The sequence below is a fragment of the Solanum lycopersicum genome, chromosome 5 (genome assembly GCF_036512215.1).
Source record: "Solanum lycopersicum chromosome 5, SLM_r2.1".
NCBI lineage: Eukaryota > Viridiplantae > Streptophyta > Magnoliopsida > Solanales > Solanaceae > Solanum > Solanum lycopersicum.
Genome location: NC_090804.1, coordinates 59614980 through 59687068, shown reverse-complemented (window position 1 = coordinate 59687068; position 72089 = coordinate 59614980). Strand labels below are relative to the sequence as shown.

Below are 72089 nucleotides of genomic sequence, written 5' to 3'. Positions count from 1 at the left end.
ACTTGAATAAAGTTTTGTTCATAACATGATGCAAGTACAATTGTGAATACATATATTAGTTACTTAATCTTGACTTTGTTAATAACTCTGATCCTAAATTTATTAATGACTTGGGAATTTTTTTTAGTGTGAATGCAATAAGAATACACTGAATAAACACATCTGGATCCAAAATATAATAAGAATACACTGAATAAAATTAACATGTATTTACTTTGGAAACATACAAATAACATTAGAATGTGTATATTTACTTTAAGGATACAAACAAAACTCACACAAAGTACAATTAGTATAAACACATCTGAATCCAAAGTCAACCAAAATAAATTCATTAACAATAATCATATAACACAAATACAACAAATGCATAAAAATTTCATAGCATACAACACAAATCCAATAAAAGTTCGTTAATAAAATCTGAAATATCATAGCCATGTAAAATGTATTCATAAATTATTGAATATCTACAAATGTGAAAAAATATATACGAATGAATAAAAAATGATACATTATAAAAAATAATATAAACTGACCCCAAAATACAATAATAAAATAACAACTGGAATACAAAATACAAACTAATAAATATTGCACAGTGTACATAACAAGAAATTTACAAATATATTCAATAAATATTTAAATACATCTTCATCAACAATTTGGTCCGTCATTTTCTTGTACCCTACGAGTTGCATTTTCAATCTAAATTTGATGAATACTTTGTTCTTGTCGTCTCTCTTCCGTCATTTTAGAAGCAGATCCTACAATATCCACTATTTCTTGAGTAATACATAGATTAAATGATGGAAAATCACTAGAAATCATTTACTAAGATGAATAGTATCTCTTAGAATCATCCATTGAAGAGTGTTTTATAGTTCTAAACAAGAATTGTCCTACTTTCACCAAATAAGAATAATTTAAACAACAATAAAATCAGAAAATAAATCTAAAAAGGAAGATAATGATAAAAATACCTTAATTAGAGGTATTTGTGTGAATCCATATTTTGAAGATAAAAAACAACATTTCGGTAGAAGATAGTAAGAAAATTTGGGATGAAGAGAAGAAGGATTTGAAGGTTGAATAGGAATACGAACAAGAAAATATGGAGAGAGAATTTTATTTTATTTTTACTTATGACATAAATATGGATGAGAGAGATATGATGAAAATTTTCAGATTTTGATTTTGTTTTAAATAAAAATAATTTGGGAAACGTGAACTATGGATGTACATGGAAATGTAAATAAATTATTTTTTAAGAGATAAAATAGGGGTTTAATTAGGATACATATTCTTTTTCAAAACAATGACATAATTGACATTTTAATTAATATTTTTAAAGTGGTGAATTTTTGACTAATTAAGTTGTTGATTTTGACTAGTTTGCTAATTTTTCCATTTTGGTATATGACAAACTTAATTTATGAAATAACATTACATGGGCATAGTTCACATAATTACATTATATCATATACTTTAGTTTGGTATATAACTTTTAATTTGTATAAGTTCTTTTTATTTTTAATTTACAAAATATTTTACTTTTTCATTGAATGGTAACAATAGCGCTAATAAGGTGACAAACATTTAAATAATCCCATAATTTAAGCTAAACGTTCAAAATTAATTTTTTTCCAAAAAAATTGTATAGAACATTCCGACGTTAATGACCCTATTTGTGTGTGTGTGTGGGTGTGTGTGTCTATATATATATATATATATATATATATATATATATATATATATATATATATATATATATATATATATATATATTGATTATATTGTATATATTTGAGAAATTGTATATATAATTTTTATACAATATTTTTGTGTAATTAATTAAGTGTTATTAACTGTCTATGACCATCATAATATGGAAATTGTATATATGACAGTCGTGCTTGTAAAAAAAAAAAGAGTGTTGTATTTGTTTTAAACTTTTTTGTGTAGTCTGTTTGTATAAAATATTTTATTATGTTTATATTATTTTATATATATTTGGGAATTGGTATAATGTACAATAATTTTGATATATGTATTATATTTGTATATATGCATATGTAATTTTGTGTTTTTTTTTATAAAAAAAATGAATGATTAAACTAATTGTATAATATTTATTTGACAATTGTACGTGGTAAGCTTGAAATCTGTTTGTATATTTGAGTGTGTAATGTTTATGTATACAATATTTTATTATGTTCATATTTTTTTTTTTGTATATATCGACGAAATAATGTTCTATAATTTTGTATACGTATTATAGAGTAATTTTAACAATGTTTTTTTTTTATACAAAACCAAATATTTGTATGCAAATAGCTACTGTCCCATAAGACTTTGTATATGTTACCTTAATATACAACCCACTATATACATAATTTTAGTAATTGATATACAACTAATTGAATATACAAATAACACCTGCCTCATAATACTTTGTCTATACTACCTTAATATACAACCCAATATATACATAACTTTAATAATTTGTACATAAATTACACTACCTGATGTTCATGATGTTCTTCAGATTTATCTCGTTTTGATGAGGCAGATTCACTCTCCTCTGAATCAATGTTATGGTCTTTCTCTTACTTCCACCTTTAATAATCTTAATGTCGCTAGATATCGTATTGTTGATGACTTTCTGAATTACCATTGGGTCAATATTTCTCTTGGATCTCAATTCTTCAATAGATTGTTCAACTTGAATTTGTTTATCTTTTGTCATAGACCCTATATTGACCTCAAAATCCTGAGTTAACCCAATTGAAAACAAAGGTGATTATTAACAACATTGACATGCAACGGCATACCTCTCATATCCTCAATCATGGAGACGAATCATCCATTCTAATTTTGAAATACTTGTAAGCTGATAAGTAATAAAGAATCTTTTTTAAAAATATGAATAACTAACATGCACACTACATATACAATTGTTGAAGAAAGAATCAAGAAAAAAATATTGAAAGTTAAAAATTTGGCAGTTACATGCAAAAAGTGGAAGTACAGTTGGAGGGCAAAGGTCAAAATTTTCCAATTCGAAATTCAAATTAGAAGGGAAGAGTGATTTTAGGAGAAAGATATGGAATGAGGATAAGATAAATAAATTTGATTTTGTAAAAGATTATGTATGAAATCTTTGGATGACTATTTTTATTCCGTATACAAACAGTTAGTGTATTTACTGACAGTAAATATATTAAATTATATCCTTATTAACTAATTACTTATAGATGTTTGTCATTCCACGTAATTATTCTATAAAATTAAGACCTATCCCATTAAGTTTAAAGGTTGGAGGGGGCCGTCCCAATGGGTCAATCCCATTTTGACAGTTGTACCTATTACATACATAGCTTCACTACTCAAAAGTGAATTTATTATCATTATAAAACCGATAACACCATTCTCTCATTATATGGTGTATTAAATTTTCTAATTGATCCTTAATTAATTGTTTAAATTCTTTAAAAATTATATCTTCTTCATCACTAAATTTCACTCATTACATTTTTTTTTTAAAAAAAATCTCACCCATTTCAATTCTCATCTCACCCGAAAACTAATGTCTGACCACATTTATTATCAATTCTTTATTTTTCACCATTACTATATCACCTTTAATTATTTTTCTTCTTCGTCATCCACCACCAAATATTACAACCATCATTATCAATATCATTTTTTTCTTCTACATCCCCTTCATTTACTTCTTTTAATTTTTGTCACTCACCAATTGCCGATCGCCAACCATCACCCATCGCCACCAAACCTATAAATTTTCATCACCACCAAAAAATTGATCAAAAATCAAAATTTCTTTAACAAAGTCAAAAAAAATAAAAACATAAATCAAAAATTTTCTAGATAAAATAAAATTATCCATTAACAAATCTATGAGAATTAACCTATTTGCGAATAAAAAAAACACGCTTTGATATTGTGATAAAAAGAATAATGAGAAAGTATGATGAAAATAAAGGACAAAGAAGAAGAGGACAACATGTGGGTGTGAAGAAGAAGATGACATGTGGGTGTGAAGAAGAAGTTGAGGTGTGGTGGAGGAGGTGGAAAATAGAATTTAATTACTTTTTACTTTAATTTAAGTTGACGCGCCCATTTTTTATTTAATTGAAAAAAATGCGTAAGTACCCCCTCAATCTATGGTCGATATCTCAGAAATTCACTTACTATATTAAGGTCCTATTACCCCCTGAACTTATTTTATAAATAATTTCTACTCCTTTTCGATCTATGTGACACTAGTTTGAAAAAACTTCAACACACGCTGGGCCCACAAGATAGTGCCACGTAGGTCGAAAAGGGGTAAAAAATTATTTATAAAATAAGTTCGGGAGGGGAGGGGGGTAATAGGACTTTAGTCCAGTATAAGTGTGTCTCTCAGATTTTGGGTATATATTGAGGGGGTACTTGTGCATTTTCCCTATTTTTTTCCCACTTCAGTTTTAGGGGATAAAAAAAATAACTTCTAAATAGTATAGATGTGTAATAGATTATCGTGATAGTTTAAGGGTATAACTTACTTTTGGAATGAATTTAAGGAGGATTTTATGTCTTTTCCTACAACATCATGGATAACTTTAGTTTATTTCTTTAAGTTCAACTAATTGACCAAAGTACCTCCTTATTTTCTATCACTGTTTGAATTAATTTCATATCACAAATATCTCCAAATTTTGCAGAGATACATCTGAGTTTGTCCTTCAATCCTTGATAATTAACATTACAATAAATTCGATTATCATGGACAAATAATTTTGTCATTGAGAAGTCATATTCTCTCAACAAAAATCTTGTGAGACGAAAAATAATTCGTGAATGAGTCGTCACTAAATATGTGTCGCTAAAAGTATACAAATACAATTTAGTGCTTCGTCTCTAAAATAATATTATTTAAATACAAAAACAAATTGTATTCAAGTGCTTAAATATTTGTGAAAAATTTATTTGTTGTAAAAAGAGTATTTTTTTGTAGTTAATAGTATTTTTTCAGTAAAAAGATTATTACTACCGACAAAATTATATCATCGCTGATTATTTTACTTCAATCAGTGATAACATCAACTGTCTCAAGTTATATGTATTTCGTAGTTGAATAAAATCCAATTTTATCACTAATAACTATATTTTCTATTAAAAAATTATTTTGTTCTTAAATGTATTAATTATGGTTAAATTTATTACTAAAGAAAAGGTTAATCTTCCTATTATTATCTCTCATCTCAATTCCTTTAACCCCTCCCCAAGAGGAGCTCCCACATTATGTTTTCTTGAGGACTCGAACTCATAGCTTGAAGGTTGGAAGTAACGAGTGCTTACCAACCGATCAACTTTCACTTGTCTCTCATTTTTATTTTATTTTTAATTTCTTTTAAATTAACCTTCTGTAGAAATAATATATTATATGATTATTTATACACATACACAAATGCATTACCATACACAATTCATTCTATTTTATTAAAAATTGAATAATCGGTTCAATTCAATCAATAAATTAATTGTTTTGAAAAAATATTGATACGGTAACTATAGTACTTCATCATAATATTTGAAATCCTAGTTGGTTTATTTATTTCATTTGTGCTTTAGTTTTTTAGTTTATTTCAATTTTCACACTGATGGAAAAAATTGATAGAAATTAATGAAATATTTCGCACCTTAACAAAGTCTATGTTTGTAAGCCGATGTTATCTAGGTATAGTTGATATACGCACCTATGTGGAATTACTATTAAATACATACATATTTTTAGACAGAAGCAAATAGATTGACTTAGTCTATGCAGTTTATCAATTACAAATCAATAGACACACTCATAAATAAGCAATAAGATTTGAGAAATTATTTTTTATATCGTCTTTATTGATAAAATGTACCCTACACACGGTACTTATAACCTGAATTGTATTTTTCAAATGGTGCATTTTATGTTTACATAATTTTAGCAAATTGATGAATTAAACTTTTTCATTTTTACAAAATTGACCTAATTCGTTGGTTTAAATATTTTTCCTCGCCAATTAACGAATGAACTCCGTCTATTTCTTAAAAAGCATTTGAATTATTCTTTTTGTAAGTTGTCACTTGTAAGTATGAACAATTGTTACAAAAAAAATTGCATTTAGCTATGAATTTTTTCGTAGCAAATTGTTGAATTATTCAATACAAATTTTAAGTCGTCGATATTTAAAACCTTACATATTTTGTTATTATTATTTTGTTATCATTAAATCACAGATTGATTAGAGACAGTAAAGTTTTTGTCACCAATCATTTATATTATTAGTGATGAAAATAAATTTAATAATTAAATCTAAATTTTTATAGCTAAAAATTATAATATTTAAATACGAGCTCTAATTTGTCAATATTGCAACAACATATTTTTTAGATGAAATCTTTTTGTGTCCAAAAAATAATAAATTTTAAGACAAAAAATAATTTGTCATGAATTAGATACATTTAGTGATAAAATAATGTGTCACTAATAACATTAAATTCATGACTAACACTACTTAACAAATGACACCAATTAGTTTCTTGGTGGGAGACATTAGTGGACAAGCTTTGTTATGAATTTTTATGTTTTGTCACAAAAAGTATGTGTCTCATACATTTAAGTACGAAAAGTAAATTTTGTAACTTAAAGCGAACAATTAGTGACGAATTTGATGTCCTAGCTAATAAATTTGCAGCTATATTTGTTGTAGGGTAAATATATCAACTTTTACATTTTTATGCAAAACATTGTAAAGTTTGCTTGGTTGTGATTAATTTTATTTTTGAAACTAACATCAAATATAATATAAGTATATCAACTCAATCATACTTTAATCACAGTTAATTAATATTTATAATAGGAAAAATACATAAAATTTCCTCTGAACTTGGCAACAAAATTCACTTTAGTACATTAACTTTTCGGGTAATTATTTGCCCCCATAATCTTTTTGCAAGTGAATTAAGTAGCACCGTACATATACAATACCAGTTTCATATTCATGGGTGAAGTGCACGCGCGTCACCTAAGTGATACCTCAGTTCCCTATCGATGACATATCAGATAATTAAATTTTATTTTATTTTACTTTTTCACATCTTTTAAAAATATTATTTGTCACTCTTCATCCACCCTCTTCATTATTTCATTTGGGTCAATTTCTTAACATCCAAAATATCATAGTGATTGACTCATTTTATTTTTCGTTGCTTTAAATTATTCACTGTTACTTCCATCAATACTTATATGAGTCAGCATACTTTTTTTCCCAACTAGATGAAACTAACAATTTATATCAACAATGGCAATTTTTAGTTTATGCAACATTGATATGCTAATTTTTTAGATTTGTTGTTACTTTTATTATTTCACTTCTTAATGCATACTTAGCTATATATTATGTAACATTATAATTAGATGAATAATTATTTTTTAAGGACAATCAAATCTCAATAGTAAAGGATAAAGAAAATTATGTGGTCTTGAATGTGATTTTCTATTTTTATATAAAAAAAATGTATAGAATGTAGAGTTTGATGAAGAAAAAAGAGGATTGATCAATTTTGGAGAAGGATGCGGTGGGACTTGGGAGTTTCAAGAAGAAGAGACAAGCAGGGGAAGTGGGGGGTTTTGAGAAAAGGGTGGAGGGGTTTGAAGAAGAAAGAAGAATGGGGTAGGTTGGTCTTTTTTTTTTTTTTTATTATTATATATATAGTGATAAAGAAAACTAAAAATATTTTCTTTCATACCACACTTCTATCCATAATCTACAGTTTGAAAATAAAATACTTTATTATACCCCTTTAATTTAGATTACTCGAATTGTCATCCTTGCTTGATTGTGATTATTTAATTTTTATTTTAAAACAAAATGTTGGTCCCAATTGCACAGACAAGTGTACGTGATCGCGCAAGTAATATAGTTTCTTTAAGAAACAACTTATCCTTCCCAAGGAACTTCTGATCAATTTATATTTAACACTTAATTCTACAACTAAAATAAAAGTAACTATTTCAAGAGTTTATGATTTATTGTTAACTACGACTAATGATAAACTAAATAAACGTGACTAAATACGAATGACTTTAAGATGATGTTTCAAGCAAGTAAAAGACAATTTCAGGGATGCAACATGAATTGAATATCATGTATCGTATTATTGGCTTAGAACTAATTTCAGTTGTCAAGTTACTAGTTTACATGGTTAATTGTATGAGTCAGATTTACACCTTTAGTCTCCTACCCCAGTTAGTTATCTAAATACATAGTTTAGCGGGGATAAATAAACTAACTAACGAGCATTTATATTTCATCCGATTTTGTAACCAAGCGAGTTGTTCATCTGGGCGTCACTCTTGAACACAAATCACCTCAACTTAATTTGTCGATCAAGATCTCTATATTCTTTGGTCTATCCAACCCCTCCTATCCGATTTAAGATTAGACACGATATTTATCTTATGGTGATCAAACATAAAATTGTAAAACAAGAATGTAGAAGTAACTTGTATTGACAACCGGAAATAAATTCATAATCCAATGATATTTACCAAAAGATTCGTAGCTGCAGCCCCAGAACTAGGGAATTTAGCCTCTCATACTATTAAAAAACCACAAAATATAATTACTAATGTGATTTTTGAAAAATAAAAGCGTAAGAAGATCGAGACCTATTAAAAACTTGAATTCTTTCTCTTGCACACCAACTAAAAATTCTAACCCTAACAATGGAGTCCTAAGGGTCTATTTATAATAGTTACAGACAATGGAGTCAAAGTTTATTACAATTAGAAATTATTTTTGATTAAACTTTCGCCCAAAGCTACGTACAAAACTGGGGCATCGCGCCTAATTCGAACCAGGCAGGCTGGCGCGCTGCGCTGCTAGTGCACCGAAATTGGGCCTCAGTCAACCATGGTATGGCGTGTCACGCCTTTGCTGTGCCAGGGTTGCTGGGGCGCCGTGCCAGCATCTTTTTCTGTTGTGTCTCATCGCATTTGACTCCTTGTTCTTCCAACAATTGATAACTTCCCTTAGTAACCTGAAAATTACTAATCATGTATATTAATATGCAATCATTGCAATCTTAAGCCAAAATATGCTGATTAGATTAGTGAATGTCCTAAACTTCAGTTAAAAATGGGTAATTTGTAGTAATTGGGCATATAAATATGCCAAAGATCACCACCCACAGTTTAACATTTGTTAGGTTGCGAACAAACTGTATCTTATCAAATCCCACTTTCAAATCTTTAGGGGTCGTTTGGTACAAAAATGAATAATGCAGGGATTAGTAATGTAGAGATTAGCAATGCAGGGATAGCAATGCACGGATTAGTAATGCAGGGATTATTTTTATCAAGTGTTTGGTTCATTGCTTCTTATCTAATTTTGTGTGTGGTTTAAAAGTTTTTTTTAAAAAAAAACTTTTCAATTATACCCTAGAGTTATTATGAGATTCTGTATTTCATGTAATTGAGTCAAAGTAGATAATTAACGGAGAATATTATTTTTTTATAACATTTTTAACTAGTTAGGAGAATAAAATTTTTATTGTCATGTTCACTCACTTAAATTATTTGAGAGTAAATAATTGTCATCTTAATAAATTAGAGTTAATAACTCAAAAGGACACACAACTATAATGATTATAGAGAAAATTTATTGAACTTTGTTTTGTATCAATAAATTTTAAAAAACTCTTTATCATAAAATAAAATAAAAATATAAAATAAATATAGAAAAATAAATTAAACTATTTTTATACTCGAGATGTGTGTGTGTGTATATATATATATACACACACTCTTTTTTTATACTACTTGTGTAATGTTTAATGAACTTTCATTTAGATTCAATATTTTACTGATGAATTGTTCTTAAATTCATACATCAACATTAACATATTAGTCGGATTATAATATTTTATATTAATAATAAATAGATTAAGTAATTCATATTTTAGAAATAAAAAATTATATCTAAATAATAAATTTTGTAAGCTAATTTATTTAAATAACTTTATTAGTATAAATTTAAAATATAAAATATAAAATCAAAAAAATAAATAAAATATTAAAAGGATTTGAGGGGTATTTTTATCTTTACCTAGAATAGTCCCATGGTATTAGAGCTAATACCTCCAAATGGATGGTATTAGGAATACATCACATAATACCATGTAGGATGTATTAACTAATCCATGGATTAGTTATACATAGGCTCACATTCCTACCAAACACAGTATTAAATTATACCACATCTAATACATGGATTATTTCTTTTAATACAGCCTACCAAACACCCCCTTAGACTCTTCATCTTGCTTTACGATCGGTCAAACATATTTAATCATGAACTTGTGGCACATACTACATGCAATAATTTCAACTTTTTTTTTATAATCTACCAATCAAAAATTCACAACCTCGATGAATGACTCTTCTCAAATAATTCTGGGCTAATGTAATATCATAATGACAAACCAACAAGATTAAGCACCAAATATGTTTCGTGAATTCCCTCACCAATATAAGTATGACCTTTCTTTAACACCAATAATAATATATTACAATCTCATTTTTTCATAACATGCACTCTCACACTCCCAAATGAAGTTTTCACATATCATACATGACATAAGCTTGCCCTTGGTGTACTTTAATTTTCACAAAGTGTTGTCATAGAATCAAGAGGACTTTCATTCTGTTGTAATATGGCCGGTAGGTAAGGGAGGATACATTTGAGTAAAATTTAGTGACTCATCCACCCCAATGCACATTTTTTGTTTCCTTTGCTAACATTTACAACTTTTTCTTCACTATTATATGTTTTCCAGTTTAATTCAATACATTGCTTTCACTTTCAATTGATCCCTTCTTTTTGCACAACTCATTTTTTCACACTTAACAATAGCCACCATCAACTTATCAATTTTACTCGAATTAAGGTGCACATTGTCCTTGTAAGGACCAGGGCCATTGTTGAAGTGCACAATGTCCCCACGGACCAGGGCCAATCACAAACTATTAGGACTTACAAGGTATAATTTGTGTACCTCTTCTCTTTCTTCTCCACAAAACCAAGCATTTCCAGCCTATCCATTTTAAACAAAGTTATCATTTTCTTTCAACTAAAAATAGTGCACTAAGGACTTTTGGATCAAACTAATGGTATCAATAAAAGGAATTCAAATCAATTAAATGTCTTAGAAAAAATCAAGGATACAAGGCTCAATGGGGGCTAAGCTAGAGATAATTTATTTTGGGGCATACAAGGAACATTCAAACTTGGCTATTCAAAGAACGTCTCAATCATATTTCATAATTCACACAAGTTACTCCTAAATCACACTTGGGGCAAGTTCTAGATGTTATTCAATGCAAAAGCTAAACAATTATCCTCCACACATGGCATCACATCACAAATGCGCACCCTATAGTTGTAGCATACTCACGTAAAATGCATTATGGTGTTTCCACTCAATTAAGCTCAACTTCTTTATTTTCCAATTAGAGTCAAAACAAAGAGATTATGCTTATTTTTATGGTTACCATCTTGTTATTGCAAACAAAGTGTTACCTCCCATGACGTCTAACCAACTATGAGACAAGGTTTCCAAGTGCCAAGGAGATAGTTTCATACTTCTACTCGTAGTGACTAATTTTCCCTTAAGATGGTCTTCATCCGTCTATCAACGAGAAACGTCATTCCTAGAAGACTCTAGACTCAATAAAGCAATAAACTAGACCTAATCGATTCAATAGGACTATCCTCAGTAAAACTACCAAAAACAAACTCTGAGGAACCCAAAACAAAAAAAATTTAAAAAATATAGCTAAAAGCTAACACTTGACTCGATAAAAAGTAAAAAGCTATGTACAAAAGATACATCCTACCCCACACTTTAAAAATAAGCATTGTCCTCAGTGCACAATTAAAGCAAAGTATAGACTTAGGAATACTCCCTCGAGCCTCTAGGCCTCGTCGTCACTAGTACCAAACTCACCACCAGTCACATTCAATGAATCCTTATCTAAGTCATCCTCATCATCAGTAGTGGTATCATCATCATCAATTGGTTCCTACAAAGTTGGGCCCATCCAACACATGTATATAGTATTGTCCGTCAAAAGGTAGAGATCCGCTAGTGTGTCCATTTCCTCCTCAGTCACTGGACGACCACTTATCTGTAATTGCAACTCAACCATTCCAAACATGTGCCCCATCCAACTATCATCACGAGCTTGACTATCAATAACAATCAAAACGGGCCCATAAGGATCGTGCACTTTAGTGCGTGTGACATCAACTAGGTGGTACACAATATGGAGAGCACACATCATGAACCTCTTCCTCAATCAATAATACTCGTAGGTACCTAGTAATGATGCTCTGATAACAGAAACACCATATCTTATTGGTCCTAAATTCAAGCATATTTTTTCGCAAAATAGCCCCCACATTCACCGTTAAACCCTTCATTAAACGATATATTAGCACTACTCTCTCCCTAGTAACATCAGTCGTGTGCTTACACAAGAGTAAGGTGTTACACGCAATCTTTAACCTAATTCAAGCCTCCAAGTTTAAGTGTCCATAGTGGAGATTCAAGTGACGTCATGTGTCTCTAACCCTATCCTATCAAGCAAAAGAATTTACCCACACAAAGTATGTCGAATATCACAACAAGGGGATCTTTCAATCATATCTAGAAAATCAGCATGATCACAAATGGGAGTACCCATAAAATCATTTAGAGCTTCAACAGAAAATTGCACCCCACAATCTCTAATGAACCCTCTATTTATCTTAACAGGATAAGTATTCCAATTTACGTAGAACTCACGAAGTAAACTCAAATTGCAGTCACCTTGATTAACAAAGAGATATTGAAGGCCCAAAGTATTAATCTTGGCATCAACGTTGGGAAATTCGCGACCCAATCTCTCCTCATCGACATAATAATCGCCTAAGTACTTGGATTCATGTTGGTTTTTATACTAATCCATATCATAGTGCATCATTGCCTTCTCGCCGAATTTTCAGGCAGCAAATTAGTGGGTTCCCAACTTGAACTTTCTGCAGCCAATCTCTTTCTAATCCTCTTGGTTCCTGAACTACTAGCAACACTTTTATCCTTAGGGTCCATTTTTCGCGACCAAATATGGAAGAAATTGAGAAAAGAAAAATAAATTTTTTTGGGGAAAACAAGGGAGGGGGTCAAGTAGGCAATAGGGTGGGCGGGGCATTTAGGTTTTGAAAGTTTGGTGGATCGGAGTGGATTTTAGTGGTGGACGGTGAAGGAAAATTTAAGGGAAGAAGGTTGAGTTCAAGATTCATGGGAGAATTTGGAGAAGAAGAAGATGAAGAAAAAGTTAGAGATTTTGAGAGAATTGGGGAGAGAGGTCGTGTAGGGAGAGAGACAATATTTAGAAAAGTGGGTGTATTTGGGTAGATGGTGGAGTTAAAAGGTTTGAAATTTAGTGGTTCCCACGAAATTCCCAAAAAATAATAAAAATTTTGTGAACAAGGTCAGGGGAAACGTTCCCAATTTACACCAAGCAGGTTGGCACAGTGGCTTCCAGTGTCCCTGAATTGGGTTGCAATCAATTGGAGCTTGGCGCGACGTGGTAAAAGCCTTTCATCGGCATTGCGTTGAGTTCCTAGTGCGATTATGGCACATTGTGCTGCCAATGTGCCAAAAATGGGACTTAGTCAAAAGGGCCTTGGCGTGGCGCGACCTAAATGCGCCCAAACTTAGCATAATACCTCCATTTCCAGGTGATTGTTTCTCCTTTGACCTGCAATCGACCAAACAACGTGACATTATAATGGTGGGTTGTCTCCCACCCAATGCCTTAGCTTTAGTTGTGGCACAACTCGTATTTTTGTAATTTTCTTTATAATTTCTAAAGTCCTATCTAAATAACAAACTTTAGAAAATAAAAACTCTACACCTAGGAATTTAAAACTAGGCTAAAACTTCAAAATTAAGCAAAACTACTACTTATTACATAGAATTCATGCGTTGTATCCCGTATAGTGCTTGATCTATTGTCGCGGCATGACACAACTTGGATCATTTATCATTTAGCTCAACAGTTTCCAGGTTACGATCCAAATCTACACGAAAGTAGTGTTTCACCCTCTGCCTATTTACCAAGAACGTAGGTCCAGTCTCATACTTAAGTTCAATAGACCGATGTTGTGTCATTCTTACCACTTCGAAAGGACCAATCCATTTAAATTTAAGTTTTTCGGAGAATAATCTCTATCTAGAGTTAAATAGTAGTATCTTTTCTCTCATAGTGATAGTGTGAGTAAATATGTGCTTTTCATGCCATCTTTTCATCTTTTCTTTGTAGAGCTTAGCATTCTCATACGCATGGAGCCTAAGCTCCTCAAGTTCATGCAATTGATTTACTCTCTTTCTACAGACCAGGTGAGGTCCAAGTTTAACCTCTTAATCACCTAATAAGCTTGGTGTTCTAACTTAGTTGGAAGATGACATGTTTTTCCAAATATTATGTGATAGGAAGAAGTCCCCATGGATGTCTCATTCGCAGTCCTATATGCCCACAACGCATCATTAATACTCTCAAATTATACCTCCCTAAATAAGCATAAGCGATTGTTGTCATGTAGAGAACCCAACTAGTAGGTTGGGGTCGATCCCCCGAGGAAAACGGTTTAAACTTAGCTTTAATTCACAATTATATCCGTTTAGTCAATGTCTTTCCAAAAACAAGTAATAAAAGTGGGGGTGGGCTTTTTTGAAACAAATTCCTTAAGCAATATAATATAACAAGTAACTGAAAGTAGATTTTGAGTTTTTATCAAGTTGTGAGAATAACTAGGGTATATGTCTTTCTCGTAGGTTCATAACGTTGCATTCCTAGCAATAACCATTCTTTCCTACTGTTTTACATGCAAAGTGGTAAGTTAGATATCTCTAATTCCTTGGTCCGACATCTAAAGAATTTCGCTCCGTACCTTGGTCTGGCTATGTGTGTATAAGTTACTAACTCTTACCTTTACCACATATTAGACATCATTATCGATGTATGACTTAGTGATTACTTCGCACCAATCTACACTAGCCTATTTGATAGTTTCACACTAAATCTATGTTGATAATTTTTTTCCTATTACTACCTCCCTGGTCCGGTAGGTAGTAACAAGGTGATTCTAACGCGTGCACTCGTTAAAAGACTTCTAAGCGAAAGAATTATCAATGCATGCAAAAATACTATTTGAAAAATGCTTAATTGCTAGATATACTTTGTTAATTACCCATGGTTCTCACAACCCTAGTTGTGGATTTAGTTACCCATGTAAGCAAGATGACAATTCATAGTTTTGAATGAAGAAATAAGAAGAAACCCAAAAAATTCAACTTGAAATGCAAGAAATTCTTCAAAAAAATTTGGAAATTGATTTTCCTTTCCTTTGATACTTTGAATTTCCTTTTTTTTTGTGAAAGAATATTTTATTGATTCAATATCCATCGTGACTACATACTCCCAAATTTCTTGCGCTGTGATTTCTCTTTGATTTACTCGATTTGTCTATGTCTCAGAGACGTCCTCGTTTTCCTATCATCATTCAAAATACACCAAGTTAACACTCTCCCGCTTTTTTGTAATGACAACTTTTAATTCAGGAGATTTAATTTTACTTCCCTATTAATTTGTAACTCCCCCTGCGTAACTCCCCCTGCGCGCGCGCTCCTCCTTGCTCTATGCGATGATTAATAATTGATATGTAACTTGTAACTTGTCTCCCCTTGTGGCATGATCAAAATAGAAAAATAGAACGTAAAAGAAGCACAACAAATAGACAAAACCAAGAACAAATCGACAGAGATTTAGTGTTGTGAACCGCGCCTCAATTTTACAATCTAAAAATAAAATAGGATACAAAGCTCCAATAGTAGTCTTAAAAAAAAGATTAATAAGAACAGAACCCAGACTTAACATTTACCGAGGAAATAGTTAAGAGTGTTGAGAACATTTCTACAGAAATTGTTATAGGAGAGCTCCATGTTTTTGGAGAAGTTTGAATAAGACGCGTGCACAGTTTCAACCAACTCATTGTGAGATGAGTCAGCTCTAGATTTGATAGAGTTAACTTTTTTGACAATGGTGCTAACTAAGCGAAGTTCATCCTTTTCAAGTCCTTCAACTTCCAAACGTAGTTATCCGACATTAGTGTTGGAATCCTTGTGTAGTTGGAGAATTTTCCCTAGATTGTACTGCAATACCTGCATGTGAGTTTCCAACCCATCCAATATTACCTTGATTTTGTCAGCCTCTTAGAGAAGCGGGCCAGCAAAATCAGTTGTGATACGAGTTGCTTTTGAAGTATTAGGTTTTTGTTGCACAGACTCCTTCTTATAACATTTGGCATCGATCAGAACATAACCAATGTTGGAGAAGGTGCGAGTGTCATATGTGGCATCAATAAGAGTTGGTGTGTACGAAGAGAGGTCCACAAGGGAGTATGATTCGAGAAATTAAAGACCATAGAGTAGACTAGAAGAGAAGTTACTATTCGCAGAGCTTCCACTATGTATTCACGGAACTACATAGCCCAGTTGATGCGAAGCTCATCTCTATTTGAGATACTACTAAGTGAACCATTTCAAGGACTTCGAGTTGTGGCCACTATGTGAGCGAGTATGCGATCCTCAAATCCAAGAGAAAGAGGACCAAAGTTGGTAAGATTAGCACCAGATTTAGAAACAAACAATTTAGCATTATCCAAAGAAGTTTCAAAATTTTCGGTCCATAAATTTCCATACATGAAGATAATATCCCCAGAAAAATCATATCCAAAGACATAGAGCAGTAAGAAGCTTCAAGTTGTTCCAAGTTGATTACTCGTCCAGGTATGATGGGATGCTTGTAGAAATACATATACCTTATTTTGTGTTCCAAACCCTAGAACTTCAGAGAATTTTCATCAAAGAAAGTATTCAGGAAGAGTTGGAGATATTTCTTTGATTTCTACTTCATTGTTGTAGAGGGACGCTTTTTGGTTGAGGGAGAAGGGTCAATCAACTCTGCCTCTAAGAGTCAGAGGAGATGTAGTCAATTTAAAAGGAACTAGAAGGGGAGAGAGAAACACTCTTTCAGGCAGACATGGATCTAATACGATTCATTTGAAGAGGAGGAAGGGAGAAAAAGACAGAATTAAAGAAGAAAGAAGGAAGGGAGAAATAAAGAGGAGGGGAGAAGAAGAGGTAAATAAAGGAGGAGGGGAGATGGGAGAGGTCGTCTAACTTATAGAAAGAAAGACATGATTAAAGGGAAAAGTCAGGAGGATCATGGGGAAAAGGAAAGGAAGGGATAATTAAAAAGGAAAAAAATAAGAAAACCATAATTAGATGGAAAAATAATATATACCAATTAAGTAAAATATACGGAAAATAACATTTACGGACAGTAAATAACAATAAGCATTAAATATGGTGCAAGTAGATACTGAACACGGTGATGCCAAGAAAAATTCTAAGAAAAAAAATTCTTTCTCTAAGAAGGGGTTTTGTAAAAATGCCAGCTAATTGATTTTTTCGAATCAACAAATTCAAGAACGAAATCACCATTTTCAACATTATCGTGAATAAAATGATGTTTAATGTCAATGTGTTTAGCTCTAGAATGATGAACACTATATTTAGACAGACTAATAGCACCGGTATTATCGCAAAAAATAGGTACCCCTTCAAAGAATAAATCGTAATCAAGTAACTGATGCATCATCCATAAAGCTGAGTGCCACAACTTCCTACAACCAATTATTCAGATTCGGTAGTAGATAGTGCCATGAATGTCTGTTTCTTACTATGCCAGGAAATAAGAGAATTTCCTAAAAATCGACATGTTCCACTAGTGCTCTTCCTATCCTTTTTATCGCTTGTAAAATCAGCATCTCAGTATCCAATAAGATCATAATTTTCATAAAAAGGATACCATAACCGCATATTGGAGGTTCCAGTAAGATATCTTATGATACGTTTCACAGCATTAAGATGGCATTCTTTAGGAGCTTATTGGAATCTAACATATCTGCAAATGCTAAACATAATGTTTGGTTGGCTGGCGGAAAGGTAAAGCAGTGAGCCTATCATTCCTCTGTATAATTTTCATCAACTTCTTTTCCTAGTATGTCATTGTCTAAGCATGTGGAGGGACTCATAGGAGTTTCCTTTTTCAAGACCAATTTTCTTAATGAGTTCCTTTCATATTTTCCTTGATTGATTAAAATACCCTTTTCTGATTACTTAGTTTGAAGGCCAACAAAAAACGAGAGATCTCCTGTAAGACTCATTTCAAATTCTCCTTTCATAAGGTTTGCAAAGTTCTCATAAAGAAGAGGGTCAGAGCTACCAAAAATAATATCATCAACATAAAATTTGAACAATAAGAATACTGGAATTAGATTTCTTTGTAAAAAGAGTTTTGTCAATCTTACCTCGCTGAAAATCATTTTTAATAAGAAAAGTGCTCAAACGTTCATACCAAGCTTTGGGAGCTTGCTTAAGACCATATTGAGCTTTAGAGAGTTTAAAAACATAATCAGGACAAGAAGGATTTTCAAGCCCAGGAGGTTGTTTAACAAAACTTCCTCTTTTATAAATCCATTTAAAAAAGCGCTTTTAACATCCATTTGAAAAAGTTTGAATTTTTGATAGTAGCATACGCTAAAAAAATTGAATGGATTCTAACCTTGCTACGGGACCAAAAGTTTCATCGTAGTCAATCCCTTTCTGTTGGGAGTAACCTTGAGATATAACCTTGCTTTTTCTCGAATGAATTTTCCATCTTCGTTGACTTTGTTGCAAAACACCCATTTAGTTCCAATGACTAACCAGTTTTTAGATCTTTCAATAAGAGTCAAGACTCCTTTTCGTTCAAACTGGTCAAGTTCTTCTTTCAAGGCCTGTATCCAAGATTCATCTTCCAAAGCTTCATTTATTATTTTAGGTTACATTTGTGATATAAGAGCTAGAGAAGCTTGTTTTCGACGAGATGATCTTATCTGAATTTTATCATCAAGATTTCCAATATGAAAACTTCAGGATAGCTAGCTTTGTGCCTCCATTCCCTATGAATGTTTCCTTTGTCTGTTGGAGTAGTCGACTCTGACTCTGCAGTAGCTAATTTCAACAGCCATCATTTCTAGGGTCATTTTTGAGACGTCTTTCGTTATTTTAATTTGACTGGTTTCATCGTCACCAGCCTCACATTCCTACATTCTTAGATTAGCGTCATTAAATACCACATGAATAAATTTTGTGACACTTAAAGTTCTTTTATTAAAAACACTAAAGGCTTTACTAAAAGGGGCATAGCTTAAGAAGATACCTTCATCGCTCCTTGGGTCGAACTTACCGAGATTATTCTTACCATTGTTGTGAATGAAGCACTTGTATCCGAATGGATGAAAGTAGCTGATGTTCGGTTTCTTTCCTCTCCAGAGTTTATATGGAGTATTCTTTAGTTTAGGTCTTATCATACAGAATGTGACAGGAAGTGCTTACTGCTTCTGCCCAGAAATGATTTGGTAGACTACGGTCGAGCAGCATGGTTGTTAGTGTATCTTGTAGAGAAAATTTTTTTCTTTTTATTACTCCATTTTGTTGAGGTGATATGGGTGAAGAAAATTTTTGAGTGAAACCATTTTGAGCACAGAATTCTTCAAAAGCTTTGTTCTCAAATTCGCTGCCATGATCACTGTGAATGGTCGTTATGCAGTAACCTGCTTCTCTTTGAACCCTTTTACAAAATGTTTCAAAATTAAAAAAAGCTTCACTTTTGTGAGTTATAAATATTACCCATGTGAACCTTGAGAAATAACTAACGATTACAAATGCATACCTTTTACCTCCAATGCTGGCAGTTCTAATCAAAAAGGTCCATTTGAAGAAGTTGAAGAGGTTTATAGGTACTTAAAATATCCTTTCCGTTGAATGATGAGCGAGTCTGCTTACTAAGTTGACATGCATCACATCCATCATCTTTCTCAAACTTCAATTTTGGTAAGCCAATTACTAACTCTAGATAGTTTTTCAAGGGCATGCATACTTGCATGTCCAAGCTTCAGATGTCATAGCCAAGGATCACTAGTAACTGCAGTAAGACGTGTAAGAGAGGGAAAATCAACATTATTTAACAAATATATGTTATTTACTCGCTTTCTAATAAAGGTGGGCCTTTTATCAGGATGTTTGATGATGGTCCCAACTCCAGTTACTTCTCCTTTAGCATTGTCTCTGAATCTAACACATCATCTATGAATTCTTTTTATAGTTTTGAAAATTTCTTTGTTTTTGCACATATGTTTGGAGCATCCATTGTCAAGTACGACATTGCTTTCATGTAGGTTTTCTTAGAATGCTCCTACAAAACAATGAAATTAGTTTCTTTTAGGTACCCAAGTATTTTTGGGTCCTTGATGCTTAGAAACTATTGGTCGCCAGATCCCTTTTCCAGAGGAGTATTTTCTACGATTAAATGATTTGTGACCAATGTCACCACAAGTATATCAAGTAACCCGTAATAGGTGTTTCAAAAGAGTGAGAGTTTAAAATATATCCATTCGATATGTAAGAGATATGATTTGGAGAGTTTCTTCTATAGTGAGTAGTTATGTTAGATTTGAAAGAACTCTGACTCAGAGATTTTCTGACGTTGCTTAATTGCATTTTCACTTCTTCCAACTCTTCTATTAGTAAGTCGACATCAATCTGACTTGCTTCGAGAAAAATATGGCAGTCTTTCTTTGATCGAGCAATTTTATTATATTCATCAATAACCTTCTGTAATTCATCATTGACCATATCCAAGGGATTTTGTAAATCATTACTGTTAGGGCAGTTATAAGATCTTACCTCACTGGTTTTGCCTAGCGCCATGAAACATAAGCTATTCATTTCTTCATAATCATCGTCAGTTGTTTCTCCTTGTTCCCAGGATTCGAGACTTTTTGGATCTTCATTTCTATGATTGTTTCTTCTCCTTTGTTTTGGACAGTTTTGTTTAATTTGTCCAGGTTCTCCATAGTAGTAGCACCGATTGTCATCTTCTTTAAACTCATTTATCTTAAAATCATGCTGAGGTCGTTATATTCTTTTTCTAAGCATTTGTCTTACTCCATGATTGATGAGAGTCATTCCTTCGAAAAGGCTCCATCCTCTAGAATTTCAGATGTCTCAGTCGTAAAAGCTACTTTTTTATTTTTTTCATCCTTGTGGTACCTCTTAATATGAGTTTGTTCATATATCATTAAAATACGTACCTTGAAGCTCATCATATGTCATGTTCTGCAAATCTCCGTCTTCAAGAATAACAACTTTTGTTTCCCAAGCCTAGGGAAGACTTCTTACGAGTTTGTTGACTTGTAGCGAGTTTGAATACACCATTCCAAGAGATTTTAGTTCATAAAAAAATTTGTTGAATCTTGAGAACATGGATTCAACATATTCGTCATCGACCATTTTGAACAATTCGTATTCATTTACAAGAGAGCTGATTCGAGCTTCTTTGACTTTAGTCGTTCCTTCATAGGTTACATCAAGTTTGTCCCACATCTCTTTCGGAGTTTCACAGGTTGATATTTTATTATATTCCGCTCCGCTTAATGTACAATATAACAAACTTATAGCTCTAGCGTCAGTTTGAATTACCTCTTGTTGTTCCTTGGTAAATATCAAATAATTCAGGATCAAAAAGTTTTTCAGTTCCATCCATTTTAGTTAGCCTAGGAATTGGCTTTGGTCCTTTCTTTATGACTATCAAAGCTTGATGGTCATTTGAGTTGACAAAGATTCTGAATCTATTTTTCCTGTGAGAATATTAATGCCCATTGAAGTAAGGTGGTTGATGTGAAGAATGTCCGTCTTGAAGTAATGCGGCAGGGATTTGGTAGTATGCCATTTGATTATTACTCACGTGTGGTTAAACATTGAAACTGTGAGACCAGCTCTGATATCAATTTATATTTAAGAGGGGGTGAATTAAAATTCTTTTAGTCAACTACGTGTGGTTGTTAGTCGCCTTTCCTGCAAGTTAGTATATAGATAAACAATAATGATAATTTGCAGAAAATAAAAGACACAAAAGGTTTTATACTGGTTCAGATCACCGATGTGGTGCATACTGCAGTCTCATTGGGTTTCAAGGGTTATTCCTTAAGAGCTTTTGGGAGATATTTGTGTTACAACAACTCAAAACTTGATCCTGTCTGATATGCAAATCAGATTTCTATCTTGACACAACCGCGATTTGTATCCTTACACTCAGATTCTTTCTTTTTCTTTTCTTTTCAATTGTATAACCCATGTGTAACAAAGCTTTATGAAAGATAAAAAAAAGTTGCTTGCTAAACTCAAGTGGAGTTGTTTAATCTTCTTCATCTTCTGAAGTCTTCATTTATAGGTTGAGTGTTGAGGCATATTTTAGCTTTGTTTGGAAAATCCAAAGGAGTTTCCTTCAATCAGGCTTTTTATAATGATACCTTGATTGAGAAGGATTTCATCTTTGATCTGTTATGCCATGCCAAGTTGATTTCTGCCTTGAATCAGAAGTTGTCCAGTGACCAATTATCGTCTGCTAATCTTTCGTGATCTTTGTTTATTTCTTTTCTAGTGCATGAATTTACTTCCTTTGTTGGTGCGATTTTCCTTCCAATAGTGAGATTGAATTTCCGTGATCAGTGAGTTGATCATTGTTGATCTCCTTTTTGATTTTTCGTGAAAGAATATTTGATTGATTCAGTATCCATAGTAATTTCATACTCCCAAATTTCTTGCGCTATGATTTCTCCTTGATTTACTCAATTTCTTTGCGTCTAAGAGACTTTCTTGTTTTCATGTCATTATTCAAAATACACCAGGTTAACAAGCATGGCAACTTTTGAGCACTTTGTGAACATCGGTGTCACGACCGGGGAGCACCCCCTAGAAGTAACATGGCGTACTTGACCTCTCGGAGGTCTTATACAAGACCATAGTTATCATTCATCGCATCGACATAGTAAATTTAGCGGAAAATTTAAAACTTTTCATAGCACCTCATATGCTAGAAACTTTACTTCATATACATATAAAATATAAGTCATAATACATATATAGACTCTAAGTCTCTTTGCCATATTAGACTCAATAACTTTAGAGTACATTAAGGACAAGGCCCTTATGACATAATACAATACATTACAAAATAGACTTTACAATAAGTTCACATGAAGACATCCTTGGACTTAAGGATTCCTTTCCTTGAGCTTGGGAAATCACCTATCAAGCTCATCTATCATAGACCTCCTTTAAGAATTCCATAACCTACACTTTGTGTAAAAAGTAGAGAAGAATGGGAATAGCAAAAGAAAGTACTAAGTATGGCAACCATGCAAAAACATGCATTTAAAAGGGACATTTTCTTTGAAATCATATTTCATGTCATTTTGAGTAAATCATCATAAAACCTTTGTCATAGCATATATATCATTTTTATACTTCATACAAACACAATCAAAGTTCAAACATCATAGAAAAGCACATACCATCATAGAAGTATAATATCACATAGACATAGTTAAGTCAAGACCTTCATCATAGAGTCAACAAGATCAACATCATGCATAAAGGCTCATATCATGCACATCTTCATAACAAGTAGACAAATACTACAATGTCATGCATAAGGAACATATACATAGTGACATGCATTAGAACATCTTCCTAGAACTTCCTAAGGAGCTACTTGTGCAATGTCTAGATGGGTTCATTACTTCCACTTATCTGAAGTAACCTCCCTTAAGTCATTCTATTTAGGGTCCTAGTCATTAACTTCAATTATCCATTTTAATTTAGGGAAACACTTAACCGGCATAGACCATGTGATGCTAAACATGGAATCCGGTGTCATAGAACCTCACACCGATAAAGGGTGGTCTATCGGCCAAAGTAAAACCAAATGTGACATAGCTTTCTAGGTGGATCAATTATCTAGTATCCTATGGTGGCAACACAGTTATGGAACTTGGAGGATATCTTGGAAACATACCTTTATGCCCTTGGGCTGTGAGGCTTTCCACCTCATGAGATTTATGGTAGACCTACCTTTCCACATTAGAAAGGACACACACTCATATACAAGTTCACCCGGTGCTAAGCTAAGTTCCCTTTATTGAAAACCTTTATTATATTTTTACTTTATAAATCATAGGTTTAGAAGAGTCATCCCCTCATATGCGTAACTCATAGGTCATAGATGGAAGTTCATCAACCTAGATCATGGAAAGAATTTATTCACATGAACATAGGATATGTAAAGCATCATCTAGTTTAGGGTACACATGAATACACCATTCAAGGCCCCTCTCTTGACTAGATCTTCATACATGTGTGTGTGTGTGTCTGTGTATACATGTATGTGAGAAAACCTTTCACATAACACATTAAGTCACACAAGTTCATACATACATATATATACATGTAGAAACCAAAACTAGAACTATGCTATCAAGGTACACATATGCAATTCATAGGCAAAGTCTCATACCCTTGCCCATACAAGTACACCTATCAAGTCATTCTAGTAAGTTAATACATAACATACTTCACATACTTATACTTTACATGCATAGTAGTAGACATTAGTTAATAAGAGAACAACCTTTCATTTAGACATCATTACCTATACTACTCGTAACATGCATGTAAGTGAGAGTGTGTGTACATTGGTCAACATGATCACATAATAGCTATCAATCATTACTTGAGGCAGACACCCTCTTAGACCACATTATACTTCCAAGAACATAAGACACACCACATAATAGCATAGGAGGAAAGACAATATAAACATTATAACCAAGGCTTCTAACTTTAGCTATTTACACTTTCATATAAGGGGTACATGGGTAGAGGCTATTAACCATTTTAACACATCAATGGCACCACCTATACAGTACCCTAACATGAATATATGCATTCTCTTACAATATCCACACAACCTGGATCACAAGTAGATAGAAGATAAGCACAATTACATCATAAGGTGATCATCTAAATCTCTAAATCATATATTCATCAATTTGCCTTCAAGGCCATGGTCAACACATATATAATGACAATAAAGTAAACACTGACACCATAAGTGGACCATACCACACAATGCCATACAAGGCTTCATCAATATTACTACAAAGAAATAGAGAATTAGAAGAGTAGAGGGAATAAGCATTCTTACCAATTTCTCACCCTTTGATCATCATTGATCAACACTCTTTATTCATCAATAATTCACATATATGGTAGTAGCTAAACCTTTTTCTGTTGCCAGGTGGAATGATTCATTCAACCTCGGTTACTTTAAACACATAAGAAACCATGTACAAGTCGCTACAAGATTATACTATAACATAATACAACACATCAACATACTAGGAAAGTAGAATAACATAGATCATTAGCCAATTTCCCTTGCATTAATTTAGATCATATTTCATACATATTATGATACTAAGGCAGTAGCTAAACCTACATTATGATTTGCTAGAGTATAGAAGAATTTGCCAATACTATGAACTCTTTAAGGATTTGATCATCATTCATATTTTATCAACAATACACTCATTAGGAATTAGCTAATTCGGTAGGAAATATAGAAGAAATCATGCTTGATATAACAAAAACTTACGATCCATCACACACTTAGCTTTTTGACTTCATAGCCTAAAAGAATCTAGATCAATTCATGCAAGCCTTTCTTAGATTTTTCATTAAGGATTTATACCTACAAAATTCATCCATTATATCACCCTAAAACAGTAGCTACAGAAGTTCATGCCTAATGAAAACTCTACACAACCGATCTCACAATCGACTTCAAGGCAACATGTAGAAACATAGGCTATTCATGTTCAAATCTTCATACATTTATCATCATGGACTGATTATTATCAATTCAAAATAAATTAATGTAAATAACAGCATATACAATAACTTCAACGTAATATAATCATAATTCAATCGATAACAAATCAAGATCATAAGGCCCATGGAAGGCTAAATCATTTTGGTGATAGAGCATGGGTTCAGCATGCAATTGGATTGAAAACCACTTCCAAATCAGTAGATATTCATCAATACATTCATACTATGAATTTGAAATCAGTTTAGGAAAGAACCCATGGAAGATTGAAGAAGAAAGTGTTTGATCATATTTTTCTCTTTTGAAATTTTTGAGAATGTCTATCTAGATGAAAACATAACTAGAGATGAAGATCACCATACCTTTATATAGTTGAAAACCTCTTAAACTTTATGATTCATCCATGGAAAACCCATATTGAATCTTTTGTTGAGCTTCACCAACAATGTGGTTTCTAGAGAGAATATTTTTGGAGGGAAAGGTTTCAATCTTGTGAGAGGATTCTAGAATGGGGTAATCACGTTTTTGATGATTATATACACCTAAAATAACTAAATAAACCTATTATAGTCAGTTTAGGACGGGGGTTGAATTTTCCATTCACCCCCTTAATGAAACAGACGCCGGCTGCCAGTTGCAGGCCACCTGTGACGATGGAAATGACGGGGCGTCGAGGCCTTGACGGGCCGTGCCTGCCTCCGTCGTTGGGTACTTAGCCAAATATTGGATTTATATGTGACCAAGGCAAATCCCTATCGACGATACCTGCTATACGGGCCGTTGGTGGACCAACGATCCGTCGTTGGGTCCGTTAATGGACACTGCCATGGTAGTGTCTTAGCTAGCTTTAGATCCTTCTTTTGGGGGATCTTGTGGGGGCCTTTAGAAGTCGTACCCAGAAGTTTAAAACGTGATTATAAACCTTAACATGTTATATCTCTTACACATAAATTTCATCCAAAACAAACACCTATAAGACGTCCAAACAGCCTTGGCCCCAACATGACATACGATGAACGTCTTAGGGGCTATCTTTCTAACGCCTTGGACATTCTTGGGCGTTGACCTCCAAACTTCACGAAACTTCATATAGCAACATTAAAAATCATTTAAAAACATTTTAAGACTTATTAGTCTTATTTAATATAGATTTAGTCATCAAAGACACATGAGGTACATAAGCGACTAGTCATCGAACGTCTTCGTTGTCCCTTGATGTTCGACTTCCAAATCACTTCAAACTTTGTACGATTCCTCTAAACCATATAATTAGACATTTTAGGACCTTATAACATCATGAAACCCATAAACACATAGAACCACATATTAGGCATCTAGAAGACTTAGTCATCGAACGTCTTAGTCGTCCCTTAATGTTCGACTTTAAATACCTCTAATATTTTAGCTACTGCCTATATACTATATTTTAAGCATATATAGGACATTAGAAATTTAATAAAAACATGTTAGTCTCTAGACACCTTATCTCATTTTTGGAGTATTACATTCGGATTCCGGAATGCACCTTCTCACTGCCTGATCTGCACCTTGCTTGAACAAGAGTGGTTCATTCAAGATATAAAACTTGGCATCATGATTGAGTTTTTTTCTTTTTTTCGGTGGTTGAACCCAGAGGATACTATCTACTCACTACCAAATTTACAATGTCTTTGTACCATGGCACTTGACAGATATCTAACACCATCAATTGTTCATCCGGAAACTCTTCCCAGATTTCTCACCTTCATTCACATGGGAAACAACCTCAAACCTAGACAAGTGATATGCTATCTAATATTTAGTACCTTTCTTACCTTTGATCTCAAGGTCAAATTCTTCAAGAAGCAATATCCAATGAATCAGCCTTGGTTTTGTATATTTCTTGTTGAATAGGTACCTATAGCTGCATGTTCAGTAAAAACAATCACTTTAGTACCTACCAAATATGATCTGAACTTGTCAAAGGCAAACACTGAAGCTAGCATCTCTTTCTCAATAATTGTGTAATTAGCTTGTGTAAAGTCAAGGGTCTTGCTTGCATGATAGATCAAGTGGAACACTTTATTCTTTCTTTGTCCCAATACTACACTCACTGTTACATCGCTTGCATCATACACGAGTTCAAATGGTAATCTCAATTAGGAGAAATTAGAATAGTAGCCTCAATTAAATTCCTCTTCAACACATTGCATCAAAGTCAAACTTCACCTTCTTATCCAAAAGATTGTCGCCGGTAAAAACTTGCTTGACCAAGAAAACTACGCACGCCTTTTATAAAAATGAGAGGAGGAAATTTCTCAGTAACTTCTACCTTCGCCTTATCAACCTCAAAACCATATTTAGACACATTGTATCCCAACACTATCTTTTCTCTTAAAAATATTACATTTTTCCCAATTTAGAACTAAATTAGTGTCTTCACATCTAGCAAGTACATTTATCAAGATTCCGGAGACATGCCTCAAAAGACTTTCCAAAGACTAAGAAATCATCCATGAAAACGTCTACAAAGTCTTCCACCATATCATGAAAAATAGCCATCATACATTTTTGAAAAGTCGTCGGCGCATTGTAAAGTCTGATACATGCGTTTAAAAGCATATGTGTCATAATGTTAAGTGAAAGTGGTCTTTTACTGATCCTTGGGTGCAATCAAGATCTGGTTGTAACCATAACATCCATCTTAGAAACAATAGAACTTCTGCCTTGCTAGTCGGTCAAGAATATGATCAATGAAGGGGAATGGTAGTGATCCTTCCTAGTAGCATTATTTAGTTTTTGGTAACCCATAAAGATTTTCCACCTGGTCATTGTTCTTGTCGAAATAAACTAATTATTTTCGTTCCTTACCATTGTTATACCTCCCTTTTTAGGGACACGTTGCACCAGACTCACCCACTTACTATCAGAGATTGGGTACACAATTTCGGCATCTAGCCACTTTATCAACTTTTTTTCTCACAACTTCTTTCATTAAAATATTTAGTCGACGTTGATATTGTGAACTTGGTTTGTGATATTCTTCCATGTACATTTTGTGCATACATAACGCCAAACTAATCCCATGAATTTCAGCCATCTGTCATCCAATCACCTTCTTTCTCCACTTAAGGATCCTCAATGCCACTTCAACCTGTATTTCAAACAAATCTGCAGAAAATATAACATGCAAAGTTTCATTAGTACCCAAAAATGCATACTTGAGGTGAGCCGAGTGCTTTCAGTTCAAGCTTTGGGGCTTCCTTAATAAAGGGTTTGAGTAGTGGCCCTAACTCACGCTCTAATAGTTCCACTCTCCGCTTGTGAGGCTCCACAAGTGCCAAATTTAGACATGTTTCTATTTCTTGGGCCTCAGTTTCTTCATCTCTGTTATGACCTACTAACACTCTTTCTAAGGGGTCTTCGGGCACAATTAAGTATGACTCTACAATGTGATCAACCAGTGTAATAACAAACAACTCTTAATAAATAGAAGGCAATTTTAGAGCGTTGTAAACATCAAATACCTCTACCTTATCATGTGCCACTATGGTCAATTATCCAGCTGCTACATCAATCAATGCCCTACCTCGTGGCCAAGAAAGGACGTCCCTAAAAGAATGGAACTTTAGGATCAGGTTCAGAGTCTAAGACTATAAAATTTATCGGAAAAATCAATGACCATACTTGAACTAACACATCTTCTACCACCCCCTATAGCCTAGCAATGTATCTATCAGCGAGTTGGATAATATTAGTGGTTTGTTTAGGACTTCCCAACCTAAGCTTTAGATACAAAGATAAGGGCATCAAATTTATACTTTCCCCCAAATCACACAACCCCCGGGCATGAACACTTTGCACAATTGAATTTGCACAATAAAATTAACCCCTATATTTTAAAATTTTGGGCAGTCTATTTTGGATCCTTGATCTTCACTACTTTGTAAGTGCTACAGTTTCATACTCCGTGATCCTCCTCATTCTAGCCACAATGACCTTCACATATTTAGCATACTTCGGATACCTTGCAAAATATCAGCTAAAGGTAGATTAATATGAACCTGTTTAAGGAGAGAAAGAAACTTACTGTAGCATTCATCTTCATTCTGCTTTTTCAACCTTTATGGGGATGGAGGTGGTAATTTATTTTGAGGAACATGTACCTTAACAATGAAGCTTTTTACTACCTCTTCCCCTTTCTTTTTTTTGTTGTTTACCTCAATATCTCTCCTCTTTAGAGCTAATTCCTCTAATTGTACCCACTTCTAGTACTCATTGTATGCAATTTCTTTCAGTTTGGCTCAATATAACCGGGCATCCCACCTTGGGGACGCAAGTTCAAAGAATTAGCCATTTGCGCAACTTGTTTCTCTAAACTCATTTGGGACATCTGGATGTTTTTCATGTTCTCATCCTACTTATCTATTCTAGCATTTAATTTGGTCCCAAATTCAGTCATGATCTTTTGTAGTAGCTCTTCATTGGTCATCCCCTCTTTTGGTGCACTAGGATTTGACCCTTGGTTAGGATTGCAATATTGTTGCTCAGCCCTTTGAGAACGGTATTAGTTAACCCCTTGCACCTCATTTTGGTTTTGGTTACCACCCCATGAGAATTTAGAATGGTTCCTCCAACTAGGTTTGTAACCATTGACATAATTTTGTTAAACTCCACCCTTTGCACATTATATTACCCACACAATTTACGGAATCCAGGTTTGCCTCACATTGTTCAATTTCATGGGTGCCACTACCAGATACCTCACACCAATTTATTGCCTATTGTACCACGTATACAGGTGCCTATTTTAGAGTCATTTGTTTAAAATGTAAGGCCATGTTATGTTTCATTGCATGTAATTTGGCATTTATGGAAGTATCTTGGTCTACATCTACGATCTGTGTAGCTTTTTGGGTTGTGGTTCTAGACATTTTCCTCTCATACCCTTGGTTCCCTTCATAAAGTTTATCAGTAAGTCGAAGAACTCTTCACTTGTTATGGATAGGTTTTGTCCACCTGCTTCACTATTAAGAAGAACACGAACATTATATTCTAAACTCTCAAAGAAAACGTGAGCAAGTATCTTATTGGTTCGCATATGGTGTGGGTAAGAATTCAACATTTGTTTGAATTGTGACATGCTTGGAACATGTCTTCCCCTTGCTTTTGAGCAAATTTATTATCTCACCCCTTATCTTAGCGATTTTCTTGGATGGGAAAAATTGACTCATTAATTTCTTGACTAGATCATCCAAGTATTAATGGAGTTTGGTGGTTCCAAATCTAACCAACTCCTAGCATCTGCTAACAATGAGTATCGGAACAAAGTAAGCCTCACATAGTTTGATGAGACTCAAATTGGGATGTATTTATTGGTAATGTCTATGAAAGTCTTAAGATGGATTTGAGGATCCTCATAATGGGGAAAAGTGAATTGCCTATTAGAATCAAGGTTTTGTACCACGATTTGTTTTAGTTCAAATCTACCCCCGGTGGAGGTTTATAGTACTAGATGTCAAATTAGCACTGAGTGGGACTGCCACATCAGATATAGGCGTTGCTTGGATGATAGGGACAATCAGGGGTGCTCCTTGGTTATTCAAGTTTCCTCCATCATTTGGGGTCCTTTGGTTGTCCATATTTTATGGGTTATTCAATTTGCCTTGATTATCCCCATCAATGTTTCCCGTAAGACTAACTGTAATCCTCCAAGTCGTGCCAAGTTAGCTATTTCTCTGTGCTGGCGTAACACTCGTTCAGATTTGTTGTAAGGTTCGACAAGATCTCCTTTCTGAGTCAGACCTAAGAACAAGTGCCTGCAAAAAACAAGATAAGATCAAGTAATTAATACCTAAATATTCTAATTGTAGATTTAAAAAGATTGAATGTAAATCAATTTTTAAGTCCCCGGCAGTAGCGCAAAAAATGTGTTGCTCCTAATTGCTCACGCAAGTGTACGTGGTCGCACAAGTAATATAGTTTCTCTAAGAATCGAGTTATCATTCCCATGGGACTTATGATCAATTTATATTTAGCACTCCATTCTACAACTAAAAATAAAAGTAACTATTTCAAGAGTTGATGATTGATTGTTAACTATGACTAATGATAAAATAAATAAAGCAACTAAATGTGAACGACTTTAAGATTGATCTTTCAAGCAAGTAAAAGACAATTCCAAGGCTGCATGCATTGAATCTCATGTATCGTATTATTGGCTTAGAACTAATTTCAGTTGTCATGTTACTACTTTACAAGGTTAATTGTATGAGTTGGGTTTACACCTCTAGTCGCCTACCCCAGTTAGTTATCTAACTACATCATTGAGTGGGAATAAATAAACTAACTAACGAGTATTGAATTTCATCCTGTTTCGTAACCAAGCAAAAATTTATTAGTCCGGGCTATACTCTTGAATACAAATCACCTCAACTTAAAGGGTCGATCAAACTCTCTATATTTTATAGTATATCCAACCCCTGCTCTCCCAATTTAAGATTAGACACGATATTTATCTTATAGTGGTCAAGCATAAAATAGTAAAACAAGAATATAGAAGTAATTTGTATTGACAACCAAAAATCAATTCATAATCCAATGATATTCAACAAACGATTCATAACTACAGCCCCAGAACTAGGATGTTTAGCCACTCATACTATTAGAAAACCACATAATACAATTTTCCATGTGATTTTCGAAAAATAGAAGAGTTAGAAGATCGAAACCTATTACAAAAGTGAATTCTTGCTCTTGCACACTAATCAAAAAGTTGAACCCAAAAAATAGAGTCCTAAGGGTCTATTTATGACAGTTAGGGATAATGGAGTTGAAGTCTATTACAATTAGTAATCATTTTTGATTAATCTTTCTCCCAAAGCTCCGCATAAAACTGGGTATCGTGCCTGACAAGACGGTGCACCATGCTACCAGTGCCCCAGAATTGGGACTCAGTCAACCTTGTCCTCGCGCGTCGCACCCTTGCTGCGCCAAGGTTACTGGGGCGTCGTGCCAACATGTTTTCCTGTTGCGTCTCGTCGCCTTCAACTCCTTGTCCTTCCAAACATCATGTATATTAATATGCAATCATCGCAATCTTAAGTCAAAATATGCTAGTTAGATGAGTGAATGTTCTAAACTTCCATAAAGATGGGTAATCTGTACTAAGTGGGGCATATTTAATGCCCAAGATCAGAAAACATCAAATATAACTAAATATATTAATGTGATCATATTTTAATCACAATTAATATATGCTTTTAAAATTTTATGCAGTCACACAAAATAATTACTACTCTCTCCGTCCCATTTTATATTATGTCATCTCTTTCTATAAATAATTGGTCCATAAAACTTGCCATTTCATAAATTCAATGCATAAATATCATATTCTTCCTTTTTTTTTTATCCTTGTGAGTTATTAGCCTTGAAAATATCCATTTGACCAACTTAGAAAAGCTAAGTAAATGATTCGTGTTCATTGCTTAAATTAATTAATCAAAATAAATTAATTCATATTCATTGATTAAAAACTTGAGTTCCAAAAAAAATTAACAAGGTTAGAAGAGTAAAATTACATCATTTCTTAATGCAAGTGCAAAGTAAAAATGTGAAATATAAAATGTGATGAAGGAAGTACTATATAAAAGTGGTCATAATGCACCTTTTCTTAATCGAGGTATCTGCTTCTAATCAAGGGTATTTATGATTTTTTTGTATTTTATCTATTTGAATTTATTTGTCTTACCATTTCTTAATATGCTATATAATTGAATTAGTATTGTATAGGCCCGATCATAACCAAGCACCTCTTTGTTGATGTGGTTGTCACGTAAATTAGAATACAATGAGTAGCTTGTATTATTTGAAAAAATTATATAAACAATACGATATATCACAATTATTAACGATTTAAAATAATTAAAAAAACGAATTGACCTTCGAAATTCTATGAGTGCCGCATAAATTGAGATAATTAAACTAACATATATGACTTGAAAACTATATAAAAATTTACTACTATAAATATCAATATTAATAACTAAACGTATTAAGATATATAAAAGAATTATTTAGTCAAATTTAGATTGCTAAAATTTGAAAGTTGATCAAATTTAAATTGATAAACTCCAAAAATTTAGATTTGAAAATTGATCGAATTTAAATAGGAAAAGTTCACATATAGCCGCAGGAAACAATTTGATTAGGTTCCTTGCTATAGTTTCCATATTACATGCTATAGTTATATCTTAAATGGTTATGGGCCAATGTATTTGTATAATTCGTGATTATGTGATATTTTATACCAAATGAAATTCAATTTTTTGAAAAGATAATAACATTAATTTCAATCAGTTGGAAAGGTAAGTGAACCCTTCATTCATGGATTAGTATCTCTTTATACTTTCATACCAAATATAACTTTATTTCCATCCGTAAATATATAAATTTATTTGTTTCAATTGAATCGTACAAATTATTATTGATGATTCAATTCATTTATTATAGTAGTTTGCATGGGATTGATGTTTGTATAAATTAACTATTCGTCCATAATTGTATAAACATATTCTTTAAAGGTGATTTACATTGGTATATTTTATATGTATAATTCGATTTTATTTTTGATAGAATCAATTTTTTGCATATGTATAATTGATCATGACTGTAATTTATGTGGAATTAGCATCTCTATAAATTGGTTATATACAATTGTAATTGTATAAAATGAGAAGTGACAACTCATTTATATTCGTATATATTTTATACATGTATAATTTACATAATTCTATTTTTTTGTGGAATTAGAATTTATATATGCACAAATGATTGATAACTAAAATTATTATTTGAATCAATGAGCTATTTTCGTCTGTAATTGTATAATATCTAAAATTATAAAATCTTTGATCTAAAAATTGATCAAATTTAAATTGTGAAATTCTGAAAATTTTTTACTAAAAAATTGATCAAATTTATAGATTGCTAAAATCAGGAAATTTAAATTTAAAAGTAAGTCAAATTTACAAATTGTTAAAGGTGGAGGATTTGCAACTTAGGCCGCACATTCAAGCCCCACACCGCGCAAAGTGAAACTTGATATTTAAGTGGAGAAGGGTAGAGAGGTTGGACTATTATATACCAAATTTAGAAGGTTGTGATTGGTTCAAAGGGTGGCGGATCACAAACGAATTTTTGGTTATTAAAAAAGAAGTTAGTCAAATTTATTAATGGATAAAATCCTAAAATTTAGTCAAATTCATTAATTGCTAAAATCCTAAAATTTAGATTTAAAAGTTGTACAAATTTAAATTGCTAAAATCCATAAATATACATTTAAAAGTTAATCAAATTAATAAATAGCTTAAATCCAAAAATTAAAATTTAGTCAAATTTAGATTTAAAAGTTGGTCAAGTTTATAGATTGCTAATACTTAAGTGGTCAGTCCTTTTTAGCATAACAATTGTGGCTATATATGCCTTTCCCGCCGCACAAATGTCTTACTCAACACAACAACATTCTCTCTCTCTCTTCGGGTGAAGAGATACACTGTTCACACTACTACTACTGTTGAGTGTTTTCTCCCCCCCCTTTTCTCTGCAAAACCCTAATCAATGAAGCTCCGTTCTCGTCCTTCTTCGTCTTCGGCCAAAGGTTCCATCGAAAAATCTTTTCTTTTATGTTTTCTGCTGCTCCATACATGTGCGATCATACTTTTCTTTTTGTTCTTTTTATGTGAATTTTGCGTTTTTTTTATTGAATTTTATGGATTTCTCGAGTAAAATGCGAATTTGCTGCTTTTTTGCTTGAATTTTACTGGTTGCTAAAGTGAAATGAGATTTTTTTAGGTTGTGTTTGGTATGGAGGAATTTACATTTTCTTTTATCAATTGCCCATTCCATTTTCGATGTCGGAGTCTTTAACGGTTTTCTTCTACGTCATTTTTCCTAAAAGAACTTTTTTTTTTATAAAGGCCTAATTTGTTTAAAAGTTTTAATTTTAATTTTTTTTGTGTGTGATAAAGCATTTCTCTAAGATGGTATATGTTATACATATCTATATCAAGTATGTGTTGTATGTAAAGGTAAATGATGTGGTTTTACTTGATGTGAATTGTGAATTAGGAAAACAGCGCCGCCAATATCAGGACAGCTCTGATGAGGATTACCTTCTTTCTATGTCCTCGGATTCTGATTACATTGGAAGCAGTGATGAAGGTAATCCATATAAATTTTATTATTCATGCAAATATAATTTGCTTACGAGACATAACTAATATGCCTTCAATTTGGTCTTCTTTTTTTAACTGTTGCAACTATAGTGAAATTTTAATAGCATGCTGGGGCTTTCTTATCACTGATGCGTGATACCTATTGGATAACCTTAGGCAAAACCTCATGCAGACAAATGTGAATGTGTATTAAATAGTGAATGCAAGAGGTTAATTATGTGATTGTACTAATTTTCTTAATCATATATGCAGATGTAGCTGATGAAGTGGTTAATTTAACTGAGGAAGTGGTATATTCCAATAGAAGAAAAAGAAATCGGGGCAAAAAGAAGATTGAAACAAAAGAAGATCATGGAGAAGAAGAGGAAAATGTAGATTGGGTAATGAATGAAGTAGGAGGGGGTGGTGAAGTAGATGCTGGCTACCTTCAATTGATAGGGAGGATAGAGGATAGGAAGAAGATTCGTGTAAAGAATCAAAAGAAGAGACCCACTTTGCTGTGGGAGATCTGGGAAGAAGAAAACGATAGTTGGATGGCTGAAAACTATCCAAATGATCCTCACTTCAATAGTCAGGATGAGTTGGTAACTGAAACTGCTCAGCCACCATCTGATTTGATCATGCCCTTGCTGAGGTACCAGAAAGAGTGGTTGACTTGGGCGTTGAAGCAAGAAGAATCTACTGCTAGAGGCGGTATTCTTGCTGATGAAATGGGGATGGGGAAAACTGTTCAAGCCATAGCTCTTGTGCTTGCTAAACGCGAAATAGGGCAAGCAATTTCTGGTTCCAGTTTGCTCTCACCTGCCCCTTGTACTTCCCAGCAGCTCCCTGTAATGAAAGGAAGCCTAGTCATATGTCCCGTTGTTGCTGTGATTCAGTGGGTCAGTGAGATTGACCGTTTCACCACTAAAGGAAGCAACAAAATTTTAGTTTATCATGGCACTAACAGGGTGAAGAATATTGACAAATTTGCAGAATATGATTTTGTCATCACTACATATTCCACAGTGGAGGCTGAGTACCGGAAAAATGTGATGCCACCAAAAGAAAAATGTCAGTGGTGTGGAAAGTCTTTTTATGAACAAAAGCTTTCTGTTCACCAGAAGTACTTTTGTGGACCAGATGCTGTTAAAACGGCTAAACAATCAAAGCAGCAGAGCAAGCCTGGAGGAAAACCGTCAAAGCTGAAAAAGGATCATATTGAAGGTGATTCAAAGATTAATACGGGTAAAAGAGGCAGTGGCAAGGGAATAAAGCGCAAAAGCGAGACTGATGCTGGTTGTGTTGATGATTTAGCCTTTGCTGGTCAAGATATGTCCACGAGGAAGTCAATTTTGCACTCTGTGAAATGGAATCGTATCATTTTGGATGAGGTAAAAGTTTCTCTTTGTCCTAAAGCACATTGAATACTCAATTTCTCATGACATGAAACTTTTATGTGCACTCTTCATCTGCAGTTTTTTAACTGATTGCACTTTTGTGGCATAGGCCCATTATGTAAAAGATAGACGCTCCAACACTACAAGAGCTATTCTTGCGCTAGAATCTTCTTATAAGTGGGCCTTAAGTGGTACTCCCCTCCAGAACCGTGTAGGAGAGCTATACTCACTTGTAAGTTTCTTGGGATTAATGTTCTTTTGTGGCTAATATAATTGGCATCTTCATTCTCTGAAATTAATACATCCTCACTTTTGGACAGGTGCGTTTCCTGCAAATCGTTCCTTACTCGTACTACTTCTGCAAAGATTGTGATTGCAGAGTTTTGGACTATAGGTAGACTTAAAAGTTTCTTTCTGATCTTTGCATCTAAGTTGGTTGGAGAGACTAACATATTTCTCAAGATTTGTTTATTTTTACCACAGAAATTGTCTTTGAATCATGAATTTTCAATGACGGTTGAAATCTTTCTTACTTGAATCTGTTTTAGTTGTCACCAATTTGAAATCTCGTTTGTTCCCTCTTATGCTTGTATTTGTTTTAGCTCATCCGAGTGCCCACATTGCCCCCACAAATCTATTCGGCACTTCTGCTGGTGGAACAGAGTAAGTTATCAAATTGATTTACTTATTTTGGTGCTTCCTGTTATTTCCAATAAAAAATGTTGCTAACATCGTGACGATTGATATGTTTTGTCTCTAGTATATTGCCTCACCCATACAGAATCAAGGGAATCGTGGGACTGGTAGAGATGCAATGGTTTTGTTGAAACACAAAATTTTGAAAAGCATATTGCTGAGACGTACTAAAAAGGGAAGGGCTGCTGATCTTGCACTTCCTCCAAGGATTGTAAGTTTTGGTTCACATCAACCCAGTGCTCGAGTTGATAATCATTTTCTCTCCACTCAGTCTGTTAGTTGCTTTTGCGTTAGGTTACTTTGCGGAAAGATTCTTTGGATGTTAAAGAAGAAGACTACTACACATCACTGTACAATGAAAGCCAGGCACAATTTAATACGTATGTCATCTATTGTAATCACTACTTATGCAACTAGACACTTTCTTGTTTGAATGTCATCTTTGTTTTTTTGTTGCTCTCTATCTGCTACAGGTAATGTTCTTATTTGATTTGTTTTAATGGGGCGGCTCATGGTGTGTGTGTGTGTATATATATATTGACACTCCTTGGCTTCTTCGTGGAAATATTTTCGTTGAAAGTGCTCAATACTAGCTATTTCACCTTCTTCTTATCACTATACTGTTTCTTTCTGATGTACTTTGTTGCAGATACATTCAAGCTGGTACTTTGATGAATAACTATGCTCACATTTTTGATCTGCTCACACGCCTGCGACAGGTATTGGATCGTCTTTCAATTTGAACTGTTCTGAATAATGTAATGGTATCTGCTTGTATTTGGTTTTAGTTGTGAATGACAATGTGTCTTGCTGCTATAGGTTCATTGTTAACCTTCAAAAATGGATCTGATGTATTGTTTTTCCTTATAATGAAATATATCAATATTTCTACACAAATTGTGGTAAAAGAACGACCATGGAAATGAAATATTTGATGTTGTTAATGGGTGAAAACCTTTTAGTACTGCGAAACTCAGAGCAAATAATTCTTACCAAGACAAAACCCTTAGAAGTCCAAAAACTTAGATAAACCATCAAAACATGAATTACAAATTACTTGGAATAATATACTTCTACACAGTAGCATTGGCAGCACATTAGCGTTCCTAGGTTCAAAGATCAGCACACACTTTCCCAATTGGGAAGTAATTGCAGACCCTTCCGTTTCACTCTTTGGACTCACAATCACCACAGCATTATCTTCAAGGTACATGTTAACAAAGCCTTTTCTATGCCATGGCTTGCGAACAATGACAGCAGGCATAACCTTCTTCGTAAGATCTGGCTTACCCTTGTTGACAATGGGCATAACCATGTCCCTAACATAAGGTGAAGTTAAATAATTGACAGAGTCTTTGCACCGGTGTTATTAGCGCCAGTTCACCATCACCGCTACTGGCAAACCCAGTGTCATCCTGAACTCCTTGTCCTCATTTGACATTGTGGACGGTGTTGGTTTGGATTATAGAAACCCAACCTGATGTGTGGTCCAGTATGGCAAAATGTTAGACAAGGATTCCAATTTTTCCTACAATCCCCTTACTAATAATTTAACCTTTTGGGATACAATCCCGAATTATCCAGTTTAGTTGAATGGTCCTTAAGAAATTGCGTTGAATATGTATATCTAAAAATATGTTTTTTTTTCCTGAAAATCTGCATATCAAAGTATCTATTTTATATTTCTTATCTTTAATTCCTTGAATAAAAAATTGCCATACAAGAGAAAGAGCGAACTTTGACTTCACTAGTCTCCTTTGTGATTGCAAGTGGATACTCTGATAGTTTCACTGTTTTTAGCGTGTCTTGGCTACGATTTTCCATATTTGGGATGTTATTCTCTAGTATATGACCTTGTATACAAACCTCGCCTTCTCTGTTTGCATCTTCTGAATCTGAACTTCCTTAATAATTTTAGGTCCTTAAAGAAATAACAGTTAAATTTCTTGTACTTAAGCACACAATTTAACTTTCTATTATCTGTGCATGATTTTATCTCAAAAGTGATAAACTTAGAAAAAATTGCTTATATTTGATGGATTTTATTTTTTCTTTATTTTATTTTTTTATCTGACCGCAGGCAGTTGATCATCCTTACCTTGTGGTATACTCAAGTACTGCTTTGGCTAGAAGAGGAAGCACAAATGATGCCGGCTCTGTTGAACAACTATGTGGTTTATGTCATGATCCAGTAGAAGATCCCGTTGTGAGTTGCATCCTCTCTCCCTTCCCTGAGAAAAGAAATAAAAAGTAGTAAAGAAAGAAAAAAAAGAAAGAAGCAAGGGTCACTAGGAAACTTGATAATTCTTTAAAGTTGAATTCGACGGAGTTCCTACTTGTACTACATTAATATTGCATGTATTATATGATGGATATTTCAAATCTTAATGTGGCCTTATTTCTCTGCTTTTACATGTACAATGTCTTTCCAAAAGCTACACAATAGCTTCTTAAGCCTTCTTTTAGAGCCTGAACTTCTACAAATTCTTCTCCAGCACCATATGGTAGACCTTAATATTTAACTAGAAATGCTTTTAGAAATGCCTTTAAACACCTAAAAGGACTTTCATAAAACTTGTGGACTTCATAATTTAAATTCATGTACCTCATTTTTTGACAATCTAAGAAAAGATGCTATGAATTCTTTTACATTGTTCTGTTGTTTGAAGTTTGAACCAACTCTCTTATAAAATGTGCACCTCATTTGATTGTTGCAGGTTACCTCTTGCACACATATCTTTTGCAAGTCATGTCTAATAGATTTTTCTGCAAGTGTGGGACAAGTTTCATGCCCTTCATGTTCTAAACCACTTACAGTGGATTTCACGGCAAATGATAAGGGGGATCAGAAATCTAAAGCTACTATCAAAGGGTTTAGGTCCTCAAGTATACTGAACAGAATTCATCTTGATAATTTCCAGACAAGCACAAAAATAGAGGCTTTGGTATCCAATTACTTCCCAATCAATGAATATATCTTATCTCGTCTTTATATGTTTCTTTATTTTATTATTTTCCTCTCACTAAGAGTGCAAGAGGCTGCAATATTGCATCATTTGCAGGAATTAGATATGTTTCCTAAGGCTCCCATACCATCTAACTTAGCAGACATAGGATCAAGATGTTACGCATTCAGTCTTTCTGGATGTTGTACCTTGGTGAATTTGCTTGATATGCACCTAGGATAATTTATAATTGTCAAATTTGGTTGTGAGCAAAATGGGTAATACATGTTCTAATTGAAGTTTTGCTTACCATTGGAAATGTTGCATCAAATACCACCCCCACTTTGAGTAGAAACTAATTGAGTTTGCTTACCATTGGAAATGTTGCATCAAGAACGCCCCCACTTTTAGGGGAAACTAATTGAGGATTAATAAGTTCTTGTTCTGGTCTCAATCTTATTTATATCCTTTGACATTATTGCTTGAACTCTTCTAATGCCTTTTTTGTGAATATCTATTGTATCTCTGTTATGGTAAGAATAACCACTATGCTTTGTTCTCATTGCTGATTGTTTTATTGGTTCTAGAGAGAAGAAATAAGGTTCATGATTGAAATAGATGGTTCTGCGAAAGCAATAGTCTTCAGTCAATTCACATCATTTTTGGATCTGATACACTATTCTCTACAGAAGGTAATCTATGTTTTCTTTATTCCCTTCCACACATGTCCCTCTTGTTGCCATCAGTAGTTACAACCAAAAACATGTCTTGTGTGCATTTGGCAGTCGGGCGTCAGTTGTGTTCAATTAGATGGATCCATGTCTATGACTGCCAGAGATTCTGCAATTACAAGATTCACCGAGGATCCAGATTGCAGGATATTCCTTATGAGCTTGAAAGCTGGAGGTGTTGCCCTCAATCTTACAGTGGCATCACAAGTAAAGTTTTTCTTTCCCTTCTCTGTCAATGCATATTCTTCATATCTTGTCAAATACTTTGTGGTTTGAATCTATTGTTGGATTCCTCCTTCTCTTCAGGTTCCAAATATTTATTTTGTTTGGGATATTTTAACTTCCTTTGCTGTGCACCTAAAGAACAAATGTTTTTTGGGACGTGCAAGTTTTCGTTGAATGACCAGGATTACTTTCCTTGACGTGTTGCTCTCCTCTTGCACTTTACTAGGTTTTCTTGATGGATCCTTGGTGGAATCCTGCTGTGGAGCGGCAAGCCCAAGATAGAATCCATCGAATAGGGCAGTATAAACCAATCAGGTGTGTGTTTGTATATCTTTAACCAGCTATACCAATGAAGGGAGCTAATTGTCGTTTTCTCATTTCTAGGATTGTGAGATTTGTGATTGAGAATACAATCGAAGAGAGGATCTTAAAGTTGCAAGAGAAAAAGGAGCTAGTATTTGAAGGGTAAGTTTCTCCAACTTCATTGTTCTAGTAGCATGGTTAGTCAAAGAAATTAATTTGATGACTTGAAACTTTTGAGTAATTTTTATGCGTTTTCTTCAGAAATTATTCCAAGATAAATTAAGAGAATCGAGATAATTTTGTGCTCTCAATAAGATATAACATTGGGCTGAGATGAGTTTTAAATGGAGCGTTATGGTCAGAGACTTGGATATTGTTGTCAGAAGTTGACAAATAAATCATTAAGACAGTTGAGCTAAGGATTGGAGTAGGGCCATACACTCTTTTTTATCTTCTTTTTTAAAATTGGAACATGGAGAGAGCTCTTTCTCGTTCATATAAGTCGAAATGATAAATGCTTCTCCCTTCAAATTTTGTTTGGACAGATTATTGCCCTATACCGTGTTATACTTGGCTTCCGATTTTACTCTGACACTCCTCTGTTCTCTCTATGATGTGTTGATTGTCCAATATTGATGTTTTGTTCAGGACGGTTGGTGGCTCTTCTGAGGCCTTGGGGAAACTAACAGAGGCAGATTTGAAGTTCTTGTTTGTAACCTAAATTAGATTATGTTCTGTAACTTGGTTCAGCAAGAAAGATCATTTGATCTTTGTTTAGTTTCTTGCTTGAATCTTATCCCTAGTATTGTTTTTGCAAAGTAGCAAAGTCAATCCTCTTCTGTTGGTTTTACTAACCTTAACTTTATCATCATATGTTGGAATTTTCAAATATTGTTCCAACATTTACTTTATATATAAATAAATATAATATTGTTAGTCTTATAACTATCATATACTACTAGTTATTACATAGTAGTTCAGTATCATTTTTCATTTCAATTGTCTTGTTTTGATCTTTTGTTTTACATCTCCATGTATCACATACTATTCCAATTATGGATGGAGCTTATATCATTGAACTATTTACGTATAGGCAAAACAATCTCACATAATCTTACATTACTTACATTCTTTTCTTTTTTTTGTCGAGTAAACATAGAATGCATATATGCCCACTTTCTCCTACTTACCTTAAACTCTTATTCTTGGATCGTTTTGGGGAAGGATAACATCAAATAGTTTTGAGATTAAGTTATAGTGCCATTCATTTGTTTGGTTGGCACATTCTGAAATAATTTATCTCGGAATTAATAATTAGTATTGAGACAAATTATTTCTCTCATGGGATGGTATAGTAATTTCAGGATAAATTGTTTTGAAATAAATGAAAAAGATATCCCTTTAAACATTTTACTATAACTCATATTTTACATTCATGAATGGTATGTTTGTAAATAAATAGCTTGTTTTCAAAATTCATTCAAACCATATTATCTTGAATACAACAAAGAAAAAACTCAATAAGAAATAATCTCAATGTAACTTATCCTATCATAACCATACCATAACTTATATACAAACCAAACGAGTCCAAAATATTTTATCTTGGTCCAAGCTCAAGGATGACGAGTGTGTTGTGGAGTGAACTGCATAATTCGAAGACTTTAACCTATCCCATATAACATAATTTGTTGTTTACAATCTGTTTTGCCTTGCCCGTCACTCCTCTTTTGAATATATGGTATGAAAAATTGTAAATTCTTACAAGTTCTTTCCATACTAAATATAAATAATTAATGAGTTAAACTATTAAGAATAAACTTATTTTTTAAAAAATTTCATACTTCAAGTTATTGAGGATATGAAAAATACATCAGATATCACATATTAGATTTTAGGCGTAATACATAATTTAATGAATTTTTCCCTCATCTTTTTGCAAAAAGCCGCTCCACGGTGGTAAAATCTCATCTTGTGTGTTGGCCGAAGTTACAATAGTAACATAGAACCCTTGAATATGTTCGAAGATCTCGAAATATATATTGGACCTTAAACTTGGCTTCAAATTTTAACTTTGACCTCCAACTTTCATAATGCACGAACAGATACTTTAACTATCCAACTTTTAAATAAATAAACACATGAGTTCTATATGACAAAATACACGTAGGACACCATGTATGACAAAAAATGACATGTGGGATGACATGTAGGACACATGTGTCTACTTGTTCAATTTTATACAAGTTTAACTGTTTACTTATGCACACCCAAAGTTAAAGAATATAAATGTGATTTGAATCCAAGTTAAAGGACATATTTATGTATTATGCCTAAATTTTAAAATAACTTTCTCTTATCTTTTTAACTCAGAATACAACATATAATCCGTTAATTTATTATTTTGTAACAACAATACAGAGTACACTACACTCTTTTTATTTTTTTAATCTTTTCCTTTGATTGTCAAAATAGTAGTAAATATAATATGACAATTTTTTTCAAATACATTAAATTTTGACATAATTTATAAATTTATCCTTTAACTTGGCTTCAAATTACATTATGTCCTTTGACTTTGGATGTGCACAAATAGACACTTAAACTTGTATAAAGTTGAACAAATAGGCAAACATGTCCTACATGTCATCCTATATGTTATTTTTTTTTGTCTTACGTGTTTTGTGCCATGGAGGAGTCATGCGTTTATTTATTTAAAAGTTAGATAGTTAAAGTGTCTGTTTGTGCATTATGAAAGTTGAAGATCAAAGTCAAAATTTGAAGCTAAGTTTAGGATCTAATATATGTATTATGTCTTAAATTTTCGAGTAAAACTTATCTTAGTTGAAAAATCTAAAATAAAAAAATTATGTCCTAACTTTAGATGTGTTTTTTCTTAAACAAACACCTTGCAATAGCTGAAAGAACAAAAAAGAAGAGAGGAAAGGGGCTTTAGATGACAAATTGTCTATTTGAATAAATAAACGGCATGGGAGCTTAGCTTAGTTGAACAAACGATGTTGGCCACGTACCTTATACTATGCATACTTATCTCCCTTGTATTGGGCGAAATACTTGTATACTTGGGGATTTGTTTCAACACCCAATTTCAAGAACCAATTCTTCTGGCTTTGTCTCGCAGAAACAGCACTTTGTTTGTATGGATACGGATATTGATGTTCGCCATTTTCGTGTATTGGGTATACACAAGTATCTCCATTTTATGTAGCTGGAGGATGTTTCATGGACCCATCAATTGGAGTGATGGGGTTACTCTCAATTTACTAATTCTACAATCTTCTCTCATGGGTAATGCTCCTTTTCTTGTTTTTTCTTTTTTTCTATATACTGAAAACAGAATCCTTGTTGAATGTACTGCTTTATAGTCAATTTTGATTTACAACTTTTGGAATCTATATGTGGAGTACCTGTAACTGAATAGTGTAATTTTAGAGAACTGCTTTAGTTTTACATAGCCCCTAGATTTTTTTTTTCTCTTTCTAAAGTACTGTGTTTTTTTAGTATTAGAATGCAATAATAGAGAGGAACTAGTATAGACAGTTTATGTAGCCAACTCCAACTTGTTTGGGAATGAGATACGACAAGTACTCGTTCATCCTTAATCAGAGGTATTGGGTTCTAGTCCCATTCGCTATGGGGTCACCTTTGTTAGGGAGCACTGTGTCCCTTAATGTGGGAGTTTTTGCTGTGAATTCAGATTTACTTGGGCCACAGTGCGGGTTGAAACCGAAAAAAAGATATATTTGACTGATTGGCATGGCTATGGCTTGAGGAACCTTGATTTTAAATTCTGGTAGGAGTAGCTTGAATGGAATAGTTAAAAGGATGGTTGAAATAGAGAAGTGTTAGTGGGGTATTATCTGTTAGAAGGAAAAGTAAGTTCTATAGAACAATTATAAGACCAACAATGTGATATGATAATAAATGCTGGGATACTAAAGTCCAACACATCCGCAAAATGAGTTTCACAGAAATTTAGATGCTAAGATGGATATGCAGTCATACTTGTTAGGTAAGACAAAAAATGACCACACTTCCTGAAGGTGCAAGAAGCATATATGGAGTAAAAAATAAGAAGTAGATCATATGAGATAGTTTAAACATGTCCTTGTGTGGACCTTTAGATTTTCCAGTCTGTGGGTGTGAAAAAATGGTTTGTGTAAGTGTTAAAAAGATGGAGACTGACCTAAGATCACATGAAAGGAAGTTATCTCAAAAGACCTACAATTTCTTGGAATTCATGCAAACCTTGCAAGTTGAGGCAAAAAAAGAAAAGAAAATATTTAGAAGAAATACTAATTAGTTGAAAAAACTAATTTATTCATGTTAGTACACTTACTTTAGGTCCTATGCTTTCTATGATTTGTTTATCCCTCAAAAGATTTTTATGCTAGTAAGATATATAGGAAACTTATTATCCTGTTTTATTTTTACCGGATTATATTGGCCTGAAATGAATACAAATGAAGAAATATGATCAGAAACGTCAAGGAATGATAGGTTCTCGATATCAGTTGAATGGGATGAGACCTTTAAAAGATATCAAATAATCTATTACATCATAATGCTCTCAGATTAAACCAGTGATGCTAGAATATAAAGAATGGGTTACTTCAAATTTGAGAACATGTGGTTTTAGGTTGAAGACTTCATGGAGAAATTAAAAGAAGGGAAAAGGGTCTGATATACCCCTCAACTTTGTCATTTAGAGCTGATATACCCCTCGTTATAAAAGTGACATATATATACTCCTATTTGTAAACAAATGACTCACATATACCCTTTTCCTCTAACGGAAATGAAAAAATAATAATTTTAATCTAAATTTTTATTATTTTTTTCTAAAAAATATAATCCCATATGAGTAAATTTAATCCTCGTCAAACATATTTTTTTGACTTTTTTTTGTTTCAATGACTAATTTATAATTATTATTTTGATAATCAAATTCATTTATGTTTCACTAATATTCTTGTAAAACTTATTGTAAATGACCAAATTTTTTCTTCAAAGACGAAATTAAATTACAATACACACAAAAAAAATAGTTAATTTTTTTTTCTTTAAACTAAGGAATGAAAGAAAAAAACAAAATAAGAATAAGATACTCAAATAATTATAATTAAAGAAGTCAAAAAATAATTTATGTATGAAAAAAAGTTAAATATACCTTGAACTTTGATAGAAGAATCATATATACCCCTAAATAATTTTTTAAAAAAATTTAGAAGTAACAAATATAAATATAAAACTAATTTTTTAACTTCCGTTAAATGAAGGGTATATGTGAGCCATTTTGTAACGGCAGGGGTATATGTGTACCGTTTGTATAACGGTAAGAGCATATATGAGCCACTTTTATAACAAGGGGTATATCAGCTCCAAATGACAAAGTTGAGGGGTATATCAGACCCTTTTCCCTTAAAAGAATAGTGGGGAACTATGATGTTACTTGCCGCCTTATTAGGTACTTATGGAGACGGTAAAGAGGTTAGGCGGAGAAATAAGGAATGGAATAAGGAGAATTATGGAACGTTAGATAAGAGAAATGGGAGATGTTAGCAAAAATTGAGACCTGAATCAGAATGCTGATTACAGTCAGCTTAGCCAAGGATGCTAGGCCCAGCAGAATGCTTCCAGCAGACCTGCAGCTTTGCAAGAGCTTGCAGTGCCTCCTTTATTGTAGTGCCTAATAAGAAGGGTGCGGACGATCTAAAAAGTTATTGGCCCATTATATCTAAGCTGCTGGCAGAAAGGTTTAGAAATTTTGTTTCTGATAAACAAGATGCTTTCTTAAGAGGAAGGAAGATTATAGATGCTTCTCGTATTGCAAATGAGGTACTGAACTGGAGAATGAAATAAGGGGAACCAGAAATTCTATGTGAACTTGATGTGGAGAAGGGATAATGATTGTTGGTGATTTCTATTCAATATCTTGCAGCAAATGGGTTGTAAAGAAAAATGGCTTAAATGGATTAAGTTTTGTGTCATTCCATTTTGGTAAATGTTGAAGCTGTGGGATCCTTTCCATCTCAAAGAGAGTTGTCACAAGGTAACCATGTGCTTCTTTTCTTTCCATTTCTGTCACAGAAGCTTTTCATAGCATGACATAAAAAGCAGTCCAGAACCAATGGGTAAGGGATTCACAGTAGGGTCCAAAATAGGAGAAGAAATTTCAGTTTCTCATCACTTGTTTGCTGATGATACACAGTTTTTTTGTGAAACTCAAAAACTGGCCAACTGAGACATCTGAAGATGTTGCTTATTGTGTTTGAAATACTCTCGGGCCTGCTCATTAACTTGAAGAGAATTAGTCAATTTCCAGTTAATACAGTGCACGTCATGCAGGAGTTGGCAGAGAGGTACTTGGATGCGACATAGGCACTCTTCCCACTACCTTAGGAGCTAAATATAAAAGCAATCAAGTATGTCAATGAATGATTGAGAAGTTTGAAAAAAGGTTGGTCACGTGACAGTCAGAATTCCTTTCTAATTTTGATGAATAGTTTGTTTGATAGCATTCCAACCTATTTCACGACCTTGTTTCCAATCCTAGGTAAGGTTCTCAAGCAATTAAACAAAATAAGAAGGTTATTAGGGAATAGCACACAACCGAAGTTTCATTTGGTGAAATGGGCTAAAGTTCCCAAGGAGAAAGGACGAGGCTTTCTCAAGAAGGTGGTGAGAACTAAGCACGGAGGGAACATAAATTGGCATAACAAGGTCGACAGATCATCACATGGTGTTGGTCCATGGAATCATATTAGCAAATTATGGCAAGAGTTTACTACTAAGGTGTCTATTCAAGTTGGCAACCGGGAAAACACACTCTTCTGGCTAGACAAATGGAGTAGCAGCAGTTCTCTAAAAGAAGATTTTCCTGCTTTGTTCAGTTTTGCTGTTGAATTTTGATACAAAATCCATAGAGAAGCAGCTTAGACAAAACAATAACTAGAATATTACTTTCAGAAGGCAACGCCATGATGATGAATTGCTTTGGAAAGATTCAGGATATACTACAACAACAACAACATACCCTGTGTAATCTCACAAAGTGCGGTCTGGGGAGGGGGAGGGTAAAGTGTATGCAGACCTTGCCCCTACCAAGTTAATTCAGATACGAAATGCTTCAAAGAGGAATTTAGATTTGCTTTTGATTAGAAACAACTTTAACATATATAGTTCAGTCAACACTAACTGTCAACTTTGTCTATCTGAGCTTCACCATAGCAAAGTTAGTCCCAAACCTGGATAAATTTAGAGTTACATTAGGTTAGCATATATCTACTTTAACTGCTGATTGTAACTCTTCTGCATTTGGCCTCCACAGCTAACCACAACTGATGCCATTTATATGTTCTTTGTTAATTCACCTGACCACCAGATATCTTTAACAAGTCCAAGAAAGGTTATTTTTATGAAAGCATGCTGAATCCTTTTGTATTGGGATGCGTTACTTAATTAACTTTGAGGCTTATACATGGCTTCCCGCGTATCCACCAGTAGTGAATGTGATTCTCATTGTTCAGTCTAATAACATTGACTCACTAATTGCTGAAGATCTCTTGATTAACCAAGCAAGTAGGGTAAGTGCTCCGTCCCTCCAAAAATTATTACTCTAGTTTGTTTCAATTTGTTTGTCTTACTTTTCTTTTCAGTTCTTTTAAAAAAGAATGCCCCTTTCCCATTTCAGCAACTCTTTAATTTCAAATTACTGCATGTCATGTTTAAGACTACCAGATTAAAGGACATTTTGATTCATTCTACATATCTTTTGCTTAAGACTATAAGATTCAAAAGTTTCTTTACTTAAACTTTGTGCCGAGTCAAAACCAGGCAAACAAATTGAAATTGAAACTGAAACTGACTAACGGATGTAGTACCTAAAACTGAAGCTGGAGTTTTCCAATAGCCAATTGAAGTAACATTTAGCTAGGTTGTGCATATGAATATACTCGAACACGTTCTGCAAATCCCTTTGCTTTTAATGCTAAACCTCTGATTTGCAGGATTTTCACTATTTGCATGGATGGTGTTGGACAAATTGCACCCTGTAATATTGGAGAACATCTCTGTTAGGAAGATTATCAAGGCTGAAAGAAAAATGCTTCAGGAAAGGAAATTGCATATGGAGGATCATCGTAGAGTTTTACAGGGTAAGGTTGCAGAATTGACAGCTAACATGAAGAAACTGAAAATGGATTATCAGATGAAGGCTAATAAGGCTCAAGCTGAAGGAGCTATCGTGTTGGAATTAAAGAAAAACTTTGAAGAATTCCGTCTTAAATATGATCGTTTGTTTGATTACAATCAAACACTTCGGAATCAGTTGCAGTCAATAAGCCACGAGGTCCAGAAAATTGACGTGTTAAATGAATGGTCTAATTTGAAATCCAAGCTTGGGTTCCCAACAGTTGAAAATAATGGAAAATGTGTAGATTTTGAGAATGCATCGGAAACAGCAACAAAATATGGTGAGTACCCTATCTCCGCCACTGCTTCATCATCCTCGCCCAGACACCGCAGGCCAATTTATCAATTTTGATGTCAACTAACACTTGCTTCCACTGAAAGATACTTCTTTGTAAGTATAACCAATGTAAATTATCAAAGAGAACTGATGACTGAAAGTTGGATGTGCATAGCCTTGAGCTTTAATTTCCTCTTCTTCTTCCATTTATTAGTAACTACAAAGGTGAATAAAATTGATAAATTTACCTTGCTTCTCACTTGTGATTGTGGAGTCATTTTTCATGTGCCTTCATTTAGCTTGTTGCCATATTCATGAACTCACAGGCTGAGCTTGGCTAGCTTAAAGGAACAAGCATCACATCTATTGGTAAATTCCACTGAAATGAAAAAATAACAGGGCTTGTAGGATGTGGCTCTGAACTTTGTTAAGGGTGTGTTTGGCACGAAGGAAAATGTTGTCTTGGAAAATAGTAAGATTTCTTACTTATTTTGTAATGCTTGGTAACTAAATACAGAAATACTTTTTTAAGAACATTTATATGTAACCTAGCAAAACACTATAGGGTGGAAGGGGGTTCAGGAGGTTGCAGGGGTGGGGGGTGGGAATGGTCAAGAGATGGGTTAGGGGTGTTGTGTGGGTGAGGAGGAGAGACACTTAAGGAATTTGTTTTCCCTAGGGCAAGTTATATTCACATTTTTAAAGAAATTGTTTTTCATTGGTTTTTTTTGTTGTTTTCGTTGAAAAGATGTTTTCCAAATATTGCATATGGAGGACCATCTCTCTTAAATTTTATATATATATATATATATATATATATATATATATATGTCATACGAAAAAGGGTTCAAAATACCCTTGAACTATCAGAAATAGCTCAAATATACTCTTGAAGTATATTTCGGCTCAAATATACCCTTACCCTCGAACTATAGGGTCAAAAATACCCTTCTCATTAACAGAATCGGTTAAACGCCACTTAGATGCCATGTGGATGTCACATGGCATGTCACATAAGCCAATAGAGTTCCACTCATGTCACGCAGACTAATAAACTTACCCCTAATTTTTCTCAATCTTCTCCATTTTTCCGTAGAATTTAGAAACGATTTCACTAAAGAAGATAGAACCCCTTTTCCTCATTTCTCCATTTCCTTAGAACGATTTCACAAAATACATAAGTTCTAAGGGAAAGAGGTTTTATGTTCTTCAGTGAAATCGTTTCTAAATTCTAAGGAAAATAGAGAAAATTGAGGGAAATTAGGGGTAAGTTTATTTTCTACGTGGCATGAGTGGAACTCTATTGGCTTATGTGGCATGCCATGTGGTATTTACATGGCATCCAAGTGGCGTTTAACAGATCCTGTTAATGAGAAGGGTATTTTTGATCCTATAGTTTGAGGGGAAGGGTATATTTGAACCGAAATATATTTCAAAAGTATATGTGAGCTATTTCGAATAGTTCAAGGGTATTTTTGACCCTTTTTCATTTGTTATATAACTAAAATAACATTTATAATAGCCTACGAAATCAAATCCCTCAAAGACAATTGCATATTATTGTGACAACTGACATGTGTGTATTATGACTTTGTAATGGTACCTAAAAAATATTAGGCAAAAGATCTCCTTAGGTGGGATACTTTTGTCAAAAGGAAAAATTGTTTGACAAGTATTTTATCGATGTTATTTTATCTTTTTGAATATTTTTATATTTTTAATTTTAATATTTTTTAATTTAAAAATGAAAAAAAAGACTAGTTTTTAAAATAAAAAAATATTATACATTTTTAAAATTTTTGATCATTTAGCGTTACCCATCAATGATAACTAATTATAACAGTTTGAGTTGTTTAACCTTAAGAGAAAACAAATGATAAATGCATAAAAAAGTAAAATTCATCCTACACAAAGCATGGGGAAAATGCAGGAATTCTCCATTTTCTCCAAGTTCTTATTTGGATTAATGACACGTATTATAGGTTAAAATAAATTTTTAAGATTTAATTTTTCAAAGTAAACCTCTAACCATGATTTAGTTAATAAATACATTACATATCAAGTATTAAAATTATTATCATCTCACAATCTTAGCAACATATTATCTTGTCCATAAATACAGAAAAAAAAGTTTTCTTCCTATTTTTTTTATCGTAGGATGTTTTTTTCTTTTCGTTTATATAATACTTTTATTGTAATCTTTTATTAAAAGCATATTCATCTGTGATTAATAAATTACCTAGAGATAATAAAACCATTTTAACAAATTAATTTTAATTTCTTAATAAGATCACGAATACGGTTGTCGCACCCCATTTTTTGCAAAAATGGATTTTGTGCACGACCTAACAACTCTTTTGGGATTTTGAGTTTGGGGTCGTCACCTAATGAATTAACGCGCGTTAGGTCACCTGTCTAACCTAACTAAGTCTAGCTAAGGTCAACGAGTCAAAGATCAGGGTAAGGGTTCAAATTACCTCGAGGGGAAGGTGTTAAGCATCCCTCAAGGTCCATAAATGTGGGTCCCGGCCATATCTCATGTACTCTATGTGGGACTACAAGTAGCAATTATGGTCACTTCATTTATTAGTTTATTTAAGTAGCATGCTTGCTAGGTGATAAGAAATATGAAACAAATAAGACCGTTTTATTATTTTAATTAATTTAAACATGCAAGACTAGGTGATAGCAATAAATAAAAAATCAAGTTTATTTTTATTTATTTTAACATACGAGACTATGTGATAAACAAATTGAACAAATAGCTTATATTATTATTTTAATTAATATTTAAATATGCGAGTCTAGGTGATAAAATATTAAACAATTGAAAAATAAATTTATTATTTTTTAATTAATTATTTAAGCATGCAAAACTAAGTGATAACAATAAATGAACATTAAATAAAAATTTAAAGATAAGCGAGGGGATAGAAATGAGGCAAATAAATAAGCAAACAAATTTATTTCAACCCCAAAGAATAAATATAATTAAGCAAAACAAATAAAGGGATAAAGGGAAGGGAGACTCTAAGAGACTTTTTGGATCAACACTCGACTTTTCTTTTTATTTTTCGATAGGCTGCCGTATAGGGACAGACAAAACCAAGGTTTGTCTTTCAAGCCTAAGTCGATGTCATCATCTCCATAGGGCCAACTACCCCTACCCTACCACCACATGCATTTCGTACCTAAAAGGTGCCTAATCGACCCAACTTGATTGTCCAAGAGGCATTGGACTCTTAAAGGGTGGGTTTAGACAAAATAAAATATAAGGCCCTCCTAGACACCAAGTCAAACAAACAAGACAAACAAGAAGGTCATTTTAGCATGGTAGATTTCAATTTGGCCTCTAAATTTTGATTAGACATGCTTGCAACAACACATAATTGTGAAAAGGCCTTCATGCTAAGTGTGAGCAGACAAAGTTACCTAAAATAATGTTTTCGTGAAGGGATACATTCTGCCTCCGTCAGGGCTGCTAAGCAGGATTTTGGCCTCTAGAGCGGCGCTGCAGCGAGGTGGGTTTGTTAAAACGGGATAGTCACGTTTTAAAGTCGCTTATAAACCCTAAGACGACCTTATTTGGTACTTTTGACTTTTAGGACTAAGGAGGCGACCCTAGACGAGTTCTTAACAAGTTTCACCATTTTTAGACTAAAGGTAGGGTTTTAACTCCCCGAATCTATTTTTTGATTTGTCGAACCTATTTCCTTGGGTTATTATCAATGACGAAGGGTTTTGATCTAAGAATTATGGCGGAAATTTTTTTTGGGTATTATGATCTTGAGTTTGGTCTAGGATTATTTGGTTTATGTCATCCGAATAATTAGACCTTTGATTGTTGATCCTTGCATATAACAACTTGTTGTAGACCTAGAAGAAGCGGAAAGAATCTGGAAAGGAAAGATTCAAGTGCCTTGATGGATTCAAGCTTGGATTTGAGGTAGGTGATGAATGTGATTCTATGATAATTGTGTGATATATACATATTCTCTCTTCATTGTGATATTTGTATATATATATGCATGTTGAAATATTGATCAAAGATGTTCAAATTAAAACCATGACTTAAATGTGTGATCTTGATGTGTTATTGTGATGTGTGATTGGTATCGAATTGCCACATTTTGGCATGCTAACTGGGATCAGTTGCCATGTTCCGGCATAAAAATTGGATTAGATTGGCACGTTACGACATGCTAACTGGGATCGATTACCACGTCTTGACATAAAAATTGGATCGAATTTCCACGTTACAGCATGCTAACAGTTTGACTTTGGGTTCCGTGAGAGGGCCAACTATGTGATGAAACATGTGAATTGTGATATTGATTCTTATGATAGTATTGAATATCTTGATATATTTATGCATGTCTTATAATGATGTATTGACTTGTTTATATTATACTAGTGGGATAGCTGCGTGATCCTACCAGTACACAGTAGTTTTGTACTAATTCTGCACTTGCTCTTATTTTTGTTGAGTACAGAGCATCTTCACGCGACTGTTGACAAACCTCGCTTAGGAGATCGGTAATCGTTTTGAATTCAAGGGTGAACTTGTTCTTCTGGGCTGTCTTGCGTTCTCTTTTGTTTAAGTCCACTCTTTTCAGACTCAGACTATTGTTAAGGTGTTGTTCGAAGAAAGTTTTTGGGGTTGTACCCTTTGTTCTTAGACTTGTCACTGTTAGAGTTTTGGTACATTGACTTTTAGGTTCTAGGCGTATTTTACACATTATTTTAGTTTATTTAACTTACTTTTGTAACTTAAATACCTTAGTTTTAGATTATTTGCTTTAGTTGGATGGTAGTAGTGGTTCTCTCACCGAAGTGTTAGTGTGGGTGCCGATCACGATGATTTGGATCTTGACAATATATTCCTAAAATAACTAGACAACTTCAGCTCTATTAGGTCCTTGTTGCTCTTAAGGATGATTCTTCACCTTTTGTTAGCCTTTGCAAGAGTTCTTGAGAATTTTCAAGTTTCAAAAACTTATAAAATGATAGACATAAAAGTCAAACTCAGTAAAGATGTTTCATCACTCTATCAGATCCTTTTATTGAGTATGAGTATTGTTTTACCTTAAAGATGAGTTTTCCTTTTTAAGTTTGTGTGTTTTTGTTTGCCAAAATCTTGTGTTTTTGTTAATGGAGAAGAGACTATATTAAAATGGACACAAACCCTTGGAACGAGACCATTGGCTGAAAGTTTGCATCATGAAAGGTTGTGAACCAACCACATCAGTTGGCAGCCTATTGACACCTGTCTTTTCGTCCATTTTTCATTCGCATACATTCCTGGACCAGGTCCCTTGCTGCGTTCTTTGAGAGTTCCTAAAAGGTTTGCTAACTGACTCCTCCTTTGAATGAATGACTTTAACATGGTGTTAGTCATGTTGAAAATATCAACCATAAAGAGTTACTACCCGTTGGACAAACATCCTAGTCAATTTTGATTGTTCGGTATGTTGGGGCCTCACCAACCACTAACTAATGAGACAACTTTACAGTTGTACCCTATTATGCATCTAATGGAGAGAACTTTGTCAAGGACCAGGTCCCTGCACTTGTGAGGATCATCAAAACACCACCATAATATAACTTTTTCCCCTTTTTAATGAAGATAAATAAATAATCCTTATGGTGAGTTTATTAATTCATTACCCCTTTCATCAGTCTCAACATCGAGGACCCTTTCCTGGATCTGGTCCCTTGTTAGACTCTGCATTTGTGAGGATCATCAAAACACCTAGAATATAATAGTGGCAATTTGGGATAGTATTTGATTAATGCTGATGGTTATGAGTAGTATCTTATGATAAATGATTCATAATAATGACTAATAATAGTGATGGTAGATAATTAGTAGTATAATAAAAGTGATAGCTGATGGGGTTCAATGATGATGATTAGTGTTGTATATTGTTGATTAATGGTGATAATTATTGATAGTGATTAGTGAATGTAATAATTGACAGTAGAGATGATTGCAAATGATCATGACGATTGATTTTGGTGATTAGAAATAGCGATAGGTGTAGTTGTGCTGAGGATGGTGGTTGCGGATTAATGGTGGTGATGGTTGTGAATGAAATTATAAGTGGTCGGTGAAAGTAAATTGAGTAGTTGTGGTTTGTGATCGGCGGTGATGGTTGTGACTGAAATTATAGTTATCAGTGGTGGGTGAAAGTAGGCAGTGATGATTGTGACTCAAATTATAAGCGGTCGCTTAAGAAATTGAGTAGCGGTGAAATGTGATCGGTGGTGATGGTTGTGACTCAAATATAAGTGGTCGGTGAAAGTAAATTGAGTAGCTGTGAAATGTGATCGGTGGTGATGGTTGTGACTGAAATCATAGAAATTATAGTTATGAGTGGTGGGTGAAAGTAGGTGGTGATGATTGACACTGAAATTATGATTATGAGTGGTTGGTGAAAGTAGGTGGTGATGGTTGACACTGAAATTATGATTAAGAGTGGTTGGTGAAAGTAAAATGATTAGGGTGAACTGTCATCTTTGTAGAAGATTTTATATTGACATCTTAATGATATTCAGACTTTGAAATTGAACAAACTTAATGACTCAGATATAATAATTAAGATTGAAACTTTCTTCAAGTATAAATAAACAAGGGGGATTTTATGTATAGTTTAATAGAGTGTCGGTCCTCCTGAACAAGAATAAAGATGAGAGAAGTAGGTGGGGATGTTTTGCAGATGTAGATTGGGCTGGATACAAGATTGATCAAAGATCTACTATTGGTTATTGTATTTTTGTTGGTGGAAACTTGGTGTCTTCGAAAAGTAAGATACAAAACGATGTATCTCGGTACTGTGCAGAATTCGATATAGAGCAATGACACATTCTACGTGTGAAATAATGTGGATACATTATCTTTTAACAGAAATTGGATTGGAGCATTCTACTTCATCAAAACTTCGGTGTGATAATCAAGTTGCGCTTCATATTGCTTCAAATCTGGTATATCATGAAAGAACGAAACATATTGAGGTTGATTGTCATTTTATTCATGAGAAGATTCAGAAAAAACTTGATATCTACGGGCTACGTAAAGACAGGAGAACAAGTAGCTGACTTGTTCACGAAGGCATTGCATGGAGCTAGCGTAAATTACCTCTGTAACTAGTTGGGCATGATCAATATATATTCTCTAGCTTGAGGGGGAGTGTTACAGAATGTATATAGATCATTTTCTTTATATTGTACAAAGATATAGATAGATATCTTAGGATTTCCTCTTTATTTCTTTCCTTAGTTAGCTTATCATATTATTGTATTTATACATGTTTACCTATTGAATAAGAGACAGGTCATTCTCTCCAATTCCTTGCACACATCTGATATAGATAAAAACACAGTCCATATGATAATGAAAGACTCGATGGTATGTTATCTCATACAACAAAAACCACTAAACTGCTAGTTTTCAGGCAGTAAGATTAGTCAAGAGTTTCATATTCAAAGTCTTTACATAGCAAAGCTGCGAAATTGAGAATGTTCTAAGGATTTATAGGTTTAAATACTCAAAACCTAAATCTGTATATAGGGATTCGATTCTGTTTGTTGAATTCCTTTACAACACTATCCGCTATAGTTAATCATCTTTCGAGCAATTATTGAGGTGGTCGATGATTCAGATTCCGCACTAACTGATTCAACATTTTTGGAATCTCTGCATCTTTATGCAAATTAGTAATATCATAAAGTAAATGTGAAGATTAATTTTTGGTTTTAAACATTAGATAGAGGGATGTTGTATCTGTCAGAAGAAAGAAGACGATGGAATTACATGTTCAATAATATTCTGAAAAGTGTTTTCAATTAGTTGTAGAGGAACCATTTCTCTCACTCTTTCATATACCCTGTATCATGTTGGGATATCAAATCAAATAATAATTAGACACGAATTTACTTACAAAACCATAAGAACAGCAGGGGCAAAAAAATATTACCCGCCTGCCCATGCTACTCGTGGAAGACTTAGGTAGCATTGAACAACATATTTTAGCTGCTGTGAGCAAGGGATTTCAGAAGCAAATGTGTCTACCAGTTGATGCAGGACTTGTATCACGGACAGACAACGAGAGGGAAGAGCACAACAATATTTTAGCCCTTTTCTTGCATCAAGATTTTCATAAGGATGAGTGTTGCAACCTGCACACACATAGTAATTCAGAAAAAAAAGACAATAGAAAAGTATGCTTATCATGGGCTCATTTTCAAATGAATAAGGTTCAAAAGAAATGAGAAAATACACATCGACTCAAGTTGCTGGATGTAAAAACTCTCGGACTATTTGACCATTTTCGACTCAAATACACTCTCTTATACAACAAATAAGAAGAAAAGAGAGAGGACCAGCGTCATGCAAGCGAAGTTCACTATGATATCAATAGTAAACGATATCACCAGGTCATTTCTTCAAACTTTCTTTTAAAGCAACAAAGAAGGGCAAAACCCCTCCTCTGTTTTGTCTTTAATGTTGTAGTCTTTCATTCTCTTAAGTTACTCTAGAATTCAAAATCTCATGTCATATAGGAATATCACATTGTAGGCAGGCCTAACCTTACGTATTGGTTGATCACCATGACGGATACAATGCAGGCATAAAGGAAATACTTGTGTATCTAGAAATAAAAGAAGAGTGTCTTGCCCATATTTCTCATCGAACTGCACAAGAAAGTGAATTCAGAACATCGTATAATTAGCATACATCACATTTTAGTTGAAGGACTCATGGTTGTTCTGTATTAAACGTAAAAGTAACACCTCTGCTAGGGCAGCAATAAGAGACAAGATGCTAAATTGCAGAGGCTTCATCACATTTGTTGAAATTTGGAAAAAGGGGTAAAGATAATATGGTATGTTTGCTGCATTTAACAAAAACCAGTATTAGATTACTTGTTCCATATCATTATTGGACTATAATACAAACGATAAAAGAATAACATTACCTTTGAGGAGCCCCATTCTTGCCTTTGGGTGATACGCCATACACTGCACTTATAAAAAGAGTAATCTTGTTAAGTCATCTAACGATACACACTAGGGAGAAGTAGAGTTTATTATATTCACCAGAAATACAATAAGAGCATTAGAAATTCGAGCAGATTCCTTCATGGTTAATGTTGAGTTTAAGAAGTTGGGGTACACTGCTACTACTTCCTAAAGTCAATTAACACAAGAGTTAGAAGTTGGATCAAACCAAGTTTAACTTACAATAAATCGAAGCAATTCAATCATAATTAACATTTAACATATGCCTGTAAAAGTATGGTGACTGTAACAGGGGAGTTCCACAACTGAAATCCAAGATCCATGCACATTACTTCACTAATTGCCTGTTGCATGATGAAATTATTGAGTTGAATAAGAACCTCTTCGCCATTATTACTCTCATGAAGATTCTTTATCAATTCCTCTGCCCTGTAACGACACTCTAAAGATGTTAACGGCCGCAGATTATTATTCATTTCCAGAAAAATCTTTATCTTCTTGTTTCTGCTTTTCTGCACTGTGTGTGTTATGAATTAATGAAAGAAACAGAGAGCAGATACTTATATATATACACACACGGGGAAAGTTTCCATTTCATGCAAAATCTTGGATTGTATGCTTCTCATAGTTTATTTTTATTTTTTTTTAAATTCAACTGCTAATTAGTAAATTTATTTTTTTTCCACTTATTTTCATATAAAATTTATTATGAATGTCCTAAAAATAGTTTACACATATAAAAATTAAATTACTATATAGCTACAAAAAAATAAATAGTTCTAATTTTATTTGTTTTAGTCCCAGTTTTCCTTTTTATTTTGTTGAAAGTTATTGTCGTAGCTAAGATAGAGCAGATGCATTTGAGAGGAAGAAGATAATGGATAGAACAATGAAACTGATATAACCGACTTAACTTCTCATTAATCATAAGGTGCTATTTATACATCATTAATAAACTAACTAACTAACTACTTTTTAAACTAATACATCAATAAGCTAACTAACTCAACAAAAAATCACATGCAATGCATATTTCAACATAAATTATTTTACACTAAAGAATGAAAGAAAAATGAATTAAAAATAATAAACACAAATAATAATAATAATAATAAAAGAAGTAAAAAAAATGAGTTTTGTGTGAAAAAGATCAAATGCATGATTTTTTAAATATTTAAAACCAATTCTGTCATTTAGGGGTATACGTGAGTCATTGTAAAGATAAGGGGTATATGAGTCGATTTTGTAACAGTGGGGCATAAGTGAACCACTTTTGTAACGAGTGACATGTCACCTCTAAATGCCAAAGTTGAATGGTATATTTTTAAGGTTATGCCCTTATTTTCTTGTCATATTTTAAGTTTTATTTTTTCTTATAAGAAATTCAAAGTACTATCATAAATACTTGAACTTTTTCATTAAGGAAAATATAATTCTTTTTCATATTTAATTATCTTTCTTAAAAGAAAATTTTGGAACTCTATAAATTGAAGATTTCTCTTCTTATATCAACAAAACAACAACATCACAATGTTATCATTCAAAAAGTTTTGTTTATGGGAAAATTATTACTCCCTCATTTCCATATTTGTTGAACTTTTAAGGTGTTTCACATCTTTTAAGAAAAGTAAATTAAGATATAATTTGAACATAAGTTTTCCATTTTTATTCTTATTAATTATTGTCAAATTTATTGAAGTCATCACATTGAAATTCTAAATGAAGGGTAAAATTGGAATAATATTTTAAAAATAGTCTTGAAAATTGAACAAATAATTTAATTTGAAAAATGAAAAATACCTAAAAAAATTAAATTATTATGGAATGGAGGGAGTAATAAATATCTATTTTGTCAAAACACAAAAAGTTCTCAGGATTGAATATCAATAATAATTTTATTATTCAACAATTATAATTATCAAATTACCTAAAAACTTTCCAGTCATTTTGAATCCAATCTCTTTTAATTCATGTATATATAGTCATTTTAAAACAGCGATTATCAGTTTCTCTTAGTTATATTTTTAAAAAATACTTATTTAAATTTGTCGTGTTTTGCCTGTTATGTCCCTTTTTAATTTTAATTTTAAAATATAATTATGATGACAAAATAATATCTATAATTTCGAAACAAGCTTAAAATCATAATAAATATAACTTGAATAGGTTGATGATCATTCTGAAAAAGTACAATTTTCAATTTCTTTTGTCAATGTTTGATGTATTCTAAATAAAATATATCTACGGTTTTGCTTATACCTTGAGATAAGTAATTATATAAAAAAAATCAAAATTATTTTAGTCATGACCAATTTATTAATTTTTACATGATCAATTTATCTAATCATTCTATATGCTAAAGTGAATTAGATAGTATTTTGATTGAGTTAGTTTGATTCTATTTATAAAAAGATATCGACCAACAAACTTATTTTAAGTGTTAACAACTCTAAAAGTGTTTAAATTATTTTAACGTAAAATGTGTTTATATGTATTTGAGAATTGGGTATTTTTTTAGAGGAAATTTAAAAAATCCTAGTGAAATAGATGGTGATTTTACTCTCTTGATGAAGGAGACGTGTTTAATACATTCTTCTGTTTATAGTTACGTTGTAGCAACTGTTGAATATTTTTGGGTGTGGAGACCATGGGTACACTATTGATTTCTCATAACTTGAATTTTATTACATCAAAGTAAAGATCTGCTCCGGTCTTACAATTTTTACATGCAACTCTCTCTTATTTCTTACACACTTGTTGTTTGCTCTCTTGCTTACATATTTGGTTGCTTTCTTTCTTTCTTTCTTAGTTGGTTACTACTCAAGTGGACCACCTCTATTTATAGGTGGTCATGGAAGAATCTATATAGATGCATATTACTCTCTTCTAGAATATTCCTAAGAATTTTTTTCTAGAACATTTCTAGACTATTCTATCTAGAATACTTATTATAGAGATCTTCCTTCAATTCTCTATAATTCCGGAATATTCTAGATTTTTCTTGACTTATAATCTTAAGTAATAACTAAGTTGGTGATAAATTCTTAACAACAACAAGTAAGGGAGTGGATTCATCAATTGGAAAAGAGCATGTGAGATTTATTGTGATCACAATAAAAATATGGAGATTCAACATAAAGACAATTGAAGTGGCTGATGTTCTAACAAAACTTTGTATCCAAACATAACTCACTCCCTTAAATTGGTATTCGTAGTATAAAATAATAATTGAACCTCCAAACATGCGATTATTTGTTGATTAAGAATGAAGACTGAGCTTTTATACATAAAACCGGCAGTGGCAACAATAGTAATAACAATGGCGTGATAGATAGTTAATAGAGAATGAGAATATAAAATTCATGTAATTTACTTTGAAGGTGGAATACTTTAATCGCTAAATAGTTATGAGTAATACTAGGTGTTGAAACACCACCAAGCCATTCATGAGCTGGTGTACGAAAATGAAAAGCTACGCAAGATACTGGTGAAAGACTTAAAAGTCTCGCCCAGTAAACTCCAAACCAGTGGAAGTAAGTCTCCAAATACTGGATGTTTTGAGTGCTCTAAAAAACAAAGGAGAAGACAATGAATGAATACAATATCCTTCCCTTTTTACATTTTTATATTAGATAAATATCTTACATATTTGTCCTTGGTGAAAAAAAAGCATTTATCAGTAAAATTAAATGAGAGTGATGTTAGAAAGTAACTTGTTACAATGAAAATAGTAAAATGAGAGTGTTCATTCAGCAAGCAGTAAGTCTAGTCGTTATAGGTTCAAATACTCAAAACCTATATATGACTCCTAATTTAAGCTCTTTCTACTATTATAGGGATTGGATTCTGTAAAGCAAGTTTGTTGAATTCCTTCTCAACACTTCTGTTATCTCTTCCGATCAATTATTGAGGTGGTCAATGATTAAGATTCCACACTAACTCATGCAACCTTTCTGGAATAAATCACAATTTTTTTACCTGTGTTCCCAAGCTACCCGTGAAAGACTTAGGAAGCATTGAACAACATACTTTAAGTGCTGTGAACAAGGGATTTGATAAGCAAATGATTGTACCAGTCGACACAAGATTCGTATCACTGACAGAAAATCATTGTGGTGACAACAACAATATCTTATCCCTTCCTCTTGCATCAAGATCTACATAAGTACGAGTGTTGAAACTTGCACGCACATAACACGAATGATTATATCGGAATTTCACTGTCATAGAATTAAGATGAAAATGAAGGTAGGCTAAACCTTCTTTATAGGCTTATCACCATCACGAATGCGGTTCACACAGGAAGAAAATAGGTGGGTGTCTAGAAATAAAAAAAGAATTTCAGCCCATGTAACTCATCAAACTGCACAATAAAGTGAATTCAGAACATTGTATTACGATAATAGCTGCAGTAGTAAAATAGTTATAGTATCACCTTTGTAAGGGATGCTATATTTTTCTTCTCCTGATTTTGAAGAAATTTCTATAAGTAGGGATTCTCCTAACCTAGAAAAATATTGATGAGTTTTCTTTCCATACTTGCCCATCCAAGTATTGAGAGAGTGCAGATGTGAACTTCAGATCACTGTAGAAGACTATAACTATCTTGTGGATTCACTTGAAGGTCTGTCTAACTTGGGGATTCACTTGAAGGTATCAAGTAAGCAGGAAAGATCATGATATATATGCTTCCGTTGTGCATATATTTTCCAACAAGGCCTTGATTTTACTCCCTTGAGCATAGAGATTTTCAGACAAAGTATATCATCTTCGTTATTTTTTAGGTCTCTATGTTTGTTCTTCACTTTATATTCTTAGTCATATATCGAATCTAGTGAGGGGCCATGTTTCCCCTATTGCGGTAACTTGTACCAATCTTTAATACATTTTTTTTCATGGTTGTAGAAACAAGTAAAGTACCTGGTCCCTGTTATTATTGTGGACTCATACAACATTTTAATTGGTATCAAATTTGAGGTTAACACCTAGAGAGGATCTTTTCAAAGGTCCAATACTTAATAACTAGATCACCTATATATGTTCCATGGACAACACTAATGGTGGTGGAAGAAAAGGATGCATAACTTCATATCGGGTGTTGACACTCAATTTTAACCCTCCCCGATAAATTCATTTACAAGTTTCTTAATTCAAAACGACTTAAAATAATTAGATTTCATAAAGTTTAAGATAATTTTCTAATTAATTTTAATGGATCTCTTCGCTTTTCATAATATATATGGTTTACATAATTATGTATATAGTTATAATATCGCGATTATTCAAAAATTTGTCTCAAAAGGTTTTTAATTATTTCATAACTAAGTCGATTATTTTATTTCGTTAAAATAAGAAATTTATGAAATTGATTTATATTAATTTATATTTAATTCACCTCATCTTATACCAATTTTAATTCATTTTTGGCAAGAATGTCAGGCCCTGTTCCACTTTTCAGCAAGCCCAGTCAAATTCCATCAACTGGCAACAATTAGCATTCAAATTTCCTCACCCCAAGGCCCAATTTCGTAACCCCCAGACCCGACCCAGCACCCAATTAACATTATTTTATCAACAAAGAGACCCCATACGTGAACAGTAGCGCGTGACCATCTCAGCCCTATGCGCTTATCTTCTTCTTCACGCGAAAAAGCTCCCTTCATCTCCATCCTCTGCCAGCTTTACTCGTACAACCTGCATATTTTTCCTTGCCGTTGTGGGAATGCTCCACGTCGCACAAGGACGTTTGGGATCAATCCCAAAAATCCGTCCCTTTTCGTCTTGCGGAATGGATCCAAAAGTGCAGGGAAAGGGTGTTTGTCCAAAAGTGGCAAGGGAATTCAAATTTTGAGTTTTTTGGATAGGGTTTTGAACCCGATTCCAATCCAATTTTCACGCCCTGGTGAAACCCTAATTCTCCCTTTATATATTCCCTTCATCTCAATGTTGAGGGGGGGGGGGGATTTTTCTTTTTCGAAGTTAGGAGCTTTAGTTCTGATTTTGAGCAATGATATTAAGGAAATATATACAGTAATACAACTCTAAGAATACATTCAGGAAAAGGGGGGTTGTGGCTTTTCACTTGGCAAATTTCTAAAGAGAAAGGCATAGAGTAGTAAAAAAACAGGGACATACCACATAGAAATACTAAGGTATAATTCAGGGGAACAGAGAAGGAGTTTTTCTCCTTCTTCTCTATATAGCGTTTCAGGTCAGTAAATTTTTACCAAACATCTCGGCTGCTGATCGAATTCGATCCTTGACGTGGAAGTTCATTTGTCCTTTCTGCTCGTTTGGTCCTAATTCGCTGCCCGGAGAAAGGTAACTACGCATCCTTCGTGATGTTTCATTTTCTCCTTGTTTCCTTGTTTCAAAATGATACTCAGGTGTTGAAGTTTTTCTTTTTGGCTGTCGGATGTCATGTATTGTTGACTCGATATGATTTTATACGATATGCATGTCCCTGTGTCGTTTTCATTAAGTCAGCATGCTGCTGATATGACTTTAGTCATTCATAGCATGTTCGATTTAATCTCCCCCATTCACCCATTTCTTTTGTGTTTACCACTGTCTCTCTGTCTAGTATAGTGGAGTCAAAACTGTGTTTTTTTATTGTTGTGTTTTTTATGCTTAAAACATCTTTGATTAATAGTTCGTTCTTCGCTAGATTCGAATTTCAAAGAGTGTGCCTTTGTTGTTATTTATTTCTGTTTAGTCGGTAATCGCTAAGGAGGCTGGAACAATGTTGGTTTGTCATTACATGTTCATATTTTCGGTATTTTGATTCTTAAAGGGCTAAATGGTTTCCAACCATAACTGTAAGTTTGTGTAAATTTATTTTGACCAAGATTTGTTCTTCAACCTCAAACTGAGCTTGTTTGGAGTCTTGTTTTATTCTTGTTTCACCCACGATTTAGCCGAAAATTGCTCATTATTATAGTCCGTCCCCTGAAGAATGTGAAGTTTTTTCGAATATGGCTGTTTATTTCTCGATCCCGCCTCATTTTGTGTGATGTCACTGTCTAACCATGGTCTTATCTATGTGTTCTATAGTTTTCCATGCATGTTTGTGTTCATTTGAAGCATGTTAGCTTGAGAAATAGGCTCGATCCCTGCCAGTGTCTTCCTTTTGCTTTAAGGAACAGGTTTACTATAGCCTTTAAATTTCCTTTTGACATCAACACCATTAAATGCCATTCATATAATTAAGTTCAATCACTGCATATATTGCAGTGAAGTATTTTCTCTTTTTTTTTTCTTCATCATCTTTTGGCTTTCCATGTGGTTGTTGATCATTTTTATTAGGATATGATTTAACTTTTGCGGTCTTGTTAATTTGCTCTTATTTGTTTGTTCAAGTATTCATGCATATTACTTTTGGGTGGGAAAAATAGTGATTGTTAACTAGTATTATTCGTTAAGCTTGCTTGTTTTTGCCTATCTTAAGAGTTATTCGTCTTTTAGTTTTAATAGTTGAAGTTGGCGGCATCTTTCTTCAAATTTTTTTCTCAAATAGTTCTTGTATGAGTTAAAATATTCCCGATTCATCCTATTCGATACGGATACTAATTCTCTCCTTTTGTCATTTTGTTGTATGAACCCCTCTGAGTCCATAATGGATTTTTCTCGTTGCATCCCAAATTCGAGCCATAAAGGTTCGAGTCTCTCCCATTTTTAAGTCAGTCGTACTGCTGGTTTACGGAGAAGAAGAACCACAACAGGGGCTGTAAAATTTATTTACAGGTTTTGAGGAGGCTGTATACCAGTTGTATACATACTATATACACTATAATACATTATAAAGCATGATACACAGGTCCAAAAATAAATACAGGTGCTTGAGAATGTGGATCAGAATATATACACCAAATATATAGCTTGATATACAATGAAAAGGGCCAAATGCAGCCCTATATGCAGTGGTATACACCACACGTATACACAGTTTTTTTTCTAAAGGGAAATGAGGGCAAAGCCCACAAAAATCTGCAGGAGGCCCAATTTTCTTTGGATCATTTGAAATGGGGCAGGCTCCAGATCCAGTACTTGGGCTTGCCCCAAGTTCAAATATTTATTCTCCCTATTATTAACTATTTGTTATTATTGTTATATTGACTAACCTTTCGATTGAATTTTATTAATTTCCTAAGGACAGTCATTTCTTGCTATATTAATATAGTCATAGATTATTTTTTTTAAATTTATTATTGTTATTATTATTATTATTTTATTTAGTTTGTTTTATTGATTGTTGTCAACACTTAGGTTTATTCCATCAAGATAATCCCCTCTAGATACTTCCCCTTAGAAATAATATAAATAAAATAAAATAAAATATATACATATATAGACGAATTCTCTCATTATTTAGTTAAATTTGGAAATCTTTTTAAATGGTCATTTAGTCAAATCGTCGGTCAACCGCGAGTTAGCGGACATTCCGAGGGCCTAACACCTTCTCGGAATGCACATTGAACTTCGAACTGTTTTTCAAGTGATTTTTATCTGTTTAAATCTTTTGAAAAACAATTTTATGTTTTCTTGGTTTTCCTAAAAATCAAGTGGCGACTCAGTCAATTCGGAAAATTAATTTGCTTGAATCATTAGATTAATTGATTTTTTGAAACTTAGTCATTTTTTAATATTATATATACCTTATATATTTTTAAGTTAAACAGAAATAGCGACTCCGCTGGGGATTAATTAAGTTCCAAGCATGATATTTGACTATTTGACTAATTGTTTTTAGTTGTTAAAATGATGTTTGTGACGAATATGTTTAAATTTTCATAAAAAAAACTGGCATTGCATATCATGGCATATTTCCAATAAATATGTATATATATTAAATGACGGTTTGCGGAAGCGCAACTGGACTTTTTTATACTCACCTTCTTTCGAATTTAGCAACATTTTATTGGTTCGCTAGGCGTCCAATGGTTGTTGTGAGTTTCAGCCCAAATTGTCCGTTTGGATTGCCGGTCCTTTCAAAAGCCACTCCTAGTCAACAAGCATAGAGCTGAGACAAATCCCGAATTTAGGAGAATTTGAACTAGGATGACCCAACGCCCAAGGCATGCTGGGCCCATTAGGAGCCCACTTTATGTCTACTTGGCAAATTTTCAAAAACAGACAATCATGCCTACGTGTTGATTGAAGGATGTATATGTGTTTTAAAACGATTTATTGTCTACGGGGTGGGGGGTCGACTAATTTTCGTTTTCTATTTTTGTTGGATGAATATGACATACAAGACTTTGAAAACAAGAATGGTTACTATCTCCGATCTTTTCCTTAAAATATGGTGGAGGTTCATGAACAACAATTATAAAATGATCGTTCAGAAACACATAGGTTACCCCCCGTCGCTGTTAGAGATGAATGCTTGGCTTGGTTTAATTGGGACGATGGTGAAATTCTGGGATAGTGAGAACATGGTCTTCCGGTTCGGGAAAGTGGAGTTGACGCCAACTATAGAAGAAGTTCTTATCAGTTATGAAAGTATCACAATGTGCAACAAAAGAAAACGATATCCAGATACAGATCTCCTAAATTCCATAATATAGGATTCCACTAAAAATAAAGAAAAGTTGTCGTTGGTTAAACCCGAGTGGATGGACAAGCTCTCATGCCCAAATATACACTTCAGAAAACTATATTATCAATTCGGGCTTGCGAGGGCTTATGAGAAATACAAAGACGAGTTCATTTCAAAAGAAAAATGGAAAGAAACGCGTCCCCTCGCATTTGCAATATGCTTACTCGGAACGATGGTTTTCCCTCAATGGCCAAAATACACTATTCATCCTAGTGTATTTATGGTCACTCATGCCATCTTCTATGGAGTGGATTACAAAACATCAACAAAATACTACAGTTTAGTGCCTATGATTCTAGCCGACATCTACAGGGCTTTAGACAAGTGCCAGGGTGGAGAACGTTTTTTTCAAGGATGTAATCTGATACTACAGTGGTGGATGATGTGACATTTGATCAAAACTCACAATCCAAGAGAACCAGATCCCGTAAGGCGGTCAGATGAGCTACATGGTCATGATTGGTGGTTGTATAACAATCTTTGCAATAAGACTGGAGGATAGAGTTTTTGGTATCCGAGGCTTCAAGGGCTGAGAGAAGAAGACATACAATGGTCAATAGATAGCTTGGTGGTAACTAAGAATTTGGTGGTTCGAACAGAAAAGGTCCCTTATTTGGTATTTGCTGGGTTAAGAGGTACTATACCATATGCTCCTGGTCGAGTTTTGAGACAACTAGGAGGGAAACAAGAGTTGTCTTAGATCGCAGATATGAGGAAATTTGCAACTGACCATGAGAATGGGCGAGTTACATTTGCTGAAGACATGTGTAGGATGTGGAGATCTCAAAGAGTGTTGGGTCAACCTGTACCAAACAGGTTTCACCCTGAATGTTCGAGGGAGTACAATGAATGGTTGAAAAAGAGTCTCGCTGGAACTATTGAGCCCGGTCCAAACTCTCCCCACATTATTGCAGATGTTGGAGCCAAACATCAAGTCCGACTTCACCGCCTTTAAGAGAAGTTTGATAGGAATGAATTAGAGCATCAACGTCGTCATTTAGAAGATGCCAAAGTCATAGCTCGATTGAAAGAAGAACTACGAAGAGCCAGACAGTGCATGTCAGAGTTAGATGATAGCATAGAACAACAGATTCAATCGATAGAGGGGTTCAGACATCAAGAAGGAGCTCTATTGGTGAGAGATCATCTCTGGGCGAACAAATATTCTATGTGGGAGGAAGTCAACATCGCCAAGAGGACCAGACTTGATGAAGGATCAGAGGAGGCTTCAGTTTTATTTACCATCCCTGCGTGGGAATGCTTTATTTATACTTTGTTTTGTAATTTATTTTCAGAACCTTTTGTTTATTTTATTTTTATGAGACATTCTGGATGCTATTAATGAAGTATTTTGGGGATAATAAATCAGGTTTAAAAAAACATATACATCCACCAATTCGTTAGGCCAACCCTTGGCATAAAAGGGTCACAAGCATGTTTAGGACGTGATATGTGTGTTTAATTGCTTATGTGTTGCGTTGCTTTGAATGAGGATATCGTAAATCCACTCTTGTCCAAAATTTCCAAAAGAATATACAGAAGACTCGATTACAAAATGTCCGGCCAAGATTTTTGAGTGTCAAGTTTCTCACTCAAAAGATCTCCTTCTATACCACAAATCCTAAAACACTGTTCTACTGTCTCAGGAAAGGAAAAATTACTGCTATCCACAAGGGTAAGAACATCCAGGTGGAACTCACTGAAGAAGAACTACAGAGAAAGATCAAACGGATCACTCGGGAAATTCAAGAAGCCAAGGAAGAAGGGCTCAGAGTCGACATGGCCACCACAATTTACAAAGCTGCAACCGTGACGTTGGATGAGGATCTGGCATCACGGATGAAATGAAAGAAAGATGTTGAGATGGAGACAGGGGGCTTGATAGAGAAGTTGGACACGCTTCGATTGAAAGTGCAAGAAATAGAAGCGAGAGAGGCGATGATAAATTCGGAGGCCACCGATCTGTTACCTAAAGGTGTTTTACTTGACAAGGAACTAACAGTCCAAAGCAACCTAATGGGCGGAAAATACCCCGCATATGAGCAAGGAGCAGCCAATAGTGGTCCCAACAACGCTCACCCTGAAATAACTGAGGAGGACGACGACAAGGAAATCGTCTACAAGCCTCCAATCCTAGGTCATTTGAAAGGAGGAGATTAATGCTGCAACAGGAAAGGAAATGACTAATGTGTCGTCATCACTTCATCTTTTAAAAGCTCTGTTGTTGCCTTTTAATTTCCTTGTAATTGTAATGAACGAATGAATGAAGTGTTTTATCTTGTACTCGAACTATGTTAGGCCTGAATTCTCTTTGTGAGATACGTAGGCAGCCTTCCCGGGCCCGGCCCCTAGATTTAAAATTTCATTCTCCCCTTCATGTTACGAGAAGATACGAAGATCAGATCGACAGACGTAAAAAAGCAGCTGCAAGAAGACCGTAGCTCAACATGATTTTATCTTTCTAAAACAACGTCCAAAATTGAAACAAGCAAACTC

The 72089-nt window shown here is 33.6% G+C and overlaps 3 protein-coding genes and 1 long non-coding RNA gene across 5 annotated transcripts; 3 read left to right on the top strand and 1 right to left on the bottom strand.

The window, feature by feature from the left end:
• The first annotated feature begins 35360 nt into the window (after positions 1–35360).
• On the top strand, positions 35361–43428 carry LOC101249085 (DNA repair protein RAD16-like). Its single transcript, XM_004240102.5, has 16 exons — positions 35361–35627; positions 36098–36190; positions 36457–37577; positions 37693–37815; positions 37904–37977; positions 38186–38246; positions 38344–38490; positions 38574–38659; positions 38929–38998; positions 40360–40485; positions 40997–41224; positions 41812–41916; positions 42010–42162; positions 42407–42495; positions 42565–42645; positions 43132–43428. Exons 1-16 carry the CDS (start codon positions 35588–35590, stop codon positions 43202–43204), a joined length of 2670 nt encoding a protein of 889 aa, XP_004240150.2. The 5' UTR covers positions 35361–35587; the 3' UTR covers positions 43205–43428.
• Positions 43429–45369: 1941 nt separating this feature from the next.
• Positions 45370–51233, top strand: LOC101249367 (uncharacterized). Of its 2 annotated transcripts, XM_069298092.1 has the most exons (3): positions 45373–45792; positions 48853–48964; positions 49061–51233. In XM_069298092.1, exon 3 carries the CDS (start codon positions 50534–50536, stop codon positions 51047–51049), a length of 516 nt encoding a protein of 171 aa, XP_069154193.1. In that variant the 5' UTR covers positions 45373–45792; positions 48853–48964; positions 49061–50533; the 3' UTR covers positions 51050–51233. The 2 variants fall into 2 exon arrangements, with proteins under 2 accessions (XP_004240151.2, XP_069154193.1); XM_004240103.5 differs by lacking the exon at positions 48853–48964 and having other exon boundaries at positions 45370–45792; positions 50514–51233.
• Positions 51234–54847: 3614 nt separating this feature from the next.
• Positions 54848–55760, top strand: LOC138348437 (uncharacterized). Its single transcript, XR_011221044.1, has 2 exons — positions 54848–54920; positions 55468–55760. It is a non-coding gene; the product is annotated as an uncharacterized lncRNA (long non-coding RNA).
• Positions 55761–58760: 3000 nt separating this feature from the next.
• On the bottom strand, positions 58761–60471 carry LOC101263614 (uncharacterized). The gene is made up of 7 exons (XM_004240252.2): positions 60262–60471; positions 60074–60163; positions 59953–59995; positions 59768–59868; positions 59569–59668; positions 58951–59152; positions 58761–58860 (listed from the first exon to the last, which is right to left on the bottom strand). The coding sequence occupies exons 1-7, from the start codon at positions 60469–60471 to the stop codon at positions 58761–58763; spliced, it is 846 nt and encodes a 281-aa protein (XP_004240300.2).
• Positions 60472–72089: the final 11618 nt, after the last annotated feature.

Coding starts and splice junctions, on each gene's coding strand:
- LOC101249085 (XM_004240102.5), top strand. CDS start 35,588: ATGAAGCTCCGTTCTCGTCCTTCTTCGTCTTCGGCCAAAG. Junction 37,578..37,692: donor ATCGTATCATTTTGGATGAG/GTAAAAGTTTCT, acceptor TTTGTGGCATAG/GCCCATTATGTAAAAGATAG. Junction 38,999..40,359: donor TGCTCACACGCCTGCGACAG/GTATTGGATCGT, acceptor ATCTGACCGCAG/GCAGTTGATCATCCTTACCT.
- LOC101249367 (XM_004240103.5), top strand. CDS start 45,501: ATGTTGGCCACGTACCTTATACTATGCATACTTATCTCCCTTGTATTG. Junction 45,793..50,513: donor TCTACAATCTTCTCTCATGG/GTAATGCTCCTT, acceptor TCTGATTTGCAG/GATTTTCACTATTTGCATGG.
- LOC101263614 (XM_004240252.2), bottom strand. CDS start 60,471: ATGAATAATAATCTGCGGCCGTTAACATCTTTAGAGTGTCGTTACAGG. Junction 60,164..60,261: donor CAGTCACCATACTTTTACAG/GCATATGTTAAA, acceptor AATTGACTTTAG/GAAGTAGTAGCAGTGTACCC. Junction 59,996..60,073: donor ATGCTCTTATTGTATTTCTG/GTGAATATAATA, acceptor TTATAAGTGCAG/TGTATGGCGTATCACCCAAA.